We start from the raw sequence: 71,551 nt of genomic DNA on the forward strand, positions 1-71,551 counted from the left end.
GGTTTGTCTGTCATATACTTGCTCAGCACTTGAGGGCTCAGGGGTGGTGACATGTCAATGGTCTCTCCACACAGCTAGTTGTGAGATATTGAGGAGATGGAGCAGTTAAGTGGTTTTCCTCACACTTGGAACCAGGGTAGAATTTGTCAGAGAGGTGTTAAGCTGATGGTTGCAGGGTGAGTGTCAGACTCAGCACAATTAGCATTACTTGCACTACAATGCAGGTGGTTTCTGTAGTTCATAAAATTATGGCCTCCATTCAGTCCTACTGAATGTGTCTCTTTATAGAGTGTGCACATAGTCAAAGGCACCCTAGTGTTACTTCACTGTTCCAGTGATGAAAACAAGATCCAGGGCTTGAGTCTGAGGGGTCTTGGCCAGAAGTAAGTCTCATATGGATAGACCAGTTGTTCTCAGTCTTGGGTCTCCAGATACCATTGGACTACAACTTCATTCAGCCATTGTGGCTGGGGATGATGGGAGTTGTAGTCCAACAACATCTGGGGACCCAAGGCTGAGAACCTCTGATAGAGCATTAGCTACCTAAGCCTGTTACAAATATTGTATGTGCATATTCACATTTTTTTGGACAATTAGTTAAAACAAATATGTTCATTTTAACTAATTAACTAGTTTTAATTAGTTAAAACTAATTGGTTAACAATAGTTTGCTCTGTGTGACCCAAATATGGGTGTCTGGAGTCTGTTCATGCTTTATTAGTTATTTATTTATAAAAGTGCTACCCATTAGTATGCTCAAGGCACAAAGAAAATAATAAATTTGCAGAGATGGATTACTAAGGAGTCTTCTAGACGGTGATATACTTCAAGCTTAGCACAAGTTACAGTGAGACTTAAAAACAGAAATCCACACAGATTTCAAGGACATAATGTAATATTCTTAGTGCCATCTGCTGGCAATCTGTGGCAATCCATGAAAAAGCCTTGTGTTTTACAGCTGTTTTTTATTTCAACTTGGGTGGGACGGGGGTGGTGGCTTTTTGATGGATAGCCGCAGATTGCTCACCGGTGGCACTAAGAATATTATGTGATGGCCCTTATGAGAGAGTTGGGTGAAAGTCTAATTTTATCTCCTGTCATAATTTGTGCTCAGTAGCAGCAGTTCATCCAAACAAGCCAGGAGTGTGCAAAATGAAACACAGCTGCCTCATTACCAGCGGCCTCTCTCTCCTGTTCTGCCCCAGCACTCGAGAGCCATGCTGCTTGCAGGCACAAGGGAGTCACAAACTGGAACTGATCCAACCTAACCAGACAAGAGGAGTCTCTGGACACCTCCACATCAGACACTGAAATAAATGTGGAGAGTGAGTCCAAGTCGGCCCAAATATGAGAGATTTCCCCCAGAAATAATTCATTAAACACGTCACAGCGGGTAATCGATGGTTCGAGATTTCGATTCAAAGGAGGAGGGGCACGTACTAGCCCTTTCACACCCCTGAACAACTCTGCCGGATGTGAACGTGCGGATACAATATCGGCAGAAAAGAATCTCTTCTTTGCCACAAGTATCACCTGAGCATAGATCTTCAAATGTACTCTATGTTGCAATCTGTCAAATTTGAGTCAAGTCTTCTCCACTTGTGCTCCAGTCATCTACATTGCCACTTCAGCCCCCGTAGTTCTTCTGTACAACAAGGGGCCGGTTTTGCAGCAGGTCGGAGAGGACACTTAGGAGCAATCATGTCTACCTCCCCAGTGAGTTTGCTGTACCTGTTCTCCACCAGAGCATCAACAGGATCGCCAGCAGAGCCAACATTAAATCCCTCCAAGCCTTCTTGGAATCTTCTTGGATCCAATAGCCTTCTTGGGCGGACCATCCTAATAAGACCTTCAGCCCTGCGAAGGTGGGGAAGTGACTGTGAGTCTAACCTTAACCAGATGGTGGTCCGTCCATGACAATGGGGAAATCTCAGGAATCCCCACCCACGGAACACCACCCTGATCAGAGTGAAAGACCAAATCAAGCGTGTGACCAGCAATGTGTGTCAGTCCTGAGACTGCTTGGGATAGGCCCATAGTTGTCATGGCCACTATGAACTCCTGAGCTGCCCTGGTCAAATTGGTCCCAAAATGAACATTGAAGTCCCCCGGCACCACAAGCCTGGGGGACTCCAACACCAAGCCTGAGACCAAGTCCATCACCTCAGTTAGGGACTCTGTTGACCATCAGGGCGATTGGTACACCAACAGAAGTCCCAATCTATTCCTGGTCCCCAAACTTAGATACACACATTCTATATGATCTGACACCTCGACAGGGATCCTGGTGAGGGAGATGTTATTCTTATAGACCACAGCCACTCCACCTTCCCGCCCAAGGCACCTCACCCGCTCCTCAACAGAGTGCCCTGGAGTGAGAAGCTGGGACCAAACAGGGCCACCGGCCTCCCCCAACCAGGTCTCTGTAATACAAACCAGGTAAAGCTCCTGCATCCAGAATCAAATCATGAATGGTTTCTGATTTGTTTGGGACCAACATGGCATTACAAAGCAGCAAGGTGAGGTTCCGAGGGCGGTTGGCACTGCTCCTGGAGGTCAAAGAGCTGGCAGGGCAGCTGGAAGGGGAAACAGCTATTAGATTTCCTATTACTCTTCCCCTGCTGTTGACTCTTAGTGACCACATAGATAGATCCTCCTGAGGATGATCTTTCTTCAAGTTGGCCTTTAAGGTCTCTCAGTGGTGCATGCATTGCAATCGTGATCAAGTCCATCCACCTTGCTGCTAGTCGTCCTCTTCTTCTCTTCTCTTTAACCTAGGGAGCTGGGTCTTCACACAATGTGTCTGTAGTGAGCCTGGTAATTTGTGCCTCAAGTGAAAATTCATTTGTTCTATGATCCATTTGTTTGTTTTCCTGGCTGAGGGACTACCATATATGGTTAAAAAAGGCACAATCCTCAGAGGATCCAGAGGCCTGCAGAAGAAAGTCCCTGCCTAGAGGACTCCTGTGAGCTTGTTGTTTGCTAAGCCTATCTCCTGTTTCAAATGTACACTTTAACTGGAGTTAAAGCTACCTGGTGTTGCAACTCCAGAATGCCCAAATCCATGAAACTGCGTTTAAGGTTCTAAATTTAACTCCAGTTAGCTGTGCCAAACTCCAATCTGTACCTGAGGTTTTATTTCAGTGACACCACCAACAAATGTGGTTTTGCCACCAAAAGTTATGCCTGAACGCTGACTCTTCTCTAAAAGCAGTTAAGCACCTCTGTCTAACAGAAGGGCTGTCCTTAGGGCAGGGTGATTGCATTATCACAGGAACTGAATCCCCCCTTCTTATATAAATCATTCGCCATATGGAGGAATTTGCCCTTTGCCTTCATAAAAAAGTGTAAAGCACCCCCCTTTCTGCCCCTAGATCACCTGGAATGACTTGACATAGGGCTTTGGTACTGACTTGCAATCCTTTAGCTGCAATCCTATGCACTCTTACATAAGATGAAGCCCATCAAACTAAATCATTTATTTCTGTGCAATCCTATTTGTTTACTGCAAAACAACAGAGCAGTCTAGGGAAGGGAGAAAGAAATGTCACTCTTACTTAAGAAGCCCATTGAATGGAATCATTTACGTCTGATCCCAGCAAGCCTGCAGACTGTTCTAAAAACTCAGAAAACAGCTACTATTTCATGATGCCCTGTGTCCTTAACAGCCACAGTCTGTTTTGGATCTTATCTTGACGTTTCAGGCAGGCCCGTCCTTAGGGCAGGGCAACTGGGGCAATCACCCAGGTCCCGTGCCTGGACAGGCCCTGCAGTGGTGGTGGCAACAGAGAGCAAGCAGCCTGCCTCTCCGCTTGGCAGCAGTATTTTGTCACTATAGTATTTTGTCAATACAACAGTAACATAAAAACACAACGCAGCAACAGTAAAAACTGTCCTCTCATATAAAAGCCTGGGTGAAGAGGCACATCTATATTATTAATTCTCCTGGGTGTGCCGTGGAATTGTGTGTCCCAGCACCCAGCTGATTGGCTGAGGCGCACCCAGGAGGATTGGTTGCCATGGCGGTGGCAGCCGGCCACAGAGGCAAAGCCCAGGAGGAGGGAAAGAAAGTAGTGTGGGGGCAGAAGTGGCGGTGGGGAGGAGAGGCGGCTGGGCCTGGCACTAGCCAGCCATGGGAGAGGTAACCGCCGGCCCCAAAGAGCGCACAGATGCTCTGTGCGGGGTCGGCTAGTTTTTACTTGTTTTCTAAAAACTGTGATGGAGGCTGAGGAGCATATACCAACTGGGAGCTTTTCCAGACTGCAGGCTTTACTGCAGGTTTACTATGAGACTTTACTGTGAGTTTGGGATGTATTGGATACTCCAACGCAAAAAGTGGATTTTTTTTTACTGCAGACATAAATCGGGCTAGGTTCCTTCCTTCCTTCAGCATATTTCTATACCACCCAAATCCTGAGTCTCTGGGCGGTTTACAATTAAAATCATTTAAACTAAACAATTAAAATCATTTAAACATTAAAAAATCCACATTACAAATATTAGAACTATAAATCTAATTAAAAGCCTGGGTGAATAAATATATTGAGCGCCTTTTTAAAAGTTGCCAGCAATGCGGAGGCTCTTATTTCAACAGAGAGCATCTTCCAAAGTCCAGGAGCAGCAATGGAGAAGGCCTGTTCCTGAGCAGCCACCGGATGAGTTGGTGGCAACCGCAGATGAACCTCTCCAGATGATCTTAACAGGCAATGGGGCACATTGTGAAGAAGATATTCTCTTAAACTACCCAGGGCAGGAAAATACTAATAGGCGGAGCGGGGGGGACAAATCATGTGTGGAATGCTCTCTGATATATCGCAAGGGCTTCAGGGTAAATCTGGCCAATACGTGAACTCACACCCACCCTCCCAAAGTAAAGTTGTGGTAAAGTCGCCATCTGAGAAAGCTTTGGGAGAGCATTCCAAGGCCAGAGTTATACTTGAGTTGGCCATTTGTTTACATTGGAATCACAAAGGGGCTACTGGGATGGGTGCTAGTCAGTGGCATAGTGACACTGGTGGTGGCTGCTGTTCAAATTTTTGGCATGCTACTGCTACAGCCACCACTACCCTGCTAACCACTCACCTTCTCCCCGCTCGTCTGTCAGCTCTCACTCTCCACCCAGGCCCTGCTTTTCTGCTGCTTCTGCAGCAACTCCACTAAGCATCCACTAAGATGCTTAAAATCTTATTCAAAATCTTGAATAACCTTTATTCAAAATACCACAGACTGATTCAGTCTTAGGCTCTCTCTCAGCTTCAGTTACAGGTAACAGCAAATACTCAGTGCTTTACCAGATTACTTCCAAAGAACACTCTGCTGGTATTTGGAGTGGCACCTTTAAAGATCTTGGTTACTCAGTTGCATAGATAATTCAAAAAGCACCCCAGTTGCCAGGAACCTTTAAAAGCACCTTTAAAGGTTACTGAGGCTTTTGCAATGCCCTGGATGGATAAAAAGGGCACAGGTTAAGCATTCTTACGTTACAGATAAAACACAGTTAGAATGGTTGTAAGGACTTGCAAAACACTAAAATAAATCTAACCTAACCAGAACACGGTTCTGCCGCTAAACCTTTCTCTGAAGCCAAGTCCTGGCTTCTTCCCTGAACTCACCAAAACCATGTTAGAAACTTCAGGCCCCTGCAGAGTTCCTGGTTGCTATCATGGCTTGGCCAGCCAACTTGTTGCTTCCCCTGCCTGGCTCCTACTGAACAATAACAAATGACCTCTTCACTTCCTGCCTCAAGGCCCCTCTAGGTCCCGGTCACCATGTGCTGAGTGGCTGATATCTAGAGGCCACTGCCTGACAGACAGGACAGGGTTCACTTCTGGTTAACTCTTTAGGGCAGGCCTGCTCAACTTTGGCCCTCCTGCAGATGTTGGCCTACAAATCCCTGGCTATAGGCTACAACTCCCATAATCCCCAGTCACAGTAGCCTATAGCCAGGGATTATGGGAGTTGTAGGCCAACATCTGCAGGAGGGCCAAAGTTGAGCAGGCCTGCCCTAAAGAGTTAACCAGAAGTGAACCCTGTCCTGTCTGTCAGGCAGTGACCTCTAGATATCAGCCACTCAGCACATGGTGACCGGGACCTAGAGGGGCCTTGAGGCAGGAAGTGAATCAGGTTCAGCCGTGATTCGGATACGAATCGAATTTGGGGTGATTCGGATGGTTCAGATTCGGATCCAAATCGAATCAGGGCTGTTTCGATTCGGTTACAAATCAGAACACAGAAAATCCTAATCGCACACCCCTAATTTAGACTGCTTCTGTAATACAAAAAGTCCAAAAACAGCTGTGGGGGCCTAAGTTGAGCAGACCTGCTTTAGGGTAAGGAAGGGCCAGATTGCTACATAAGGTTGGGGCTTTATAGTGCAGTTCTATACATGCTACTCAGAAGTATCACTGCTTTCAACCAGACGTTCTCCCAAGTAAGTGTCTATAGGATTGTAACCTTAGTTGAAAAGCTCAGTGTATTTTTTGTTCTATTAATGCTATTAATATGTCGAACTTAGTGTAGTCATTTATTTTCTATAGATATTATTTTATCTGCGTGTGTTCATTTTGCTTTAAACCACCATGAATTCTCCCTACCCCTGCTCTTTTCCAACCTATACTTTAGAATACTTCTAGAAAGTTTTCTAAATCAAAATAAGTTATTTGGTGTTATATTGTATGTGCTGATCTCATGATGTAAATGGTGACAAGGTTCAAGCATACTAATCTCTAGTGCCAGTTTTGTAGACTCAATCATATTATTTAGTGGTGATACAAATGTACTCAGCACTGCTCCTTAGCATAAGCTTGGATTGGACATCTTCACCAATACATAAAATATTCAGGTATTGGAAAATGAAGTGGGTGGTAGTCTGCAGTTGCTGAGGAATCCATAACAGCACTGCACACTACTAACCCCTGATAACTGAGCAAAGAGGCACCTTTTAAATTTCTGTATGAAATTTAAAATACAGGTGATTCTCTGTATTTTGCAGGGGGAGAGAAACTGGCCCTATCCATCCCCAGCACAGCATCCCTCCATTGGCTGTTGCTGGTGTCTATCTTACATTTCTTTTTTAGATTGTGAGCCCTTTGGGAATAGGGAGCCATTTATGTATTTATATCTATGTAAACTGTTTTGTAATGTCACATGCTGGCAAAATAATGCTCAGGACCATCCAACGCAGATTAGGAACATGGAAAGGGAAATGCTGGATCTTCAAGCTGTTTTCAGAAAAGGCTGAGGAACAAGAGACATCATTGCTGATGCACACTGGATAATTGAGAAAACCAAAGAATACCAGAAAGAAGTCAATATGTGCTTTATTGACTACAGAAAAGCTTTTGATTGCATCGACCATATCAAGTTGTGGAATATCCTTAGGAAAATGGGCGTCCCAGAACAGCTCATTGTTCTCGTGAGAAACCTATACACAGGACAGGAAGCCACAGTCCAGACGGAACATGACGAAACAGACTGGTTCCAGATTGGCAAAGGAGTAAGACAAAGTTGTATACTTTCTCCTTCTTTATTCAATTTATATGCTGAAGATATACAGTGAGAAGCTGTATTAGAAGAAGAGGAGCATGGTTTTTCTTGGAAGTGATGGACTCTGCACTGTCTCATGTCTCAATAATAGAAGGGGACAGATTAATGAGTCAGAGGGCTAGAGGGGGCAAGACATTGGTCATCCGTTCTCTACTACTCTTACACTATCCCTTTGATATGTAGATTGCTACTCCCAGAGACTGCCTGCCTTGCCACTTCCTCTTCCTCTTCCTTTTTTTCTACCTTGCTACACCCACGCTCCTCTCTCCCTGCACCATGTGTACAGAGATTCAGAAACCATCCCTCTGCATCCAGCTAGCTAGATAGAGATCCTATCTCTCCACTTTCCTATCTAGAATGGAGTTCACCAATAAAGACTCATTATACTGATTTGAAACTATGACACACATGCCTAGGCAGACTCTGCTGTGTTGTGCCTCAGTGCACTCTGCTGTAACAGAAGGGTATCTCTTACCAAAGAGAATTCCCAACAGTTTTAAAGCTGGAGGAAAAAACATCAATAATCTGCACTACACTGATGACACCACTCTTATAGCTGAGAATACAGATGACCTGCAAGCTCTAGTAATTAAGGTCAAGGAGCACAGTGAAAAAATGGGACAACAACTAAATGTAAAGAAGACTAAACTAATGACAACGCGTACAGCAACCAGCCTCAGAACTGGCAATGAAGACACAGAAGTGGTGGATAGCTTCTGCCTTTTAGGATTGACCATCAACAGTAAAGGATCCAGCAGTCAAGAAATACGCCGCAGACTAACACTTGGTTGGGTTGCAATGAAGGCCTTGGAAAGGATATTTAGATGTTGTGATGTGTCTACACCAACAAAGATTAGAATAATTCAGACCATGGTTTATACTACCCAAAACTTAAGTTGAAGACAGATCATCCTGGAGAGAATCAATCTATGTGGTCGCTAAGAGTCAACACTGACTTGACGGCACTTAATCAATAATCAATCAATCAAACTGCTTTGAGAACTTTTGTTGAAAAGTGGTGTATAAATATTTGCCATATTCATAATTAGACAAGGTTAAAAGCTGAACATGTATTTTAGAAAGTGTTAGGATATAAAGTCCGGATGTTTAATGTTGCATGCAAAATGGCCAGGTAAAAAGATCCTCCCCAAATATTGTTGGTAGATATCCAGAACAGATAAAAGTCAGCTGGACAGGGCATCAGTCAATTTGCAAAGTATGAAAATTATGTGCATAATAATTTGTGCACAACTGCATAATATGCAAATTTTTTGAAAAGAGAATATGGCGACCCTACTTGTGGGATACAGTTGTTAGGAACTGGGAACCTTCTTGAGCAAGATTCTGTCTTGTTGTTGTTGTTGTTAAATAATGCTGACTTGCCACTTCCTCTCAATCAAACATTCCTAAGTGCTTTGGAGAAGTGCTATTAGTGTAACCAGAGGCTAGGCTGTTGATGTTGTGGTACATCAGGGGATCTTCTAGCAGGAAATCCCAGGAAATTCCATTCTCTGCAAGGGAAGTGTGGGACTGAGGGTGCAGTCAAATTCCTCTTTGATAGACTCACGACTTATGCCTCTTTGCCAACAGAAATATTTCACAATCAAGATGGTCAGGGTTTTGCAACCATTCATAAAATATACAGCTGCAAAATAATGATGATGATGATGATGATGATGATGATGATGATGATGATGATGATGATTACCTGGCCCTAAGACCAAAATAAGACCAAAATAATCCAGTAGTAATTGGCACCCTAGGTGCAATTCCAAAACACCTGGAAGAGCACCTCAACACCATAGGGGCCACAGAAATCACCATCAGCCAGTTACAAAAAGCAACTTTACTGGGAACAGCCTATATTCTGTGATGATACCTACAACTACTACTACTACTACAACATTGATAATAAAATCCAGCCATCCCAAGTCCTTGGGAAGAACTCGATATCTGGATAAAACAAACTAGTCAATAACACCTGTCTGACTGTGTAAACAAGAAATAAAGAATGATGATGATGATGTTGATGATGTTGATGTGCAGTTTCAGACATTCAGGTCATGCAAAAGTTGTATTATGTTTAAGGATATAAGAAGTGATTGATAACAATGTGGAAAGTAGAGCAAGTGGTCCAGGCGCCTCTAGAACCTAGAACCTGGTCAAGTATACCCACCCCCTGCCAAAGATGTTTCCTGCAAACTCCACTATCTCTCCCCACAGATTCTCCTGGCTTCATCCTGGCTTGCTCTAAGCAAACATACTGGGAATCAGGAGAAAAAGCAGGCAACTTTTTGGCCTATAGGATCAAACCAATACAAAACTGCTCCCATATATCAGGCATCAAGGACAGTAATGGGTGATTACAAACATGTCAGTGTTTGAACAACTGGTTGGGGGAGGCTGAATGGTTGTTTGGGAGCTTTATATTTAATCTTAAAGCACACAGGGAGGCTAAGAGAAGCGAACCCCGCCTGCTGCATCTTTGGTCCACTTGCCCCAAGGGACCGTTTGTAATTCCAAAAAGTGTTTGGCAGGTGGGTAACATAGCAGGGCATGAACACACAGGCAGAAGTTCCCTGCCCTATTGGATGCCTTTCATCCTACAGGGCAGGGAAGTAAAATTCGAGGGGGGAGGGTGCTCAAGCCCCTCCAGGATTTCCCGGACAGGGCAACGCCCCCACCGGCTCAGGGGCGTACCAAAGTAGGAGTGGGCCTGGAGACAAGATTTTAAAATGGGCCCCTCACTGCGTTCCTCTCCTTCTCCTGGCCCCATGTCTCTGCTGCAGAAGAACTATTAATGACTAAGCACCATGAATATGGAAGGAAAAAGAAGTGGATTTTACAATTCTACTCTCATTTATTACAAAGTATAATAAAAACAAGGCAATACTTCAACAAACAGTTACTGAAAGTGATAATATTTCAATATTCAAATTAATATGGTGGAAATAGTATTATCACACTTCTGCCTAGAACAAAAATCATACTGCACACAGATGAAAAAAATTAGAGAGAATGCTGATCTGGCCTCAGCTCTGCATCCACTAAATGTGTGCGCCTGCGAGACTACCTTGCAAGGCTCTTTGTGCTGTTTCATTAGCATACTGAGATCCCGCTCATCGCCCAAGAAGCATTATTAACCTGCTTCACAAATGCAATCACACATAATGACTGGAACATCAAGTGACAATGTGCATAACAGTGTATATGCACCATAAGTGACGTAATCTATGTTGATGCCCTAAGCATGCACACTCATGCACAGTCACCCATATATTTTTGCAAATGCATGCCCCAGGTCTCAGGGAAAGACAGATGGTGAATTTCACTTCAAGACAATCCACAGAAAGATAAAACCAGAGTTGGAAGTCAGTTGTCTCTTAATAAACAAGAACTTAATGTAGCATACTGTAGCTGCCAAACTGTGTTTTGTGCTTGTGCACACCACCAAGGTAACACTGCTACCCCAAAAAGGAAAAGGGTGGGAGGGAAGAATGATTGACATCACAATACGCACTGGGTTATGAATAGGAAACCCCAATGGAAGAATGAGGGCAGAAGCAGTAGGGATAATGAGAACAGTTATATGCCTAGCCCATGTTGGATGGTTTGAATAGGGAATCTGGCAGGAAACATACAACAACCCCATTCCCTCCCTCCCCTCACTATTATGTCACTAGATGCAATGCTGATAGCTCGTTTTTCCTTCTCAGCAGCAGACCTCTTCCTTTATTTGAACTTGCCTTAAGCCAGGCTTAAGCCTTTGAGAGCCATGAAGTCGCTATTGCAACTCAGAAACACAGGAATGCAATGAAAACACAAGGAGGGAGGTGCAGAAATATTTTCCCCGAGAACTACCTCCACCACCCAGGTTGTTAAAGAAGGTCTTGCGAGCTGACCAGGGGCGTAGCCAGCCCACCAGCAGCCCGTGTACAGCCGCGGCAGGCGCCCCGATAGCCCCGCCCCCCATCTGACATCAGACGCAGGGGATAGGCACGCCCCCGCATCTGACATCAGACGTGGGGGGCGTGGTCTGGCTCCCAAACGAAGCCTTGAGGCTCCCTTTGGGAGTTGAGAAGCAGCTTAACTGCTGAAGGGGCTGTGCGGCCACTCCTGGGAGAGCCACTCCTGGGCTGCATTGTGAAGGCAGAGCCAGCCTTAGCTCCTGAAGGGGCCGCGCGGCCCCTTAAGGAGCTAGTTAGGCTGGCGCTGCGTTTGCAGTGAGCAGCCAGGAGCGACTCTTCCCTGCCTTTGCAGGGAAGAGCCGTTCCTGGCTGGTGCTGCGAATGCAGCACCAGCCTTTGTTTAGCTCCCAAAGGGGCTGCACGGCCCCCACTCGGGAGCTAAACTACCGCCCCCGCGTCTGATGTCAGCCGCGGGGGGCATGTCGGGGCCGCTCTTGTGGCCCCTGATTGGCCACCGGCCCGGGTTCTTTGAACCCGTTGGCCCAATGGTGGCTCCACCCCTGGAGCTGACAGTTGCTCACAAAAACAAGAGGCATCCCGTTCCTCTCCCGCCCTGCGCCTGACTTACTATCCGGAGCTCCTCCTTCATCAGTCGGTTGAACAATGCAGTCAGTCCTGTGTTGTCGTTGAAGCAGCTCAGCACAGCTGCCTCTCAGGGCTCTTTCACTCTATAATACTCTGATTAGAAGTGGTATAACAAGGCGAAAACTATTACAAAATGATGTATAGATGGTATTTGACACCAAAAAAACTGGCATTAATGTATAAAAATGTTTCAAACAAATGTTGGAAGTGTGGGCATTCTGAAGGTACTTTTTTTCACATGTGGTGGACCTGTGGGAAGGCTAAGGCCTATTGGGACATGATATATAATGAGTTAAAGAAAATATTTAAAATGACATTTCCTAAGAAGCCAAAATCCTTCCTGCTGGGAATAACACAAGGAGTAATTTCTACAAATAACTTAACATTCTTCATGTATGCTTCCACGGTGGCCAGAATAATATATGCACAGAAATGGAAAAGTAATGAACTGCCTTCAAAAGAAGATCGGTTGATAAAAATTTTGGAATATGCAGAGATGGCAAAACCTACAACACTGATAAGAGACCAAAACTTTGAACATTTTAAAGAAGATTGGAAACCTTTTTTGTTGTATTTAAAGAACTATTTTCCTACTATGGATCTTACAGCAGGATTTGAAATTTAGAAAGAAATGCAGGTTGGGTGGACTAATTGTTTTTGTTTGTTTGTTTGTTTGAAAAAGGTTTAAAATTGTGTTTTGTACTACTATTATAGCAAGGGTAAAATTAATAGTTGATGTTTCACGAAGAGAGGTGCGCGGGAAGTTCACTTTTGTCTATTATGTTTGTTATGGATATTATTGTTAAAACTAACAAAAATTGAATTTGGAGGAAAAAAAGAAGTGGTATAACAAGGAGAAAAGCTAGTGTTACTCAATGCATGCAGATTATTATTATTATTATTATTATTTATTAGATTTCTATACCGCCCTTCCAAAAATGGCTCAGGGCTGTTTACACAGAGAAATAACAAATAAATAATTTGGGCCCCTTTCCCCAAAGGTCTCACAATCTAAAAAAAGAAACATAAGATAAACACCAGCAACAGTCACTAGAGGTACTGTGCTGGGGAGGGATAGGGCCAGTTACTCTCCCCCTGCTAAATAAAGAGAATCACCATGTTTAAAGGTGCCTCTTTGCCAAGTTAGCAGATGCTCTGCCCAGAGTGACCCCATCCCCTAAGGGGAATATCTTACAGTGCTCACATCACACGTTGTCTCCCATTCAAATGCACACCAGTGTGGACCCTGCTTGGCAAAGGGGACAATTCATGCCTGCTACCACACAAGTCCTCTCCTCCCATCATGTGTCCCATGCCTCCCATATATTGAGAAGTATAAGCCCCTGTTAAGTCTACGCCCCTGCTTACCCAGCACAGGGAAGGGTCTCAGCCCACAAAATGCCCTTTACCCGCTGCCCGGCCCCGTCTCAGTCGCCAGCAGCTGCCATTGTGTGGTGTGAAAAATCCTCTTTGACATTTTATGCCACACCGGGCATAGCTTCACCACCTCCATCCAACCGTCAGGCCAACGCACGCTCTTCAGCTCGAAAAAACGTGAGGCTGCCTCCTCTTTTGAATAAAGGCATGACGACTGGGGAGAGGGAGGCAGCAGCCAGCCCCTAGCGCGAATGACGGCAGAGACTGAGAAACCCCACGGCCGCCCGGGGCGGTGGTTTCTGAATCTGAGGTAGTAGGTAGGAGCTGGGTGGGTGGAGCACGACGTAGCCCGCCCCCGCCCGACCAATGCAGCTGCTGCAGATGTGATGCCCTGCCCGGACGGGCCCTTGTGAACTGAGTTTACTGGAAGAAGAGTGTGACAAAGAACCTTCGCGCATTGATTCCCTCGGCGAGCGCAGAGAACTTGAGCTGCCACCCCCTCCCTCCTCCATTCCACGGGTGCCAGCTGAAGGTCGCGGCCCACTTCGGTGGCGGTGTCAGTCGAACCGACTCCTGTGTAGTTCCTGAAGCTGAACTTTAGGTAGGTAGCAGCCTGGTCACTTTATCCCATTACTAAAAGTCAAAGTTCTGACTGCGACTCCTTCCAAGTTCCACCCTTACTTGGGAATCAGTCCCACGGAACTCCGTGAGATTTACTCCCGAGTAAACAGACCCAGGCTGAATGCTGTCACTCGGAACAAGTCCGTACTTGTCTATGCAGGTGGTGGTGGGGGATCAGTCCTACTGCGTGCGGCGAGGATAGGGACAGTTGTTTCCTCTTTGTTTTGTACGTTTTCTTTTTCATTCCGAGTAAAGATGCAATAAATTAGACAGCTTGTAAGGGGGGGGGGGGGGAGAGATAACAGTCCAGCTCTTTTTTGACTGGCAGGGTATTTTTCCCCGCTCAGCCTTTGAGTGTAACTCAAAGCGGGGGGAAATACCGCCGAATTCTGACTGCGATTCCCTTCCACCCTTACCGTGGGAGTTAGTCCCATCACGGCAGCCCGTGCGATTTACTCGCGAGTAAACAGACCCAGGCTGAAAGCTATCAGACGGGTCACGGCTGGACTGGTATGTGTGAAATGGAATGGGACGTACCTACCGCACACACGTGCAGCGTGTTTCTCTCTTGGCTTTGTCGGTTTCCATTCCATGGTCGGTGCTCCGCGATCGTTTCCTTGATTAATTCAGAGTAAATATGCAAGGATTGGGTCGCATGTAATTTACCCGCGGGGGGAGGGATATATACCTATAAACAAATATTATTGTAAGTGAGATGTATCAGTATTTCCTAGGAGGACAGGGCGACGACAGAACTGTCAATCTGAATGCTATTGGACACTAGAATTTTTTTCCCCTTCGGGTTGCTAGTTTTAATTTGGTTTTATTCTTGTACAACTATTTTATCTTGCCGTTCTGTTTTATTATAATTTTAGTGTTTATTTTATTGTAAGCTGTCCAGAGCAGCAGTGTGCTGGGGCTGGGGGACGATAGAGATATTTTGTGTTTTTAAAAAACCACCCAAAAATGGAATATATCCCCCTTGGCAATATGGTGATGCTGTGGCAATCATATTGCTATATCCAAAAACAAACAGACAGATCCGTTAATATGACAGAAAGAAAAACCAACAAATAAATATATAAATATAAACTATGTTGAAAATTGAGTAATTATCTAAGCATGGTGATATATATACTTACATCATGTAAGGCAAATTTGCTGGCAAAACATTAAATACATCCAACAACAAAGAATCAAACAAAAGAACAGTATAGTCCATCAAATGAAAGAACTAAACACGCAAACAACAGCACCCTGGTAATTGTGCTGTTTTGAATATCTTTTTCAAGTATTCATAAAAGTTCATATATACTTCCAAAAATATCAATAAGATCTTCTTCAGAACTTAAGTATTGTGAAATAGATCTTTCATGGGAGACCACAGGTCTTCTCCTTTGATGCTATAATGCAATTTAAAGAATACATGCATTCACCAGCACATTAAATTAGTACTATCATCATGATCTACTCATTTTCAAATCAGAGAGACTTTATTGGTCTGTTGAATTTAGTTCCAAAGCTTGAGCAATTGGACGTATTATTTTTAAACACTGGCATTTAATTCAAGATCTACTGGGGTGTATTCTTCCTTCGTGTGTTGGATATCATTGCAAGTAAAGTTTGAAAGATCAATTGGTCCATTCAGATATACGTAGGACTCAAATCAACACTTCAGATGTCAGGGGATACTGGAAATGTGGACAGTGCACATGTTGCCATGAATCTTTACAAATAAAAGAATTAATTATTCCAGCTGATAAGAAAATTACACTAAAAACTTTTACTACTTGCCAATCCACTGGTGTTATTTATGTAATTGTTTGTTCCTGTGGACTTTTTTTATGGGGGGCAAACTAGTAGACCTTTAAGGGTTTGTATTACAAAATATAAGAGCAAAATCAAAACTAGGAATATGGAGGACTGCCCCTTACTGCTCATTTTGTTATAGACAGCAGAAACAATGCGGGGAGTTTGCTATAGAAAAAATGATAGTTAACACAAGAAAAGATGAGTTCATTTCAGAACTGAGTCAAAGAAAAGCCCTGTGGATATTAACATGAAAGTTTTGGGTCTCAGTGGGTCTCAATGAACTATTAGCTATATCTCCATATTTATAAGGGATCGGCTTATATACACCATTGAGAGTCTGTATTTTTATTGTTAATATGTAAATGTCTCTATCATTCTAAGAGTTTTTAAGTTTGACTAGTAGATTCCTTACAGCTGGTATAAATAGGTCTAGCTGAATCCAAGCCACCTAGTTCCCCAGAGACCTTTGAAGAGACAAGTTCTTGTAGACTATAGTGGCATACTTTTAACATTCTGTGAGAACACTATACGAGCTGGGCATTGAACGTTACATGTCTATAAGAAGAACAGTCTTGATAAATTTGATTGGTGAGACCTTTATTTAAAGTATAGTACAGATACTTATTATTGGTGATAATGCTAAGAGTTATCTATAGGGATAAAAATCTTTTTCTCAGCTTCGGTCATTTTGTAATAGTATTTTATTTAATGGAATAATGATTAGTGTTGGTATTTATTCACAATATGTTTTGTTAATATCATTTTATAGATATGTGAATTATATCAACCATTCAGGGACATTCAATAGTATTTGAGAGTATTATTATAACTATTATTGAATAAAGGAGTATGAGGAAATTTATCTGTTATAAAATGAATAGATCATGATGATAGTACTGATTTAATGTGTTGGTGAATGCATGTATTTTTAATATAATTATTGCCTCATAGGAGAAGACCTGTGATCTCCCATGAAAGATTTATTCCACAACAAAGATCTTATTCATATTTTTGGAAGAATATGTGAACTATGAATAATCGAAATAAGAAAGATATTCAAAACAGGGTGATTACCAGGGTGCTGTTGTTTGCACATTTAGTTCTTTCATTTTGATGTATACTGTTCTCTTGCTCGATTCTTTGTTGTTGGATGTATTTAATGTTTTGCCAGTGAATTTGCCTTACATGATTTAATTATATATATTAACATGTTTAGCTGATTACTCAATTTTCAATATAGTTTATATTTATATATTTGTTGTTTTTTCTTTCTGTCGTATTAATGGATCTGTCCCTTTGCTTTTTGGATTCTTCATTTCAGATCCTTTGTGCTATTTGTTTGGTGCTTAATCATATTAATCGGTCCAATTAAGCCCCATTCGGACCTTGAGGTCATCCACACAATCGAGACCCTTGTTCTACCCGGGTTTGGGAGCAGTGTGTGCTCTCAGTTTTCGGTTGTGTGGAGTGGGAGTGGGGTGGGAGGAAAACCTGGGTAGAGGTGATTGTGGGGAAGGAAAGTCAGGAGAAAACCTTCGTAGCTTTTCATCCTGCCTTATAAGAATTATTATAATTATTAATTTCTAGCTTTGTAAATAACTTTTAATTTGAAACTTATAAAAAAGCCACGGTAATTCTGATTGTGGGTTTAGCCTGGGCTTCAAACTTGTTAACTTATTTTAAGAGAGCCAGTGTGGTGTAGTGGTTAGAGTGCTGGCCTAGGACCGGGGAGACTCGAGTTCAAATCCCCATTCAGCCATGAGACTTGCTGGGTGACTCTGGGCCAGTCACTTCTCTCTCAGCCTCACCTACTTCACAGGGTTGTTGTGAAAGAGAAACTTAAGTATGTAGTCCACCGCTCTGGGCTCCTTGGAGGAAGAGCAGGATATAAAATGTAAAATGCAAATAATAATAATATTGCTAGGCCACTTTGCATTATGAGAGATGCACTTTCTATTTAACTGGTCTGCTCTGTAGAGTTCTGAGAGATGGATTGCCACAGTGATTAAGAGTTTAGTCACACCAACTTGTTTTTGGATGTTTTTTAGTGTTGCTGTGGTTTGATTTATGTTATGTTTTGTTTATGTTTTGTGTCATTGTCAATATATTAAATGTCACTTTTGAGGACAATGGATGTTTGAGAGGGGTGAATTTTTGGTGGGGAAAGAGCATGGAGGCAAAAGCTCCCCTACATCAGTGATCCTGAACTAGATTGGAGGGTCCATAGCTTCTATTTTAAGATAAAACTTCAAATGCAGAAAAGATTGATGATGTGTCTAACCTCTGGTCTACCTTGGCCCTAAGAGTAATAGTTAGAGTATTGGACCATTAACCCAAGTTGAAATCCCTTCCAACTACGAAACTCACTGGGAAAATTGGACCAGTCACTCTTTCTGGCTAGCCTACCTCGCAGGATTGTTATGAAGATTAAATGAGCATTTAATCCCAATAAGATTGGGAGTGCTGGGGGAGGTGAAATCACTTGGCAGGTTCTAGATTCTGCTCATCAGCCACCAGCTTGTTATCCCTGGTCTCAACTTTTTGTGAGAATGAAATGATATCTGAACTATGGGGGCAAGTACTTGTGTGGATTGGCAACTGCTTGAAGAATAGGAAACTGAGGGTAGGAATAAATGGACACTAATCACAATGGAGGGAAATAAGAAGTGTGGTCCTCTGGGACCAGTGCTCTTTAACTTATTCATAAATGATCTAGAAGTTGGGGTAAGCAGCGAAGTGGTCAAATTTGTAGATGATATTAAACTATTTAGGGTACAACACAAGAACAGCCCTGGGGGATCAGGCTGAAGGCCTATATAGCTCAGCATCCTGTTTCACAGAGTGGCCCACCAGATGCTTCTTGGATGCCCACAAGCAAGAGTTGAAGGTATGACCTCTCTCCTAAGAACAGCCCTGCTGGATCAGGCCCAAGGCACATCTAGTCCAGCATCTTGTTTCACACAGTGGTCCACCAGATGCCACTGGAATCCTCTCTCTCCTGCTGTTACTCCCCTACAACTGGTACTCAGAGGCATCCTACCTTTGAGGCTGGAGTGGCCTAGAGCCCTCCGACTAGTAGCCATTGATAGACCTCTCCACTCCTGCTGTTGGGTAGTGCAATTTAAAAAGAACAAACAAACTGAGGAGCTCCAAAAGGATCTCTCCAAACTGGGGGGCGGGAGGTGGGCAACAAATGGCAAATACAGTTCAGTGTAAGCAAGTGTAAAGCAATGCACATTGGGGCAACACCACCGCCCCCCAACTTCACATATGGGCTGAGGGGTGGCTGGGCTGAGCTGAGCTGAGCTGACTGGTCAAGAGAGGGAACTTGGGGTCGTAGTGGACAGCTCCTTGAAAGTGTGCGGCAGCTGTGAAAAAGGCAAATTCCATGCTAGGGATCGCAAGGAAGGGGATTAAAAATAATAATGCTAATATTATAATGCCCTTATACAAGTCTATGGGGTGGCCACATTTGGAGTACTGTGTGCAGTTCTGGTCACTGTATCTTACAGACATTGTAGAACTGGGAAAGGTACAGAAGAAAGCAACCAAGATGATCAAGGGCCTGGAGCACCTTTTTTATGAGACGAGGCTATAACACCTGTGGCTTTTTAGTTTGGAAAGACATGATAGTTCTATGAAATTAGATAGACAGATTTTCCTTTGTTAGGGTCACCAATCAGCTGAATAATCTTCATACAATAATCATAAACTGATGTGGGGGGGATTATATCAGGTAAAGTATCTCTTTATGAATTTTATAGGCTACAAAATAAAATTTAGCTACATTTTAGGAAATTGAGTTATTGTGATCAGAAAACAAATGTTGAAGATAAAACATACTGGGGATAATTTACTCAAAGTAGAGAAATAGAACTATTGTGTGAATATACTTATAAAGTAGACAAAAAAGTAAAACATGCAGTTGTTTCAATAGCTCTGGTACCACAAGGGTATAACCGAGCTGCCTTACGTGTTTTCTTATATTTCCCATCTAATACTGCTGTAGGAAGCATGCTAAATCAGGCAAATGTCAAGGCTCTTCTGAATTTTTCCATCATTAGATTATTTAAATTATTTGGAGGTTTTAAGGAAAAGCGTTGGTTAGACAGAAATATGTCTCTTGGAAGACTAGCTAAATTGAATTGCCATGTCCAGTACTCGCTATTTAAATATTCTCTTTGCCTGATGAGGCAAAGTATAAAATCATGCATGCAGGGGAGAGAGTGGACGGAGATACATTTTTCTCCCTCTCTCATAACACTAGAACCAGGGGACATTTCATGAAATGGAAGGCAAGGAAATTTAGGACCAACAAAACGAAGTACTTTTTCACAGTGCATAATTAATCTATAGAATTCTCTGCCACAAGATGTGGTGAAGGCCACTAGCTTGGATGGCTTTAAAAGGCACATGAACACATTCATGGAAGACAGGTCTGTCAATGGCTGCTAGTCCGGTGGCAGGGATGTGCCAGAACTGGCTCAGCGTCTTCTTAAGGAAGTGCTGAACTGGCTCAGGTTCCCGCATCAAAATTGGTTTGGCGGGCTGGGATAGTTCCCTTTAAAAAAACCAGAGAAGTAGGACCTTACTTGCTCCTGCACTGCCCCACTACTTTTCAAGGTGCGGTGCTCAGTTTTCAAAAGGCTGTGTGTGGCTGTAGCACTGCTTTCAGCAACCTGCATGCGGAGTCGGCATGCACATAGATGCCACACATGCACATGGTGTTGCTGATCATGCAAATGGACATCATGCATGCACAAAAGCCAAGTGTGTGCCGACGCCATGCACAGGCGGCTGGAAGAAGTGGTGCAGCTGCATGTGGCCTTTTGAAAATGGAGCGCAGCACCCAGACAAGCAGTGAGGCAGTGGAGGAGCAGATAAGGTTGTGCTTACCTGGTTTGTAAAGGAACTTATCCCGACTCCTCTTGCAACTGTCTGAGTCTGTTAGGGAAAACATCCCTATCTGGTGACTGTAGACCACCTCCAATCTCAGAGGCAAGATACCTCTAAATCCCAGTTGCAGGGGAGCATGGCCTCACCTCTTGTCTGTGGGCTTCTCAGAGGCAATTGGTGGGCCACTGTGAGAAACAGGATGTTGGACTGGATGTGTTTTGAGCCTGATCCAGCAGAGCTGTTCTTATGAAGTGCTTTCTACCCCGAAAAGTTCTGTGACTTAATCTTTAACTTTGGGCCCAATATCTCTAAAGGTTTTTCATGATGTAAACTCTTTGCCATGAGCCCCATCACCCATTGAGATAATCTGGAGAGGTTTGTCTACAGTTGCCACTCCCTCATCTGGTGGCTACTTGGGGATGGGCCATCTCCATTGCTGCCCCTGGGCTTTGGAATGCACTCTCTGTTGAAATAAGAACCTCCCCATCTCTGGCACAGAAGACACAGTTGTTCGCCCAGGCTTTTAATTAGTTTTATAGTTTTGATAATTTTTAAATGGGTTTTAAATGATTTTAATGTTTTAATCATTTTAATTTTAATTTTTTTTTGTACACCCTCCCAGAGACGTAGGTCAGGTCATATAAATGTGTTAAATAAAATAAAAATAAACTCCAGTGTGCCAGCCAATTGCTCTGGGTCTCACAGCCTATCCCTCTTTTTGCCCTGACTCCTGACTTAATTTCTCATTTCAGATTATCGAAGGCCAGAAGCTCTGCCTACAACTGGAACTAATTCTGAAGTGTGATTTCTTACAGGTTTTGTGTGTAAAAGAGTTCACAACCTGATAGTCCAGCTTCCCTATAGAGGAAAGACGATGCCCAGACATAATTATTTAAAAGGTAGTAGTATGAATTCTCTCCAGACAACAAATTTCCTTTTGCCTAATGGACAACCTGAGCTAAGGTAGAAAGCAGGTAATAATTGCAGCCTCAGTATCTGGGACCAGGTGGCAGAAACACAAGAGATTTTGAGTGACCATTGATAAGAGCAGGAGACTTTGCTCCAGGAAGTACCATCTAAGCAGTGTACTTGGGCGGTGGGAGGGTGTGTGTGTGTGGGGGGGGGGGTGTCACACTTAGTCTGCAAAGCATTTTCTGGGATTTGTGTCCTAGTAGCCTTTCCCTCTTGAGAATATTGCTTCCACTTGGTCCATCATTCCCTGACAAGTGTTCCATCAACAAACTTTGGCTGGCCTCTCCAGCTTCAAGTACCCTCTGCATGTTCCCGGAGCCCAGTGCAACTGCAGGGACGATTCCGACCTCCAGGCTCAAGATTATGGAGGAGAACAGAGGATTGTCCTTGGCCTCATGTGCAGCTCATCTAGTCATGTTTGCCATAGAAACATTTCTAGATGAGCTCCACATGAGGTGAAAGATAATCCTCTGCTCTCCTCTAAACCTGGAACATAGGAAGCTGCCTTATACTGAGTCAGACCATTGGTCCATCTAGCTTAGTATTGTCCACACAGACTGCTTAGAGAGCTTCCAGCTATATAGCTGTATTTTCCAGCTTGTCACCAAAGTCCTCTGATTAGCACTTTGGTTTCTTGCTGCACACCCATTCAGGAAAAAGGAAAAGAGAAATAATATCATTATTTTGATGCTAATCTAACTATATGGACTTTCCAAAACTATAATTTGGATATTCCTATAACAATGCTGATGCTTGCAGTCTCTCATGCTTCTGTTTCTAAAGCTTTGGATTTCTTATATTGTCTTTATGTAAGATAAATTTACTTCTCTAGCTCCAAGCTTAACCCATGCTAACAGGACAAATGGAGCACATTTCAAAGTGGTTATTCTTATATAAAAATCCTTATTATGAGCTAATGTAAACTAATTACTCTGTGAAACTATTTGTATAGCCCAGCCATCCAGGACTTCCAGCAACAGCACAAGTTCAGAAACATTTTCCTAATAGTTAAAATGCTCATTCATTCATTCAATTTCTATACCACCCTTCCAAAAATGGCTCAGGGCTGTTTAGACAGAGAAATAACAAATAAATAAATTGGACCCCTTTCCCCAAAGGTCTCACAATCTAAAAAAAGAAACATCAGATAGACACCAGCAACAGTCACTGAGGGTACTGTGCTGGGCGTGGGGAGGGCCAGTTACTCTCCCCCTGCTCAATAAAGAGAATCACCACGTTAAAAGGTGCCTCTTTGCCCAGTTAGCAGGGGTAACATTTTTAGCACATGCCCGAAGGATATGTGTCCAGTTTGCACACCTTTCCAGTCTGCAAATTCTGCCAAGTTGCTGCCCTTTCTCCCTGAGCTACCAGAGACTTACACAGCTGCTGGGCGGCTGAGTTGGCACATCCGAAATCTGGGTTACACACACCCTTTGCCCGATCTCACCAAGCCTGCCTGCAACCTTGCCCGCCGCCACCAGCAATCCGTTTCTTGTGAAAGCCATGGGGCGGCTGCGTACCTCCCTGCCGCCCCTTCCCCTGTTCTTGGCCAGAAGCAGGCGCTACTTCCAGCCCAGTTCCAGCCCAAACGACCCCCGCCTGGGCTACTAGGAGCCCCCCATAGCGAGCACTTGCTGACCGCTGCCTATCCTTTTCAGGCAGCGTTTGCTGCCTGAAGGTTGAATCCTCTCAGATGTGTCTCCTTTTTGCTCTACTGGATTGGTATGCTAGACATTTGCTAAGAAAAACACAGGAGTTTCTCCCATTAGTACCTGGGTTGTCAGGAAGGGATCCCAGCCTTCTACTCTTCCTCGCAGATAGGTTCTCAGTGGGAATAGGTTCTGCCCCTCTTTCCCAAGTGCACTGGCTTGCCAAGAACAACTTAAGCTTGCCGTGCTGATACAGCAGACTAGCTCTCTTCTCTGCCAGTGTCTCTCTTTGTGGACAAAAGGGCTTCAGCTGGATTCCTGACCCAACAGGCTGCCACAAAGAGATTTATTTATTTATCATTTATTTTTACATTTATATCCCGCTTTTCCTCCGAGGAGCTCAGAGCTTATGTTATGTTTATCCTCACAACCCCGTGTGGTAGGTTAGGCTGAGACATACATGACTAGCCCAGAGTCACCCAGTGAGTTTCATGGTTGAATGCGGATGCTAACTCAGGTCTTCTACAGTATGCTGGCACTGTGGATCATGTTCCTCAGTATGTCTGGCCTGACACATTCTTTTCCTCAAATTAAAATATTTCTTTTTCAAATACAGATATACACCTATAACTACAATAGCATACCAAATATATAAAGTTCCTTTATCAACACATTCACAAACCAGTCATCAAGTTTACAGATGCTTAAAGACTATAATTTATTGATTTCATTTATTTTGCATATTTCTGTACCACCCCGTGTGTGTGTGTGTGTGTGTGTGTGTGTGTGTGTGTGTGTGTGTGTGTGTGTACACACACACACACACATAAACAAGGGGTGGCACAGAAATGTACCAGTGTGTACATACACACAGAAATGTGTGTATGTACACACACACAGAGAGAGGCTGTTTACATACTAAAACCAACTTAAAGCAGCCAAAAAAAAAAATTACAGTGATTAAAACAATTTAAAATTTCAACATAAACTTATTCACTAAAAGTTCTGATCCAAAAGGTACGTCTTCAGCTTTTTCTTAAAAACCAACACAGATGGCGAGGCCCTAGCACAACCACCAGTGCAGGGAGTTCTCAAACTTGGGTCCCCAGATGTTGCTGGACTACAACTCTCATCATCCCCCACCCCAATAGCCAAAGCTGTAGTAAATGTGCGGAGGCCAGTTGAGTGATGGAGCCATGCTGTTGGGGTGGGGGAGCACTGCTGCAGCAGGAAGCTGCCTGGGGCAGGGATTATGCTGGTAAGGACCTGCAGCTGTGCCTTTAAAGGTACCGTACACTGCTGCTGCCCCACCCACCCACCCGGTGCCACCTTGAACCACCAGACCAATCCATGGTTGGGCCTGAATTGGTTTGCCAGACCACAGCCCGAACCAAGGTCCATGCACACCCCTAATCTGGGGACCCAAGTTTGAGAACCCCTGCACTAGTGGAAGACCATATCCAGGACATATATGAAGTTACGCAACAGTTATTGTACAACTGTGTTGTGCAACTTGTTTGTGTTTGCTCGCACAAGGACTAATTTCAAAAAGACATCTCCCCCCACCCCCGTTTTGCACTATGTCCTTAAGATAGGCATTATACTAGCATGACAGCAGTCTGGAACACAAGCTCCCAACATAGTGAAACTTGCCTGTGCTACATCCATGAGGATGTTGGCCAGTACAGTTTTTCTTTTTCCTATTGGATTAAGAATCCCTTAGATTATAAACAAAACCAGATATTCAACTGTTTTACAAAATATAAGTAGCTTGCGGTCTTTCTGGTCTCTTGGTTTATCCTACCTCTGTCCTACCATATTACCATATCCTGCCACTTCTAGAAATAATGCTAACCACATTACTAGAAAAGTATCAATATGATTAGAATTTAGGGTTACTTTGGTGCTTTCACATTATCTGTATTGAACTGCTAGATCCCAAATCTTGTCAAACCTAGATCAAATTGAAGGAGGTTCTAGTCCCCGTCCCCCCCGCCCAGTTCCTTGCAATAATGACTTTTTCTGATGTTACTAGCTGTAAAATCAAATATTTTACTTACCAATTTTAGGTCATTAATTAATGTAATTAAATTACTTTTAAATCCAGCTGTAATTGAACATTGGTTATAGATTCTGTGTATTGCAGAATGCTTAGCCAGAACTTTTCTTTCCTATGCTGAGGAATATTCATGTTGGGGAATATGAATGCTAAAGGGTAAATAGGGATCCCAGTAAAGGACTGCTTGCTTTCATGACAAAACAATCCTGAAAAAAAGCCTTCATTTAAGAACTGCTGGGGTGAGGCACAAAGCTGTTACAGGTGTTGCACATATGCAGACACCATTTCTTCTATTCTTTCCCCACATTCTGCAAATTTTAGTATAGTATTATGGAAACAAGATAAGTGTCAATTGATTTGAGTATAGAATTTGCCTCCCTCTTTCTCCCCCCCCCCCACTTTTTGATACAGAATTTTGGCACAGAATTTGGATAATCCTGGGATCATCCTAGCACTGAAAGAATAACAGGTCTTCCTTTCCATTCCTGTTTTGTCTTGGCAGAAAAGATAGGAGGATATATAGCACCCTTAAGCCACACTTCATGTAATTCTTTGTGGCAAAAATCCTTATGTGCTCTTGTCTTTTATTCTCCTTTTGCAAGTTCCTGACTATTGTGGAAGGAGACTTCCAAACCTGGTAAAAGGTTTTCTGCTTCTCATGCTTCTAGTTACATTTTCTGTGTGTTGAGTTTGAGCTGCCCGTCTTGTTATGCTTCTTCTCTAGGCCTGCTCCTGGCTGCATTGTGACTACCCGCCTGCTACTCGGTCTTGTTCTGTGCTGCTTCAAGACTTCCTGCATCTGCTGTGCTTGAAACTCCTATGGCTGCCCCTACCTCCCTGTAATGGCTTTTATTGTTTCCACATATGGTGTTAAATGAGTTTGTATTGTGCAGTCTGTAGTAAGCCTTGTGTAATGAGCGGATGGCTTGTCTAATAACTGAAGTCCAGCCCCAAAGGACAAGGAGTTTCCCTGAAAAGTCTGACTCATTGCCCTCTGTTCAAGGAATGGGGCTGTAATTGATAGCATTCTTGAGGTGGGGGCACACTTGCCTCCAGATCCAGGTAATGACAGGGTATGTGGTAAGTCTTTCTCCTACCATCAAACCAGTTGTGGAGCCAGCTAAGCGGCAGCCTGCTTCCAGCCTTGCTTGGTGGCCCCCTCCAATACGCCCGTGCGCATGACATCACATGCACAGGGGTGTGGCTCGGGCTCCAGGGGAGCCCAGAGCAAACTCCCTCCTCTCATGCGCGGGCCGCCGAGAGCCCGGGCGAACTCTTCACCAATTATTTCAGACAGCTCTGACTGCCTGATAGGACGTTTTCCCCCTTCTCTCCCTCCAGAGAGGGAGAGGAAGGGGAAAATGTCCTATCAGGCAGCCAACACTGCCTGAAATGATGAGCTGAGAGCTCATTCAGGCTCTCTGCAGCCCAGGCCAAGGGGGCGTGGCCTGGGCTGCCGAGAGCCTGAACGAGCTCTCAGCTTGTCATTTCAGGCAGCGTCAGCTGCCTGATAGGATGTTTTCCCCTTTATCTTTCTCCAGAGAGGGAGAGGAAGGGAAAAATGTTCTATAAGGCAGTTGGTGCTGCCTGAAATAATTGGCAAAGAGTTCATCCAGGCTCCCTGTGGCCTGAACATGGGACGAGGGAGTTCACTCTGGGCTCCTCTGGAGCCTGAGCCATGGGGCATCGGCGGCCTTTTCCATTGGCAGCCCGGGTTCTTTGAACCCGTTCGTCCAACGGTGGCTCTGCCCCTACATCAAACCTAAAGCACCTCCCTTATGAGGCCAGGCTACAACACCTAGGGCTTTTTAGTTTTGAAAAAAGACGACTGTGGCGAGACGTGATAGACCTCTATAAAATCATGCATGGTCTGGAGAAAGTGGATAGAGAGTAATTTTTCTCCCTCACACATAACACTAGAACCAGAGGTCATCCCATGAAATCGATTGCCAGGAAATTTAGGACCAACAAACGGAAGTACTTTTTCACATAACGCATAATCAGCTTGTGGAATTCTCTGACACAAGGTGTGGTGACAGCCAACCACCTGGATGGCTTTAAGAGGGGTTTGGATAACTTCATGGAGGAGAGGTCTATCAACGGCTACTAGTCGGAGGGCTAAAGGCCACCTCCAGCCTCAAAGGCAGGATGCCTCTGAATACCAGTTGCAGGGGAGTAACAGCAGGAGGGAGGGCATGCCCTCAACTCCTGCCTGTGGCTTCCAGCAGCATCTGTTGGGCCACTGTGTGAAACAGGATGCTGGACTAGATGGGCCTTGGGCCTGATCCAGCAGGGCTGTTCTTATGTTTCACATCTGGATATAAATCTAATCTAGAAATGATTGAATGTTAGAAACCTTGGCATTTCCTTTTGGTCTTGGGATGACCCAAGCTAATCACTTCCTAACCTCTAAATAGCAATCTAATCAAGAAATGAGTGAATGTTAAAAACCTCAGCAACATTTCATTTTGGTCTTGGTTGGAAGGAGAAATGCTATCATCAGGAATTGCCTGTCGCTCAGTTGTAGAGCATGTGCTTTACACACAGATGGTCCCAGGTTTGGGACCGAGGCAGTATAAGGCAGTATAAATCCTCTGCTGTGGATTATGTAAGACCTTGCTTGATAATTGGATGATAGGCATCCACACACCTGAGTTAGCTATTGGTGGCTAGCATTCCACTGTCCATCCAAGTGAGATGCCCCCATGCTGCAGCATTCCACTCAAAGGCTCTCTGCCACTCCTTGCAAACACACACAGCCTCTGTAGAGCCTAAGGCTGGGTCACTTCAGCAATGAAGCTCACCTGTCTCCCAGTGGGAGCTACATTACTGGAACAGTAGCATTATCCTTGGGTGCCATGGAAGCTCTGCATGCTTGCAAGGAGCAGCGGAGTGCTTTTAAGTAGAATGTCAGCTAGTATATATGATGGTGATGCCTTATTAATATTTTAGAAATAGCCTCCTTTCCTTATCAAAGGAAAACTCAAAGTGGCTTACAGAACATTGTAAACAGTAAACGACAGTAAAGACAACAGTACAATAATACTGTACTGACATATCGCAAAAAGCAGTCAATGGAATAATAAAGTTACTCCTAGAATAGCAGCAGATAAAACACAGTTTACTCAGTTACCTTAAAAAAAGAAGAAGAAGAAGTGTGCCTGAAAAACTAGGTCTTAATGAAACAGTGAAACAAGGAAGAAAAGGGGGGGGGGACGTTTTAGGCAGAACTGCCACTATCTGAGCAATAGCAGTAAGTACCAGAGCAGATATATTTGGGGCAAAAACGCACAACCAAATTTGGCTAACTTAGATTGCTTGGGGAAAAAATCTTTTTGTTTGGTTCATGCAGAGCTTAAGTTTCCCCACAATTTCCCTTGGAGTGCTCATAAATGGTTTCTTTTTGTTCCCTTTTGGTTTAGCAGATGTCTGCAACTTAAAACCTCGATGGACTTCTATAGGACTTGCCCTAAGTATAATCCTCAACATCAGTCTTGCAGTGAGTAAGTAGCCCAGACTTTGATGCTGTAACCTTGAACATTTTTCTCCACACCTGAAGTTTATGTAATTGCATATCTTCAGTCAACGGGTTACATCGACAGATTTGCATATTACCTGGCTTTCAGCATGGACACACTTGAGAGAGCCTTGCTCAGGCCCCAGGTTCTGTGATATGAATCATTCTCAGGGGTGGGTGGGTTGGTTGGTTTGTGGTTGTTTATTAAAACAATCTCAAGGCAGTTTACAGAACATTTAAAAACAATCAAACTCTAAAACAGTCACACAATGAAAATATTAAAGTGGAATATAAAAATACAAATCTAATTAAAGGTTTGGCCGACCTGTTAGCTGTTTTTCCATAGCACAACTAAGTTGTGGTAGCCAGAATTCCAGCATCTGTGGAGGTTTGTCAGTAGATGCATCATCTAATAATACAGAATCCAGGAATTAAATGGATGATTAAACATGTTAATCAGATGGCTTTCTATGTAATGGTTCACTTGTGGCAAATATTGGTCTAATAATAAGGCAGGAAACTGCATTCTGATGTTGTTAATGTATGACCCCCCACCCACACCCCCATCAGTAGAAACAAATGTAAAAGAATCAAAGGAATAGATCCCAGCCCCCCAAGATAGCCACACTATTAACAAATTGATTTTAGAAGAGAAAGCATTATGCCAGCTAAGCTGTGTACTTTTCCAGCTAGGGTTTCTCTGTCCATGCTGCTTAGAAGGTTGGGGGGAAGCGGTATCAGCAACAATGCTGCCTAATCCTCTGTATGTTTTCCAGTTCTAGCGGTTCTAGCACAATCAGGCTCTGATTGTACTTCTCGTGATCTCGCTCGGCCTCCTTGCCCACATGACTGGATCGGTTATCGGGGAAAATGCTACTACTTTTCAGTGAGAGAACAAAACTGGACTGCCAGCCAGAGCTTCTGCTCTTCGCAGGATGCTTCCCTGGCGAGCATTAGAAATGAGGAAGAGGTGAGAGAAGCAAATCTTGTGACTGTTTTTGTATGGCGGACTGGTACAATAGTTGGCTTCTAATGGTTCTTTGTTGGTGATGCTCCACCATGAGACTGCACAAGGAAGCTGAATGTGTTTCTGAACTTTACTATTATGAATATTTATATGCTTCTTTTCAATGAAAGTCCTCTAAATATAGATTCATGGAAACACAGAGTATGTGTGGTCTTGCAGGCCATCCAGTCCAGCCACCTCTCAGTGCAGGAAACTCAGAGCAGGGCATTGCCAACAGGTGGCTGTCCAGCCTCTGCTTGAAGACCTCCAGTGAGGGAAAGTCCACCATCCTCCCTAGTAGTGTGGTTCCATTGTCAAACTTGTATTAGTTTTAGCTGCGCACATTGGGGTAGCAAAGAACAGGTCCTTATTCTGTTCTCACTGACAGCCCTTCAGGTCTTTGAAGAGTTGCTATCATGTCCTCCTTCAGTCTTTGCCTAGCTCTGAGGATTAAGGAAGCAAACGCTATTAAAAAACCATTTTTTGTTAGGATGGATGCTCAGGCTAAGTGGTGGGCAGCTCAGGCGGGCAGAGAGTGGCAACCAGCTGTTCAGCAGGCACGCAGTAGGGAGCGAGTGTCCCCATGCATCTTAGCTTCCCATGGTGTCCTCTAAGTTACAGGAGATGGTTCATAGCTACAGCAAGCATCACTGGAAAACCTGTGATTTTTCTATTACAGTATTGATGTATGCATTTTTGAAATAGGCAGGCAGAGCTGCCCTTCTAATTTGAGAATGCATTTCTTCTCTACTTTTGTTAGCTGGTCTCTGCTTTACCTGTGGCTTATATAGATTTATTTATTTTTACATGTATACCTGTGCTTCCTCCAAGAAGCCCAGAGTGGTGCACATAATTACATTTATCCCCCCCAACAGCCCTATAAGAAAGGTTATGTTGAGAGATAAGTGAGTGCCCCAGAGTCACCCAGTGAGTTTCTCTGCGGAATGGGATCTAAACTTGGATTTCCCCAGTCTAGTCCAGCACACTACCACTCTGATTCATTTCATTCTTGTTTAATTATTAGTAGTATTCCTTTTTTATTTAAATCAGGCGGACAGATCTGCCCTGGTGACTTAAGAATGCATTTACTTTCTACAGAAGCAGCCTTTTGTAGTTGGCTTGTGCTTTACTTGTGGCTTGTACAGTTCTGTGTGTGTGTGTGTGTGCTTGAGTTTGATCCTGCCATGTTAGATACAAATCTACAAACCACTGTAGTCCTGATAAGCACTATAAAGCAACTGCTGTTTTCTATATTCCTCTGTAGTTCTGCTGATGAGCAATTGAGATTTCTGGTGTGTGTGTCTGTGTGTGTGTGTGTGTGTGTGTGTGTGTGTGTGTGTGTGTGTGTTTCGATCCCACTCATTAGCTACAAATCTGTACTTTGCCAGTTATTGCTAAGGCACCTGCCTAGATCCACCTCCGCAGCTCTCTACAATTGGCTCCACCTCTCACTACTTGTAGCTCCACCCATCACCTGTCCTGCCTAGCCCCACACCCTAGTTCCAGGAACCACCAGCCACCATTGCACCCTGTTTGTTTGTTTGTTTGTTTGTTTGTTTAATTAATCTATATACCGCCCAATATTGAAATCTCTAGCACCTTTTAACGTGGTGATTCTCTTTATTTAGCAGGGGGGGGGAGTAACTGGCCCTGTCCACCCCCAGCACAGTAGAGATGTGCAAATGGTTCAAATTCAAACTTGTTTGGTTCGATGGTTCGAATTCGAAGTGAAACAGCCATCAGGTTCAAGCTGCAGGTTCGAATTCGAACCAAACTGGGGGGAGGGTTCAATTCAAACTAGTTTGAACTGGTTTGAACCTCCAAAGGTGGGTGGGGTGGTATAATTCTGGTAGCTTCCTTGCCCCCATTGGGAACTACCACCCACCACACTCCACTCTAGGCCACCCCTTTCGCCCCGATGTGAAGCTATACATTTGCTGGAATCTTTATTATTCCCTATGAGGAATTCAAAAATAATTTTTAAATTCACCAATAATCATAGGAGTGTCTGATTGCCTTGGGTTTGTTGGGTGGTAGGCACCCCTGGGTGCCTACCACCCACCCTGCTTTTGTGCCCCTAGGTGCTCTGCAATAGTGGATAATGGTCTGGTTTGAGTCCCATTGTACCCTATGAGAAAAATAATTAAAAATATTTTAAATATTCATAAACAGTCGTAGGAGTGTCCAATTGCTATGGGGTTTGGGTGCTATGGCGTTTGGGTGGTATGGGGTTTGGGCTGGTTCAAGTCCCATTATACCCTGTGAGAAATTTTTTCTTCAGTAATTCATTAAAAATCATACAAGTGTCCAGTTGCTTTGGGGATTGGGTGGTAGGTATCCATGGGTGCCAGCTACCACCCCACCCACTTTTGTGGGTTTGAACCAGTTCCAGACAATTCAAACGGGTTCAAATTCAAACCGAACCGGGGGGTCGAGCAAAACTAAAACTGAACCTGCTCCTCCCAGTTCGAACCCGGTTCAAATTTGAACCAAACCGGGCAAACCGCTATTGTGTACATCCCTACAGCACAGTACCTCCAGTGACTGTTGCTGGTGTCTATCTTGTGTTTCTTTTAAGATTGTTAGCCCTTTGGGGACAGGGATCCATCTTACTTATTTATTATTACTCTGTGTAATAGTAACATTACTATTACACCTGAGCCGTTTTTGGAAGAGCGGTATAGAAATTGAATAAATAACACATTATTATTATTATTATTATTATTATTATTATTATTATTAAAAATCTGAACCAGGGCATCAACAGGATTGCTAGCAGAACCAACCTTAGAACCTCCCACAGCCTCTTGGAATCCTTTTGGATCCAATAACCTTCTTGGGTAGACCATCGTAATAGGTCCTTCACCCCTGAGGGTGGGTTATGGTTCTCAGACCAACCTTAACCAGGTGGCTGTCCATCCATGACAATGGGGAAATCACAGGCATCCCCACCCACAGAACACCACCCTGACCAGAGCAAAAGACTAAATCAAGCAAGGGACCATCAATGTGTGTCAGTCCCGATACCACTTGGGACACGTCCATAGTCGTCATGACCGCCCCTGACAAAGTAGTCTCAAAGTGAACAAGTCCCCAACCATCATCAACCTGGGCAACATCAATGCCAACTCTGCAACCAAGTCAGCTCAGTTTGGGATTATATTGGTCAGTGGGGTGAATGGTGCACCAACAGACGTCCCAATCTGCTCCCCAGACTTTGGTACACATATTCGATATAGGCGAATGCCCTGACAGGGATCCTGGTAAAAGAGATATTATTCTTAGGAACCACAGCCACTCCCCCTCCCCGCCCACATCCTCTCACCTGCTCCACAATCAAGTACGCTGGCGGAAGAACCTGGGACCTTTGGGGCCACAAACCTCTCCCAACCAGGTCTCTGTGAGACACACCAGGTCGGCTTCATCATCCACAATCAAGTTGTGGATGGTTTCTATTTTATTTTGAACTGTCCTAGCATTACAGAGAAGCCAAGTGAGGTTCTGTGGGTGGCTGGTACTTCTCCCCAAGGTCAAAGAGCTGGCAGGATAGTTGACAGAAAATCCAAGAAGGTGATCACTCTTTTCCATCATTTATTTGCTTATATTTTATTTGAAGTCTATGTGTATGTTGCACAACGCTGCTGCTGCATTATTGGCCTGTGAATGTAGCAGTTTGGGGCTGTAACATCCATCTGTTCTGGCCTTTTCAGAATTTTGTGATACGCAACAAAGGCAAACATCCCTGTTGGGTTGGCCTAAGGAGAGACCGAGATCAGACCTGGAGATGGCTGGATGGAAAGAATGCAACGTGAGTCCCCCATTTTCTCTTCTCATTTTCAGTGGTGAGACCTCAAAATGCAAGGTCTTCCTTTGGAAGGTCTGCAGTTAATTGCTTATACAAGAGTCCCCAGATGTTATTTGACTACAGTACCCATCATCCCTAGCCACAATGGTCTTTGGCCATTATCATCTAGTAACCCCCTGTTTTGTAGGCTGGGTCCAGTTATTGCTTTCATGAGCATAAGCAGAGCAATGGAGGGGGCTTCTTCTGTAGGCTGGGAACTTGCCAGCCCCTGAATCTGTCTGCAGCTAGACTTGCATAGAACATGTCCACCCACAGAACACCTTTTCTTTTTTTTTCTAATTTAAATTTGTAAGTTGCTTTTCATGTCTGCCCAGGCTGAAAGGAGAGGTATAAATATAAACTATTAGGTGAGGCCTGTTGTTGACAAGGCAAAATCATTTTGAGTAGATTACAGTGATAGAGAAATTAAATATATGTTACAGATTTTTTAAAATGTATTTGCAAAAGGGAAGTGGAAGAACAGTTTGAGATTTATAATATTTGAGCCCCAAACATTATTCATTTTATTGAATAATTAGCATATATGGTTAATTTGAGTCCTAGTAAATTTGAAACTGAGAAAGGTCTGCTTCTCTTGGGCGTGATCTAATTACTGAGTGTTAAAAATCTGAGAACAATAATAAAGATATTATATCCAGAATTTCTCCTAAAAATACCCCCCCTCCAACTTTAAATTCTCACCAAGCATATTCCAGTGTAAAAAGTAGTGTATTCATCTAATTTCAGCAGTAGAATTGTACAGGATGGCCTCGTTATCCGCAGATTTGTTTTCTGTGGATTCGCTTATCCATGTTCGGGTAAAAGACACACAACCTTGGCATATGCAAGAAAAGAAAAACATGTCAACCTGAAGTAGTGCACTGGAGGGGAGGGGAATGAATGATTGAATGAATGAATGAATGAATGAATGAATAAATAAATAAATAAATAAATAAAAGGAGGACCCTTCCCCATGTGCTGTGAATGTGGTATGTACCTAACTGCCAGCTTATTTATTTATTTGTTTTCCAAGAAGTTTTGCTTTTATTAGTAATAGAAATAGGACCGGTTATGTCTCTGAGAATGATATAATCATACATGAATAAGAGCAATTACTCATTCACAGCAAAAAAAAAAAAAAAAAGCAGGAAAAGGGGGGGGCTTGTATAGAGTAATAATATTTAAGTATACTTGAATGAATTAAGATAATCTGTAAGAAATAGAGGGTATGTCTGAAAACTAAATCTAATCGTCAGAGAAAAAATGAACCTTGAACCTCACACAGAACTCTCACCTTGGCCTCAAAAGAATGATTTAAAACATAAAAATTCAATGGATAAGAAAATGTAAGCATTAAAACACAGGTTCTGCCAAAAAGAAAAGGTATATATATTGTAAATATGGAGCCACATATCCACCAATATTTTATAATCAAAATTCCCATCTTGTCCCATACAGGTATGCAAAACGTCACAGTAAAGTAAGTGACAGAAATCAGTTAAACCTTCAGCAGTCCTCCTCTTCATTTAACAAAAATAAATAAATGGAGAGTTAAATGGAAAGATATTCTTTCATGAAGAGACAGACTAACTTCAGCCAAAACTGGTCTCTCTAACCCACCACTGGGAGAATAGGTTAACAAGCTATGTCACCCAGATCTCTCCCCATACATACATATAATCCTTCTCAGTTTCCTTCTGATTGTTTGCATCACAACAAGCAGTTCATTCAACAATTACCATTATACAGTGTTCATAAAAACCAGTAAAAGCCCATAGGAGGAAATGGGTGGGGGTGGGGAATAGGAATGATAAAGGTATATATTTTTAAAAAGTTAAAATTTGATTTCAGTTAGAAGCTAAGGGTAACTAGTTAATTGTTCAAACCAAGACTTAAGAGTACCAAAAAGTCAGACACTGAGCATTCAAAATAAAATATCTCAGTATGTAGTCTTTTTAAAGCTATTATTATCATATAATAAAATAGTGCCAACAATCTTATGCCTTAAATTTAAAATTCCCTCATTCTTAATATTTCTCATCTCCTCTATGAAAAGGAAAAGAGAAACATAAAGAAACAAAGGACAAAAATCTGTGGCAATTCCTTAAGTCATTAAAACTATCTGGTTTATCATACAACATCCCAGTTCCTAATTAGGTTGGTATCAGTTTTAAACCATTATATAGAGCCCCCTAATTGAAAGGCCAATTAATGAGGTATAATATTTAATTATACTCAATGTTAAAACCTATATATTAAACCCTAAATTAGTTACATTAATTATCGTTTCTTCCATAAAGGTATATAGCAGTTCCTTAAGTCATTAGACCATTCGGGTATATCATAAAAAATCTCAGTTCCTGAGTAGGTTATTTCAATGCTAAACCCCTATATAGAGTTCCCTAAATCTTAATGGTTAAAAGAAAGAAAAAAGGAACAATTAACACAGGGGATACATTAAAATACAATAATAAGGTATATTATTTAATTATACTCTAAGGTAAAACCTGTATATGAAACCTTAAATAAATCAAATGTCTCAAGAAAAGAAGCCACAAAGTGGGGGAAAGGAGAGGAAAGGAGGGGGGGAACAAGCTCAGGGGGAAAGAGAAGTAAGAGAGAGAAAATAATTCCATTATATTAAAAATATATCAGCAAAGAGAAATAAAATACTGATAGATACACCACTAAAAATATCGGGCTTTTCATTTATCCCAGCACAAAGACAGAAAGGGAGAAAAATTGGTGAACATCTCAGCTGACTCACATAACATAGGGTTAATATCAAATCTTAAAGCCAGTGTCCAAGGACACTCTTTCATTGAGAGGGAGACTAAACAGTGCCGAAACTTTGACATGCCTGGGGGAAAAAGGGTTATCAAGTTTCTATACAGTAAAATTCCTTCAGTTAGAATCCTTCCACATAAATTTCACCGTAGCTACCTATCCAAAGACTAGGTAGTTCTAATAAAACACACCCAAAAGACATATAGCTAAAGCAAATAAACTTTGAAATAAGATGTAAATACTTAAAAGACCCCTTTTTGTAAAATCTTTTAAAATTATTTTAAAGTGAAACACCACTTAACGGTCTCCCCCCATGCCAATTTCCCCTCCCTGTATTTGGCAAAAAGTACCATGATTGCAACACTGAGTAACAAGTTCAGAAATGAGTAACAAGTTCAGAAATTCTTCAAAGTAAAGTCAAGATCCTGGTACAAAATGCTAATTGACATTAACTGTGATTGAATAGCAATTCCATCAGTGGTATTGAACTACAAAAGACCGAAAAGTCCTGATTCCACTAAGAAAGACAGAACATAGGAAAACACTCCTCCTCTTCCTCTGCCAAACAGCCAGTTCTCACCAGTCATTTTCATTTCATTTCCCCAGTCAGAGTTTCAAATGGTTAGTTATAGGAAGATAATTGTCCAGCCATAAAACACTTTGTCAGCCATGCAAACAGAAGGGACTATAAATTCAAGGAAGATCGTACGGGATCCTGGCAGGCAAATCCTCCCTAACACAAATAAACTGAGTCTTTCCAGTTGGGACTTTGTAAGTAAAACTTAAGTTGGTTAAATGTGTAAATATGTGGCATTGCAGAACAATTTTAAAAAGACCCATGAAAAAGCTGCTTTTCTCTCCAAGCCAATCTTCTTCTCCATTCTTCTTCTCCATTGCAGATGTCGTAACAAAATTCACAATCATCTCCGACAGATTACGTGTAGGTTAAAGATCAAGATAAAATAAGTAATTGCTGTAGCCTCCGACCTTTTAAAAAGATTCTTCAAAGCAAAATTAAAAGCTGATAGTATTTGAATGCTGAGCTCTCTGGCGAAGTCCATAGAAAGATTCAAAAATAGAAAAAAGCAGAAAATAAGCAAAAGTTTACAGTAAAAAAAACCCCATAGATCTGACAAACTTACAGCCATGCTGGAAAGTTCAAGGTGGGGGATAGTGGGGTTCATAAAGAGGGGCAGGGGAACCCATACTAATCTCCAATGAATGTTGTGAGTAGTTTAAAGTTTAAGATTACAATAAGAAATAAATAATTGCTGGGATATCAGACATTTTTAAAAAATTCTTCAGGGCAAAACTGAAAGCTGTTAGCATTGGAATGCTGAGATCTCCAGCAAAGTAAAGATAGCAAAAAAAAAAAAAAAAGCAAGAGCTTTAAATGCAGGGGGGGGGAACCCCATAGATCTGCCAAACTCATGGCCGTGGACATCTCAGAGATTTATTAGGAAAGATAAAAGGAATAGAGCAGGTTGTCTGTAATTAGGCGATGAAAAGCCTCTCTTTGTTCGGTCCGATGATTGCGGAAAGGTCTCTCCAGATGTTCATCCAGGGTTTTCCAGACATTTTACGGTCTGAAGAACCCCTAGACTCCCACCTCTAGGAGGAGGACCAAGCCCTGTACACATACTGACCTCCATCTGGCTGACGGAAGGTGATAAGACCAAACGATTGATGAAAACCCTGACAGCTGGTTTAGTCAGGAGTTTTCATTCCAGACACCATCTTGCTTATCTATCTATCTATCTATCTATCTATCTATCTATTTTACATTTTATATCCCGCTCTTCCTTCAAGGAGCCCAGAGCGGTGTACTACAAAAATTTCCTACCAAAATAGGTTGTCTTCATGCACACCTAAATGTTTAGAGGTTTTTGCAATGCCCTAGGTGTGTTGAGCATGGGGTAGTGTTTTTTATTTCTATTACGTTGCAGGTAAACAATAATAAAATAATAAAACAGTATCAGGAATATGCAAAAGCACACACATACAAAGAAATATAAGTTCCTAATGCACAGTCTGACTAAACAAACTGTTCCCTATGCTGAATTCCCTTTTCCTTGCTCAATTCCTGATGATAATCACGCTTCCTGCAATCCTTTCTTTTATGGATCTATGCTGGCTTCAACCATGAGGGAGCAAAACTCCATTGCCCCTCACTAAGCCTTTCTGCACACGCTTTTCTCCAACAAAGACCACCATTCTTGTTCTCAGAATTCCCAGCAACTGCTCTCTAGGTCCCACAGCCCTGTTGTACTGATTGGCTGCCCTCGAGTTCACCAGCCTGTCAGTTGAGACAAGGGTTCACTCCCTGTTAACTCTTTAAAGGGAGGGGAGGCTGATCACTAAGAACATAAAAACAGGCCTGCTGGATGAGACCCAAGGCCCATCTAGTCCAGCATCCTGTTTCACACAGTGTCCCACCAGATGCCGTTGGAAGCCACAGGCAGGAGTTGAGGGCATGCCCTCTCTCCTGGTGTTACTCCCCTGCAAGAGGTATCCTGAGTGTATAAATTGGTCATTGTGTATGTCATTTCCTCTGTGTCTCTGTGGCTGACTATGTGCATATGGAGGAACTGTGGAGACCCGGTGCAGGCCCACATACACCTCCCCCAGTCTTGTTGTGCAAGCAGGCAAAACTTCCAATTCTGCCCCCACTGTGAAAGTGCTGTGGAAGAGAGGAAACATGTCACTGATGCTCTGTGACATGTTTCCCCAATTACAAATTGCATACTTTGCATCTGTAAAATGAGATTAGGATACGTATACATTGAATAAGGTTATAATTGTTGGAAAGTCTCAGCTACTATTATTACAAAGATTTATCTTTGCTGCTTTTCAACCAAAAAAAATCTCAAAAGTGGTCTGCACAGAAAAATATAAATAAGATACTTCCCTGTCCCCAAAGGGATCACAATCTAAAAAGAAACGTAAGGTAATGAGCAACAGCCACTGGAGCCATGCTGTGCTGGATCTGAATAGGGCCAGTTGCTCTCTCCCTGCTAAATTTAAAGATATCACTTCTTTAAAATGTACCTCTTTGCTCAGTTAGCAGTGGCCCAAATCCCACCCCTTCCCTGTTCTCTTGGTTTAGAAAAAGCCATACTTGGGATGGGTTGGTCACTACTCTTTTATTATAAGACAGTTCAAGGGACTGGTCAGGATTGGTCCCAGCATAAAATTTGTGTTGGAAATATAATTTTTCAATGAGTTCACATTTAATGTGCATATAAATGTGCCAGAAAATATGACAGGGTAATACCTCTCCTGCAGTCATTGCACTGGTTGCCTATTCGCTTCCGAGTTCAATTTAAGGTCCTGGTTTTGACCTTCAAAGCCTTGTGGGGTTTGGCGCCTGTCTATCTACAGACCCGCCTCTCCCATCCAATTGCATCCCATCCAGTTAGTTCTTCTCAGATGGCCCTTCTGTTGGCCCCTGATTTCTGAGAGGTTCAAGGTGCTAGGACCTGTGAAAGGGCCTTTTCGGTTGCTGCCCCACTTCTCTGGAACTCCCTTCCCCTTCAGATTCATTTAGCTCCTTCCTTATTGATTTTTAAATCTCTACTGAAGACTTTTCTTTTTTGCCAGGCTTTTGCCCTGTAGTTTACCTATTTGGTCCCCCCCCCCTTTTTTGTTAGTTACTTTAGTTTTTAATTTAGAATGTAATTTTAATGCTGTCTTGCTTTGTATGTTTTTGTACACCGCCCAGAGTCTTCGGAGTGGGTAGTATATTAAATGTTTCTAATAAATAAATAAATAAATAAATATAAGAAAGTTATGTTGAATCTGGGTAATGTATCTGGTATAAATTTGAGAGCAGGACATGATGGGAATCAAGGTTGGTTCTCCTTTAAAAAACAAACAAACCATGGCTAACCAATAAACATTGCCATGTGTATGTGTTTCTGCCTTGCAAACTGAGTTGTCTTCTAAGATATCAAGATGTCTGTTTGCTGCTGTCAGGGAAATATGCAGCCCATGTTTAACTCCAGGTTGTGTTGCAGGTTGAAAGTCTTGGGAGAGGGAGGAGATGCAGACTGTGCATACTTAAATGATGAAGCCAAACCGAGCGCCTCAAGATGCATTATCGAACACCGGTGGATCTGCAGCAAGCCGATGAACTAGAAAAGCCGAAAGAGAACATGAAAGAACATGAATGCTAGCTGTTCAGATGTGCCTCCTCATTTGATCTCTCCCCATTTTTCTGGCTATGTACAGCCCTTCCCTCCCACCTTGCACTGACAGGGCTCACAGGCTTACCCTATCCCAACTGTGTGTCTGCTCCTTACCTCAATTAGTGTTGACATGCTAGGTGTTTAAAATATGAAATGGCTTTTTTTAAATCCACCTTTTAGAACCTGACATGGCCAGCCTGCTAATGAGGCCAGGTGAAGCAGTAGGGATGTGCGGTTCGGTTCGGATCCGGACCGGTTCGTCCGAACCGGTCCGGATCCGGCAGCTCGATCCCGGACTGAATCGGGCCCTTCCGGGGACCGAGCCGGACCGAATTCGAGCCGGTTCGGGAATGAAATTGAGTCTCTGGAGTGTCTCTTTAAAGTTCCAAGTGTGTCCTCCATTTTGTGTCTCCTTCCCGAAACTTTTGCTCCTCCTTGCATCCATTTTGTGATGCTATTTCCAGGCATTGTATTGGCTGCGCTATTGATCCTTGATTGGCCAGAATGAGTCCTTTGGTCTGGTAGGCTGCTTGGCTGTTGCACTGTTGAGAGCTGGCACCCTGTTGGCCGTGGGGGGAGTGCAAAGGTGGGGGCTCCCAAAGGAGGGAATTTCAAACCTATATAAACCCAAGCCTCTTCTCTGGAAACTTCTCTTGGCTGCAGTTGTGGGATCATCTCTGAGACCTGCTTGCCCTTTGCTGGCTGCTCTGGTGTCTCTGTGAGTCCTGACTGTGTCCTGTGTCTCTCTGTGTGTGCTCTGTCTAATCCTTTGTCCACCTGCCCTTTGTGACTCTCTGTGTGTCTCCTCTCTCTGTCTGTCTCTTGTCTGTATACTGTGTGTTACTTCACTTTACTTTCTTCTTAATTTCCCCCAATTTTCCCTGTTCCTTGTCTGTCTGCTTTTCTCCCCCCTCCCCCCCCTTTCCCTTCTCATCCTTTGGGCCTACCCTCCCCCTCCCCCACTCCCACCCACTGCATCCTCATTGCTTTAAATCTTCTTCCATTAATTATTGCTCTTTGTCCTGCCTTGTTTTTGTCCAACTTTTTGATTTTCACATTGCATTCCATTGGTTTCATTTATATATTGCTTGCTGGTTTTGCTTAAATTGTACCATTTTGTTTGTTTCTGCTGACTGCTGCTGCCCTGCGAGTTGGTTCCCTGAATCCCTCCCCCCCACCCCCAGAGGATTCTGTTGTTGTTTCTTGTTGTCCCATATAATCAGTTTTGGTTCCCTGCTCCAAACTTGCCCCTCCAAGTCCAACCACACCCCACCCCAACCCCACCCCATCCAGCCTTCTCCCAAGTTTGCTGCTGCCAAACAGAGTCCAGTTTTCTTTGCTTGGTTCCACTTATTCATTTGCTATTATTAATTTGCAGCAATTGTGGTTTCATTGTCTCTGTTCACTTAGTGGCCCCCCTCAGTCTGTGTTTGGTTCCCCCTCCCCACACCCCCACACCCAAGTTTTTTCTGCTGGTTATGGTCTTTCTTTTCATTTTTTTTTTAAACTTCTGGCTTGTGTTCTCTTGATATATATTGCTTTATATATTTTGCTACCCTCCTCCTCCTCCTCCCCCCCCTGCCTGCCCCCCCACCCTCCCTCCTCCCAGACCCTAGCCCAGGCCCAGCTCCTCCCCCAACCACCCCATCCAGCCTAATCGCTGCTGCTGCCCGAGTTGTTCCAGTTTCTCCTTTGCTGTTTGTTGTTGCCCCCTCCCCTTCCCCCAACACCCCTCTGCCACACACTAGCCCCCAACCACACACACCCTCTCTGCTCCCCCCACCCCACCTCTTTTTCTCCTTGCCCCTGACTCTCTCCACTCACCCCAGGCCCCCTGCCACACATTAGCCCCCAACCACACACACCCTCTCTGCTCCCCCCACCCCACCTCTTTTCCTCCTTGCCCCTGACTCTCTCCACTTACCCCAGGCCCCCTGCCACACACTAGCCCCAACCACACACACCCTCTCTGCTCCCCCCACCCCACCTCTTTTCCTCCTTGCCCCTGACTCTCTCCACTTACCCCAGGCCCCCTGCCACACACTAGCCCCAACCACACACACCCTCTCTGCTCCCCCCACCCCACCTCTTTTTCTCCTTGCCCCCGACTCTCTCCACTTACCCCAGGCCCCCTGCCACACACTAGCCCCAACCACACACACCCTCTCTGCTCCCCCCACCCCACCTCTTTTTCTCCTTGCCCCCGACTCTCTCCACTTACCCCAGGCCCCCTGCCACACACTAGCCCCAACCACACACACCCTCTCTGCTCCCCCCACCCCACCTCTTTTCCTCCTTGCCCCCGACTCTCTCCACTTACCCCAGGCCCCCTGCCACACACTAGCCCCAACCACACACACCCTCTCTGCTCCCCCCACCCCACCTCTTTTCCTCCTTGCCCCCGACTCTCTCCACTTACCCCAGGCCCCCTGCCACACACTAGCCCCCAACCACACACACCCTCTCTGCTCCCCCCACCCCACCTCTTTTTCTCCTTGCCCCCGACTCTCTCCACTTACCCCAGGCCCCCTGCCACACACTAGCCCCAACCACACACACCCTCTCTGCTCCCCCCACCCCACCTCTTTTTCTCCTTGCCCCCGACTCTCTCCACTTACCCCAGGCCCCCTGCCACACACTAGCCCCAACCACACACACCCTCTCTGCTCCCCCCACCCCACCTCTTTTTCTCCTTGCCCCCGACTCTCTCCACTTACCCCAGGCCCCCTGCCACACACTAGCCCCCAACCACACACACCCTCTCTGCTCCCCCCCACCTCTTTGGACCGCTGCTACTGCTGTGTCCTCCCCCCACACCTGAATCCCCCCTCCCTGCTGCGCTGCGCTTCTCCTCTCTCCTCTTTCTCTCTATCATCTCTCTTTCTCCTCTCTCTCTCTTTCTTTTCTCTCTCTCTCCTCTCTTTCTCTTTGTCCCTGCCCCCCCTCTCTTTTCTCTCTCTCTTAGTCTTTTCTCTCTCTGCTCCCCTTCACTTTCCACCTCCTCTCCCACAGCTGCAGCCGCACACAGTAGCCTACCCACCTGGCGGCTGCCATCGGTTTTTTCTTTTTCTTTTTATAGTTTTTGGTTGATTTTGTCTCTGCTTGGGGGTGAGTTGAGCGACACAAATAGTGTTGTCTCCTCACTTCTGCCCCTCCATCGTTGTTGAACTACCCCGGTTGCCTGTGTGCCTCGTGCGGCCGCCCTGCTGTGTCTCAGCCCAGGGTGGCTGGCTGGCAGCGGCGAATCCGTGACCAGCAGTGAGCGGCAGGAGAAGGACCGGAAGAAGAGGGGTTAGTGCGTGTGCGATTGTGCACCTTTTGTTGCCCCTTTCTCTCCCTAGCTGGCGGTTTTAAATAGGGACACCCCTATTCTGAAATGCATTTGGGTGTGGGGAGGAGGGAGGGAACCTTGGAGAGGAGATGTACTGTTGTAAAACTTGTGTCTTCATGCCCATGCCCAGTAAAGAAATTGCTGCTATGTGTTGCGTTGCATTGCATGCGTCTTGCAGGTGGTTTTTGAACAGGTGCCTTCCAGAGTGCTTCCTTGCCTCTGGGGCAGTCTGAGTGGGGTCCAGGGTTCTGATGCGATGCTGCCACTACATGCTGGGCCCATGCCATGCCAGAGTGCTTCCTTGCCTCTGGGGCAGTCTGAGTGGGGTCCTGGCTGGGCTCTGATGCTGCCACTACATGCTGGGCCCATGCCATGCCAGAGTGCTTCCTTGCCTCTGGGGCAGTCTGAGTGGGGTCCTGGCTGGGCTCTGATGCTGCCACTACATGCTGGGCCAATACACACGTATGATGATGATCATGATGTTCAGTCCATGAGGCTGCCATCAAGTGTTTGCTGCTGCTTGCTTGCCATGGCATTGGGCAGGCAGAGTCACAGAGTGGGTGGGTTCAACCTCTGTGTTGGTGTGACTGGGTTCTGGTTTTGGTTGTGTGCAATTTAGAGTCACTAAATAGGCTGCATTGAGTTTGATGCTCCCCCCACAGGAGCATTACTTGAGAACCACCCCCCAGAACCCACACTTTGTGTTCCAGTTCACTAAATAAGGGTTTCCTCCTTTGATCTGCAGGTTCCCAAGCGTTGACTGCATCCCTCCCCCACCCCCGGTAGGTGCTGTGCCCTCCCCCCATCCACTCTCCCCCCCCAAAAAAGCTAAAAACTTGCCACCCACACCACAACTACTCCACCCAGCTGCCCGTGCCACCCTCCCACACCGGGGTTCCACCCTTTAACCCCCTATTTTTCTAAAAAAAACCCCTCCCAGACCCATCTCCCCAATTGGCTTGGTGGTTGACTCCCAAATTCAAAAAGGACACCCTCCCCCTCACTTCGATTGGCTTCCCCCCCCCATATCAAAAAGTCTTCCTTTCCCCCCAATTGGCTTCCTTTTTTGAAAACAAACTTCCCCCCCCGCCGCCTCCAAATCAGCTGCCTTTTTTTTGGCCCCTAAGCCCCTCCAAATTATTTTTCTGACCCTGTCTGGCCTTCCTCCTAAAGTCTCCCTCCTTCTGACCTAGCAGCATGTCTGAGCGCCGTGTGGCGGGCAGGGCTCGCTCAAGGCTGGCAGGCAGAGGTGGGAGAGGCCAGGTGCGGGGTGCGCCTGCGGCACGGGGAGGGAGAGGACGCGGGGAGCCTGAGGACACCCCAGTTCTCCCCATTGGAGAATTCTTTGCTCCGGCCCCATCTTTGGTGCGCAGGATTCAGTTCCCCATGCCTGCTGCCGCCAATCGCGGCAGAGGCAGAGGCACTGTTAGGGCTGTGGCGGGTCCCTCCTCGCCGGCGGCACCAGGTGCTGCTGAGCTACCGCCAGTTGTTGAGGTGGAGGAGACTGTGGAGTTGGAAGAGCAGGTAGAGGGCGGTGAGGACCGTGCGGCTGGCAGCGATGCAGCCAGGTTCTCCCTCCCTCTGGGGCCCCTTCCCCTTATCCTTTCGCCGCTCAGTGGGGCCCCCCCTCGTGAAGCCCGACACTCTGGTGGGGAGCGGTCTGGCGAGGTGGTGGAGGAGAGGCCTGCCTCTCCGATGCCAGTTGAGCCGGGCCCTTCCTCCGCTGTGGAGGGCGGAAGGGGCGGGTTGGGTGGCAGCAGTGGGCAGGCAGCGGCGGCCGCCCCCCCCAGGACTGCAGCCACCCTGCGAGAAACGGCCTAGGACGGCGCCCAGGGCGCAGGAGGCCAAGGGCAGTGGTGCATGGGTGCATTTTGAGGTCCCTCAAGATGACCCATTCCACGCCCGCTGTGTCCACTGCAGGATGCTTGTCAGCTGTGGAAGGGACCCTGCGCACCTGGGTACGACGCCTATGTGGAGACACCTAGAGCGTCACCACCCAGGTCTCAGGGGACAGGCTGGCAGCGCTAGTGCGCCTTGTGCATCTGCCACTAGGGCGGGCAGTGGCAGTGTGCCAGCCAGCAGGCAGGCTACACTGCCCGTCCAGCGGTGGACGCAGTCCTCGGGCAGCCAGCGTATTGTTCGCGTGGACCATCATCACCTCACCCGCCTCATAGGGGAGATGATTTCCACCGATGACCAGCCGTTTCAGGTGGTCGAGAACAACAGCTTCCGCCGTATTCTCCAATACCTGGCTCCCAAATACGTCATCCCCTCAAGGACGACGTTCAGCCGGAACGTGGTCCCCTCCCTGTACCGCCGGTGCAGGGAGCTCGTGTCGGCCGAGCTGCGTGCAGCTCCGGCCAGGACAAGCGTGCATTTCACGACTGACCTCTGGACCAGTGTCAGTGGGATGCACGCTTCTTTCCTGGCCCTCACTGCCCACTGGTGGGGACCGGAGAGTGAGGGGACCTCCGCGGGCGATGCTTCCGGGTCCGGCGCGGCTCCCGCTGCACTACGGCACAGGTGGGCCGTCCTGCACGTGGAGACGATGGACACGAGGCACACCGCGGAGGAGGTGGCGGCCGTACTCGACCGCCAGATAGAGGAGTGGATTGGCGGGTGTCCACACCTCTCCCGCGGCTTCATTGTCACCGACAATGGAGCCAACGTTACCGCCGCTGTCGAGACAGTCATGGACTGTGTGAACATACGGTGTATGGCACACACGCTCCATCTGACCGTCAGGGACGCCCTTGGCCTTAAGGAGCTGAAGGCGTCCCAGGAGAAGGGGGCCCGCCCCATCGCAGCTGCTGTTGCTGCCACGGCCACGCTTGTGGATAAGTCCCGCAAGCTGGCCGCCCACTTCCACCGCAGCGAGAAGTCCAGGAGACTGCTTCGCCAGAAGCAGGATGACCTTGGCCTTCCTCGCCATCTCATCCCTACGGATGTGGAGACGCGGTGGAACTCCACCTTCCTCCTGTTCCAGCGCCTGTTGGAGCAGGAGAGAGCCCTTGTCGCCCTGGCGAGGGACGAGTCCTTGGATGTCTGCGACTTCTCGAACGCAGAGTGGAAGCAGATGTCCGAGGCGGTGTCGGCACTCGAGCCCTTCCAGCTTGCCACGAAGGGCTTGTGTGGCGACACCACTCCCTTGAGCCAGGCGCTGCCCACAGCTGTTGGTCTCGAGAAGCTGATGGGTGGACTCCATATCTCTCTGACCACGCCAGAGGGTCGTGCTCTGGCTGGGAGGCTGAGGTCTGGGGTTGACAAGCGGCTCGTTGATGTGCTGGGAGACAGGGAGGAGTATGTCCTCGCTTGTCTCTGTCACCCAGCCCTCAAGGGCAATGCCGTGAGTGCCGACGACTTGCCCAGGTGGAAGGGCATCCTGGTCGAGAAGGTTAGGGAGGAGGAGGCCGCTAGGGCCCGCAGAGACCAGGGTGTTGGTAGTGGTGCGGGGGCAGCCCTCGCGGCCCAACCCGCACCCAGCAGCAGCATGGGCGGCCAGCCGGCGTCAGCTTCCCCTTCCCCTCCCTCTTCCCAGTCCAGCAGCGCGGCATCCCAGGCAGCGCCATCGCAGCAGCCATTTGCTACCGACTCGAGATCCGCCCAGTGGTTTCAGCGGTTCTGCTATGGCGCCATGCCTGGTATGCGGGAGGCTCGACCTGCCAGGCCCCCCTCCAGTGCTGAGCAATGCGTTGCGCAGTACTTGGAGGAGCCTGTGGAGGGAGACGGCGTGGACTGCGCACAGTTCTGGGCGAGCCGCCGCCAAGTCTGGCCGGACCTGGCGGTGGTGGCTGTGCGCCTCCTCTCCTGCCCCCCAACCAGTGTCCAGAGCGAGCGGGTGTTTTCACGTGCCGGGGACGTGGTGACACCCTCTCGCTCCCGCTTGGACCCTGGTCTGGTGGAGCAGCTGGTCTTCCTTAAGGTGAACCTCCCCCTGTTGGGCTACCCCAAGCTGCAGTTTGAGACGGGCGAGTGATTACCGTGGGTTGCCCCATGGTTGGTCACCTGCCTGGCTCGACCTCTGCTTATCCCTACCCTCCCCCCTTCCACCTCTAGCTGAGCTGACGTGACAGATGCTGAGCCGTGCCAGCCAGTCGCAGCGTGTAGTGTGCCCACACAGAGATGCAGTTGTAGTAGTAGTTGTAGTGCTGCGACTGGCCAGATGTTTACAATGCCCACGCCCACCTAAAAAGAAACCCAATGCTGACCAGCACAGGCCCTTTATCTATCCACCTGTCAGCATTTGGGGACCTGGCGTGGGCACGGCACACCCCCCCAAAGTAGCACAGCCCACGGAGTACTAGACTTAGCGGCAGCGGCGGGTATACGTTCAAAAATGCAGTGTAGATATGTAAATACTAGTAAATAAACATGTAAATAATTTTTTCTTTAAAAACCCCATGTCAAAATCAAGCCTCAAAATTATGCAAAAGAAAGAAAAAAAGGTGACAAAGGGAGAACAAAATGATGAATGCCAAATGAATTGATTTTATTGAAAATGTCACCAGAAATCATGTGTGGGGGGCTTGGTTTACATGGAGAAAATGATTGGGTGATTTTTTGAAATGAAACGAATGAATTATTATCATCTTATGTTCATCTTGATTGTGGTCACTGTTGATGTTGGCTGATGGCAAAAAACCCAAAACCATCAGAATAGCAATGAACTGGCTGCCAACACAACATATTGATTGATAACTGTGCAGGGGGGGAATTGGGTCTGTGTGTGTGTGTGTGGTGCAGGCTCAGTCTGTCTCTTCCTGTTGTCTGTCTGTCTGTCTATCTGTGTGAATGGATGCCTAGCACTGTCTCTGTGTGTGGATGCTTTCTGTGTGTAGTGTGGTGTGTGTCTGTCTACATGTTTTTTTCCTCCCCCCCATGCCTCCCTCCATCCTTCCCCTCTCATCCTCTCCCCTTCCTCTTCACCACCTTCCATCCTCCCTCCCTTCCAGCCCACCACCGCCTCACCTGCCCCCAACCCCGGTCTGGCAGATGATGAGAGTCTGGTCTCTCCCACCGAAGCACACACGTGAGCACGTGTGTGCACAAATATGTGGCTGACCAACTCTGAGCCGGACCCTCCCCCCTTCAATCCCCTCTACATCCCTCTCCCCCTCCCCTTTCCTCCCCCCTGCCTCCCTGCCTCCCTCCCCCCTCCTAGCTAGCAGCGCACACATACACACACAAAACACCTGTGGTGGCAAACACCACCAGCACACATGCACTCACACTGGTGCCACCACCACCTCTGCCTTGGGCCTCTGTGTCCTTGAGCAGATATGTGGTGGTGGACCAGAGAAGCATTTCTTTCCAGCAAGGCAAAAGGCATGCACTCACTGCACACACACACACACACACACGAAGAGGTGAAGACGAGAAGAGGCAACTTCTAGGACCAGCAGCAGCAGGTGAGTGTCGTGTAATTGTGTTGCTTCCCAAGGCCACTGCCCATGCTCAGTGCTCAGTCTGCTGAAACTAAAGAACTAGCTACAATCACCCTTCCTCACATGCAGCTCAGCTCAGCTCAGCTCAGCTGCACAGCACACTGACTAACTAGACACTACAGCTGGTGGTAGAAAAAACAGAAGTCTAGATTCTAGAAGATGTCCTGGTGGATTTTAAACTTTCAAATCTGTGCTAGGATTGCCTTGCCTCCTCCTCCTCCTCCTGCCTGTAATTGTGCCCTCTCCCCTTGCAGTTGCGCCGTCGTGATGGGTTGGTGATGTGCGTGCGCCGTCTACTTGTTAGCTCTCTCCTCCTCATGTTGGCTGGGCTTGCCAGGCACTGGCTGGCAGCAGCTGTTGGCTGTGTGCTAGGCTCAGGCTGTGGCGCGCGTGACTGGACTGGGAATGTTATTGTAGCGGCAACACTGGTTGTGGTGGTAGCAGTAGTAGCTGTTGTTGTTTCTGGGCTGGTGGCTGCTGGCCTGTGCTGACTCTGCGCACTTGGTCTGGTCTGGTCTGGTCATTGGGATGCAGATGTAGGGTGTGTGTGCATCATCCATGGGGAGCAGCAGAGCAGAGCAGAGCAGGTTGGCTGGCTTCTGTCTGTCGGGCCTAGTCAGTGGCAGGCACTGAGTGAGGCGGTGGTTTCTTTGGGCATCACGTCACCCATCATGCAGAGCGGCAGGTCTGCTGCTCTGCTGCTCCGCCTCCTGCTTCTTCTCTGTGTGTGCTGCTCTTGTGCTTAGTGTGCTGCTCCGCTGCTGCTGCTGTGCTGGCAGGCAGCACAGCAGTGGCCTTTTTGTTAGATCAGAGAGTGGGTGTTGTCTCTCTGAGTGTCCTCCTCTTACTTGCTTGGATAGGAGTGGTGGTAGTAGGTAGGCATTAAGATGGACTGACTAGGTGTTATGTGTTAGGGCGCCCAGAGAGAGGGGCCAAAAAGATGGGGTGGCAATTGTTGGGTTGCTCCTAGTATTATTGGTGAATTTCTGAAGAAATTTTTTTTTTCCATTGGCTAGAATGGGGGTTCGGGGCTGCCCCAGACCCGCCTCTGTGGGGTGGCAGCACCGCCAAAGTGGGTCCGGGGCCATGGCAAAAATGCCCTCAGTCCCTCCCAGCAATCCCCGTAGAGATAGGAGTGATGGTTCTGTTGTTTTTCTGAGGTGTTCTGAGTGAGTGTGGATTCTGTGATAGCAAATGAGAGTGGATTCATGGTGTCTCATTGGAAATCTCATTAGCTATCATAGAATCTACACTCAGAACACCTCAGAAAAACAACAGAACCATCACTCCTATCTCTACGGGGATTGCAGGGAGGGACTGAGGGCATTTTTGCCATGGCCCCGGACCCACTTTGGGGGTGCTGCCACCCCACAGAGGCGGGTCTGGGGCAGCCCCAAACCCCCATTCTAGGCAATGGGAAAAAAAATTTCTTCAAAAATTCACCAATAATACTAGGAGCAACCAATTGCCTTGGGATTTTTGGGGTGGAGGACACCCATGGGTGGCTACCACCCACCCCAGCTTTTTTGCCCCTAAGGGCTCCACATTGCGAGTTATGGGCAAGAATTAATTTTTAAAAAAAAATTGTAAAAAATCAGAGGAAGGTCCAATCGACTTGAAATTTGGGTGGCAGGTAGAACACAATGTCCCCTTCAAAACCAGCCACTTTTTGTGATCCGAACCGGTTCGGTTCGGATCCGAACCGGTTCGAAACTGGACTGGACCGGGGGGGTGGTCCGGCAAAACCAGAACCGAACCTCCCCGGTCCGGTCCGGACCCGGTCCGGACCCGAACCGAACCGGGAGAACCGGTTTTATGCACATCCCTATGAAGCAGCCTGGTAGGGGCAGTAAACTGCCCACCAAACATCTCCTGATGATGTCTGCCACCCTCCTGATGGCCCTCTATTACTAGCACTCATCATTAAAAATATGGATATGAGCAGATTTCGGGGGTGGGGGGAACCAGGTGACTTGTAACCATGTACTGAGAAATGAACATTTTTTTTAAAGGAGACGTCCTCATTTGAGCACAAACACAGTGTACATGATAAGAACCATCTGTCTTCTCCCCAACAGCCCCTTCATGGCACCAGCATTTGCGCACATGCACGGAGATCATTTCTGTGGTCAGCAATACCATGCTGACCACAAAAATGGTGTCTGTGCATGCCAATGCTGTGTGTGGACTGTTTGGAGGGAACACCATCGCAGCAGGAAGCTGCATGCAGCAGTGGAGAACAGGTAAGGACCTGGCCATGGTTACTCATGCCTTAGTCACATTGTGCCTGGATTACAGCAGTACACTCCATGTGAGGCCTTGAAGAATATTTGGAAACTTCAGTTGGTGCAGAATGCAGCTGCCAGGGTTCTCTCGGGAACTGCTTGTTCAGAGCATATTACATCTATTCTGAAAGAGCTGCACTAGTTGCCAATTTGTTCTGGATCCAATTCATGGTGCTGGTTATTACCTTTAAAGCCTTGAGGCTTTGGATACTGAGGGCAGAGGCGTAACTAGGGAAAACAGCGCCCGGGGCAAGCACTGAAATTGCGCCCCCCCCCCCCGCCGTCCCCCCAGCATACATCTGACTGACACACGTTTCAGAAAACTTTTATTTTAAAAATTTAAAAAATTACAAAAATTACCAAAAATTTCAAAATGCGATAAATAACCAAAAATGCGATAAATAACCAAAAATGTGATAAATAACTCATTTTTTTAAAGAACAAACTAGGATTTGTAAAGAAATTTAAAAACCTAACTAATTAACATCTGAAGCATCATTTACTGCTTTTTTTCTGCATAGGCTTTATTTAAAGATATTATTTTACAAATTAAGGAGAATATATATCTCTCTCATATATATCTCATGCCAACCTTTAGTTAAAGAAATTAGACCATGCTTTAGCATCATGGGCATGTGGGAACCAATCTGGCAAGGTACTAAAAAGCCCCTGTGAGGTACAAGCATCCTCACTCCTACATAATATACAAGGTACAAATTGTCTTGATGACTAAAAGGTGTTACTCAGCTTCTTATTGTTTTGTTGGTTTTAGTTGTTTGGGGGCAAAAAAAACCCACCCTCTCCTATATGAATGTATTATTTGTACATTTCTCTGTCTAGATAAACTATTTGTATAAGCAATATACAGAAAGACATTCTCTCCTGGCAAAGCAGAAATGTGGCAACATTTTCTCCTTACACAACCTAGTGTTTTAATGTATCATTGAGAAAAACACACACACACGAAACCAACACATGCACAAATTATATTGTTCCCACTGTAGTTTGAACCCAGATTATCCTTGTTATCTCTCTCTCCCATCCTGCAAAAAATAGGTATGACACCTCTAATCACAACACTGTCATAATTTCAAGTATGTTTGTGATGCTAACATAAGCCAAATGGTGAGCAAAATTGGGTAACTTTAAAAAAGAAAAAAAGAAATCCAGCTCCTTAAAATATTGGGACTCAGCTCTCTATTTTGGAGCTGTAATAAGCACTTTTATCATTTTGAAAAACTTAAGAAAAAGCAGGTGAAATGTGCTTTTCAGAAGGGGCCTTGCAGGATGGAATCCATGAAATGCCTGGTGGTAGATTAGCAAGACACATGAACATATGAGATACAAAAAGCATGTGGCTCCATGTAAATTTGTTTACAAGCAATGAAATTAATTTTACAACTTGTCAGACTGTCAAGGTTATAGAAACCCAAAAAAAGGCTCTCAATTTTTAATGTAATAGTTGTATGGCTGTGTTGCACGTATCCTCCCGTTAACTTCGTAGAGCATTTATTGAACAAATGACAGATCCACATTTGCATGTGTACAGACTCATCCTCTAGCCACACATCTTCGAATGCAGCCTACAAAACTGTATCTTTGCAGACCTGCATTACAGACAATGAAATGCACATATTTGCCTTTCAACACCTAACTAGAACAGAACACTTGACAACCTGCTTGCAATTGTTCTCCCAGTACTCAAGCCCTACCACAAATTCTCTCTACAATTTCAGCCCTGCCTTACCCATGTTCTCATGTCAAGCTATCTATAATCAGTTCTTAATAGAAATGCGGGAAAAGTATAATTGGGATTTGAGATTTGCAGCCCGATCCTGTGCATGTTTATTTAACCCAACAGAATCCAGTGGGACTTTCCCCCCATTTGCAATTATGCATTGGTGAGTCCAGACTGAAGTGGCAGTCCTGTGCACACTTTATTTGAAAGAAGCACCACTGAGTTCTGTGGGAGTTGCCTCAGTGCAATAGGATGGTGCCTTTAGAGAAGTTCAGCCTAGGGAAGTATAGGAGCTCCTCTATTTCAGAAGGCTGACTTACAATGAAGAATGCCTCAAAACACTTTCCCTAAATGGCTTTATATTTGCATAACAAGCAGCATCTACTGATTTAATGCCTTGCTGGTGGATCAGCTACTCGAAAGATTTATCTGGCTTCCTTCCTTCGCCGAATCGCTGCCACTCCCCTCCCCTCCCCGACCCTCGCAGCAGGCTCTTCAATGAGTGAAAAGCATTCTTTTTCAGAAGGGAGATAAAGGGGAGACGGGGAGGAAGATGACGAGGCAGCAAGTATAGGAGCTCCTCTATTTCAGAAGGCTGACTTGCAATGAAGAATGCCTCAAAACGCTTTCCCTAAAGGTCTTTATGTTTGCATAACAAGCAGCATCTACTGATTTAATGCCTTGCTGGTGGATCAGCTACTGCCGAAAGATTTCTCTGGCTTCCTTCCTTCGCCGAATCGCCACCACTCCCCTCCCCGTCCCTCGCAGCAGGCTCTTCAATGAGTGAGAAGCGTTCTTCTTCAGAAGGGAGATAAAGGGGAGACTGGGAGGAAGATGACGAGGCAGCAAAACCAGAAGTCAGCACGGGGCCCTTTTTCTTGGAGTGGGGGAGGGAAAGAGTGAGAGAAAGAGAAGGCAGGCAGTGCAAGGCAACAGAAGGCGGCACGCCCCAAAGTGCATCGGAGGAATCAAATCCGGCCCACCACTGGCCAGCCAGGTGCAATGTCAAGCCCTCCCCCACCCGCCCGACCAAGTTCACTGTACATCAATCACACACCTTGTCCTGGTTGGTGCTTTATGTTGCTGTTGCCGGCCGTTAACTGAAGTGAATCCCCCTAGTGCCTCAGGCAGCAGCAGAAACGCTCGTCCTCCGAGTCCGACTCCCTGCCTCGTCGCACGTGCTGCAGACGGCGAGCTGGGAGAAGGACACACACCAGCACCACGCATGCGTGACTGGTGGAGGGGCGGGGACTGGGAGTGCGCAGTACTTGCTGTTCGGTTCCACAGCTTATGCTGTGACGAAGATTGAGTCGACTGCGTCTGCTCTGCAGTGCAAACTTTAGGCGCCCGCCACGCCAGAGCCGAGCAATGGGGTGGCGGCGGGACTGGGGGAGTGGGTGCCACGCCACCACCACGCAGACCCGAGTGGCTCGGACTGCTCTGCTGGGCTTAAAAAAACAAAACAAAAAAACCGGGAAAGCCAGGGGATCGGCGGGGCACTTTTTGGCGCCCCCCCCACGTGACCAACCAGGGTGGCGCCTGGGGCACGTGCCCCCCCTGCCCCCCCTATCGTTACGCCTCTGACTGAGGGACCACCTGCTTCCCAGGGTTTCTGCCCACCCAAGAAGATCATCAGAGGGGCCATTGCTCCATGTGCCGATGTTGAGAGAGGCTAAATTGTTGTGCACATGGGACAGGGCCTTCTCTGCTGTTGTGCCCAGGTTCTGGAATGCTCTCCCAGTTAAGGTTCGCTCTCTGATGTCTGGCTGTTTTTAAAAAAACAACTCAAGACTGTTTTGTTTACTCAGGCTTTTACCTTCTAGAGGCTGCCAGGTTTTCTCACCTTCCTTGCTTTTGTTTATTTTATTTTTGTGGGGGGGTTGTGTGTGTTTATGGTTTTTTAATGTTGATTTTAAGGTTCTAAACATAACTTTTATGGAATTTTGTTGTATTTTAGTTTTTGTAAACCACATTGAGATACTTTTTGAAAGGTAGTGTAAAAAATGAACAATAAATAAATAAGTGATAGACAAAAAGAAAAGGCATGTTTATGTACTGGCAAGGAAGACTTTGGAGAAGAATCAGAGAGTCAAGAAAGAAAGATTTGCCTCGCAGGTCTCAAAGGCAAAGACAAACCCCTAGGAGGTTTCAAGTTTATGTAGATAACCTATCACAGTTTTCCTGTGTCCCAAAGTATAGACAACCTTAGATCTTTTTAGTCTCAGAGCAGATATATCATCTTAGGGGAATGATTGGATGCAATGCAATGGGCAGAAACTTAGAGGGGTGTTGGGGATGACATATAATTTCAGTAAGGAAGAGTGTAACTCCCACCATTTTTATCCATATTATTACTGGTGAGTGTTAGTAATAGAGGGCCATCAGTTGGCAGTTAAAGGGTGTATCAAAATTCCCTCCTCTCTCCTTATTACTGTTGGAGCATGCTCAGAAGCTCCAGGGAGTCACCCGGAACCTGCTGCAGCAGGAGGGAGAGCTGCTCCTGACCTGAAGAGGGAAAGGAGGACTTCTGCCGTTTTCTGCTTTATGCACTTGCTTATATCATTGTAGTTTATGCACCAACTCAAAGCCCTGGACAAGCCTGAGGAGTTCATTTCATGCCTGTTCTGCATGCTCTCAAGATTCCTTAAAGTGTTATGGACTGTAAAAGGGTGACTTTGGGGACAGGGACACTCTTAATGAAAAGGGTCTGGGGTTTGGTTTGGTTTTCCTTTCTCCATGTACTGTTAAGGCACCTCCTTCTATGATCATAACCATCACATGTTGGCTGTATAACATGATCATAGCCATCACATGTTGGCTATATATTTATTCTTTTAGCCAGCATGCATGCCCAAGCTTTGGCAGCGGAACTCTTGCGACACACTGCGAGAGTTTGGGGCTGAGGGAGAAGGATCTGGAAGAGCACTGGCAAACTGGTTGGAGGAGCCCAGAGGAGGAGGCTGAGGAGGGGGTGCTGCTCTGGCGGCTGGGGGCGGCTAGCAAGGGCAGCCAGACAAAAGGGCGCAGAGGAGGTGGCGGGCAGTTGAGACACGCCACCAAGAGGAGCCCAGCTGGGCAGGCGGTGGCCCCGGTCATGCAGGAGGCTACTGGGCCACCACAAAGAGGTGATGGCGGGTGGCTGAGCCCCGCCACCCTTTGGAGGAAAGAGGAGGACGAGGGAATTGGAGGATGGGGCTCCCGAAAATGGCAGGCAGGGAGCCGAGGAGGAGGACGGAGGGCTGGGATGGAGGAGGACGAAGCCCTGCCATCCTTTGGAGGACCATGATGGAGGAGGACATGGGGCAGGGGAGCCTGGCTGGGGCAGAAGGTGGGGGGAGGGCAGGAGAGACTGGGCCTGAAGGTGAGGGGGGAGTGTATTGTCGGACAGATGCTCTGTGCGGGGTCAGCTAGTACAACACTATTTTATGCAGCTTTCTGTGCCTTCTCTTGTGAATTTTCATTTGAAACTGGTTACTATTTTTGCTAACAAGCTCTAGTACAAGCTCCAGTAACAAGCTCTTGGGAGAGGCTAATAGTCAAGTCTGGTCCCAGCTTCTCCCTCCAGGATATTCTGTAGAGAAGCAGGTGAGGGGACATGGCCGGGGAGGTGGAGTGGCTGTGGTCTATAAGGATAACATCTCCTTTACCAGGGTCCCTGTTAGGGTGTCAGACCATATTGAATGTGTGTACTTGAGTTTGGGGACCAGGGATAGACTGGGACTTCTGTTGGTGTACCGATCGCCTCGCTGCCCAGCAGAATACCATACTGAGCTCACTGAACTCACGTTGGAGTCTCCCAGACTCTTGGTGCTGGGGGACTTCAATATTCATTTCGGGACCAATCTGTCCGGGGCAGTTCAGGAGTTCATAGCGGCCATGACAACTATGGGCCTATCCCAAGTGGTCTCTGGACTGACGCATATTGCAGGTCACACGCTTGATTTGATCTTTTACTCTGATCAGGGTGGTGTTCCATGGGTGGGGACTCCTGTGATTTCCCCATTGTCATGGACGGACCACCATCTGGTTAAGGTCGGACTTACAACCACTTTCCACCTCCTCGGGGGGGGGCATTAGAATGGTCCAACTGAAGAGGCTTTTGGATCCAGTAAGATTCCAAGAAGCTTTGGAGGGATTCATTGTTGGCTTTGCTGGTGATCCTATTGATACCCTGGTTGAGAATTGGAACAACTTGCTCACCAGGGCAGTAGACATGATTGCTCCCAAGCGTCCCCTCTGACCCGCTTCAAACTTGGCCCCTTGGTATATGGAAGATATACAGGGGCTGAAGCAGCAAGGTAGGCGGCTGGAGTGCAAGTGGAGAAAGACTCGACTCGAATTCGACAGATTGCGACATAGAACACATCTAAAGATCTATGCTCAGGCAATACATGCTGCAAAGAGGCAGTTCTTTTCTGCCCATATTGCCTCTGCGAGTTCATGTCCAGTGGAGTTGTTCAGGGTTGTGAAGGAACTAGTATCTGCTCCCCCTCCCTTGAATCAGAATTTGGAGTCATCAATTACCCGCTGTGATATGTTTAAAGAATTTTTCGCAGATAAAATCTCTTGGATTTGGGCCAACCAAGGTGGAGACTCAACAATTAATTTGATGTCTGAACTGGAGGTGTCCAACAACTCCTCTTATGTAATTTGACTGGATCGGTTTCAGGTTGTGACTCCTGAGGATGTGGACAAGCTGCTTGGAGCAGTGAGGCCTACCACTTGTTTTCTTGACCCTTGTCCAACATGGCTTGTTCTATCTAGCAGGGAGGCTGTTGTAAGCGGCCTGGTGGAAATCATAAATGCCTCTCTGAGGGAGGGCAGGATGCCTCCTTGTCTTAAGGAGGCAATCATTAGACCTCTTCTAAAGAAGCCTGCATTAGATCTCTCAGAGTTGAGCAATTATAGGCCTGTTTCCAACCTCCCATGGTTGGGCAAAAATAATTGAGAGGGTGGTGTCCTCTCAGCTCCAGGCGGTCTTGGAGGAAACTGATTATCTAGAGCCATTTCAAACTGTTTTTTGGGCGCGCTATGAGGTGGAGACTGCCTTGGTCAGCCTGATGGATGATCTCCAATTGGGAATTGACAGAGGAAGTGTGACTCTGTTGATCCTTTTGGACCTCTCAGCGGCTCTCGATACTATTGACCATAGTATCCTTCTGGAACGTCTGAGAGTGTTGGGAGTGGGAGGCATTGTTTTACAGTGGTTCCACTCCTACCTCTCGGACAGATTCCAGATGGTGTCAATTGGAAATTGTTGCTCTTCAAAATATGAGCTTAAGTATGGCGTCCCTCAAGGCTCCATACTTTCTCCAATGCTTTTTAACATTTACATGAAACTGCTGGGAGAGATCATCAGGGGATTTGGAGCTGGGTGTTTCCAGTATGCTGATGACACCCAGATCTACTTCTCCATGTCAAGTTCTTCAGGAGCTGGCATATCCTCCCTAAATGCCTGCCTAGAAGCAGTAATGGGCTGGATGAGGGAGAATAAACTGAAGCTGAATCTAGATCTCCCTGTTCTAGATGGGGTCACACTTCCCCAAAAGGAACAGGTCCGCAGTCTGGGAGTACTCCTGGATCCACACCTCTCCTTGGTTTCTCAGGTTGAGGCGGTGGCCAGGGGTGATTTCTTCAGCTCCGGATGATACCGCAGCTGCACCCATTTCTCGAGATTAGTGACCTCAAAACAGTGGTACATCTGTTGGTAACCTCCAGACTTGACTTTTATAATGAGTTCTAAATGGGGCTGCCTTTGTACATAGTCCAGAAACTTCAGTTGGTTCAGAATGCGGCCGTCAGGTTGGTCTCTGGGTCATCTCAGAGATACCACGTTACTTCTTTACTGATGGAGCTACACTGGCTGCCACTAGGTTTCTGGACAGAATACAGAGTGCTAGTTATAAAGCCCTAAACAGCTTAGGCCCTGGGTATCTAAGAGAGTGTCTTCTTCACTACGAGCCCCACCATTGAGGTTATCTGCGGAGGTCTGTCTCCAGTTACCGCCAACCCGTTTGGTGGCTACACAGAGACGAGCCTTCTCGGTCACTGCCCCGAGATTGTGGAATGTGCTCCTTGCTGAGATATGATCCTCCCCATCTCTGGCAGTTTTCAAAAAACATCTGAAAACCCATCTTTTCACCCAAGCTTTCTCAGCTTCCTAATTTTTTTAAAAGTTTTAATCTCTGGTTTATTTTTAAATTGTTAAATTGTTTTAAGTTTTTTTGTATATGTTTTTATCTTGTTTTATGCTATTGTTTACCGCCCAGAGACAAGTTTGGGGCGGTGTACAAATCTGACAAATAAATAAATACATACATGTGTATTGTAAATATAAAAGAATAGAAATATAACGCTTGCTAACCCTTTAAGTTGGGTGCAAGAATTTCTTTGGTTTATCCTTCTCTGCAATGTAGTTCCACCGGTGATTGCAAAGACTTGTTTCTTAAGTAGAAGTTGGGCTACACCGCTAAAATTAAGGTTTGAAATTCCTATTTGGCCATGTCCCCCTAATAGGCAGAAGCTATTTTGGCTGTGTTGTGACATCATACCAGCTGTCTGTCTTTGGTCAAACTAAAGTATGGAGAGTGGATTTTCCTGTAATATTCTTACCAAAAACAACTGTGATTTTGAAAAATCCAGAAGGCACAAGAGGATTCTTGCAGTACTGTGCAAGAACAACAGAGAAGGCACTGGAAAAACTATTTATGCATGAGAAAACCACAGGGCTCTCTCTGTGGGCGCCAGAAGTCAAAATCAACTTGATGGCACACTTTACCTTTACCTAAAGAAAAGTAGTGACAGAAAGCTTGGATAGATGCAGTGAAAAGAGAAAAATTGTTCAGTGAGAAATCCCTATTGTTTGTGTGTCAGGACCATTTCAATGTAGTACATCCAATATTGTATCTTTATCCTTTATTATTATTATTATTATTTTAAAAATGGAGCAACTGTGCAAATGAGAAGGGCAGTGAACAGTTTCATAGGATAGAGATGAGAGAAATGAAGACCACAAGGTTAGTATTGGAGCTGGTTTTATTACTCAAAAAAATCTCCCCACCCCACAAAATTGCCCTCTTATATGGCATAACAGTATGATTTATGGCATACTGTTATAACTAATTTTATTCCATCTTTCCCTATTGTCAAAAATCAAAAGAAAATATTTTATTTCTTTTTTAAGTGGGAAGCAACTGCATAGAGAAGGTGGGATGAACAGTGCCTCTCTTCCTGCTCTTTTTGTCTTTTGCCTTAGTAACAGCTGATAAAAATATATGTCAGGGCTGGTGAAATCTCCCCCCGCCCCAGGAAGTAGAAATATCTTGAAAATAAAGGGCAGCTATTACTATTGGTTTAACTCATGTCTCCGAGGGAGATTAGGCCTGTTCGATCACATAGGCCTCAACTGCTTAGTATAAGTAGAAGCTATTCTCATGCACAGTCGAAACGGGGCTAGGGAAGCCCAGCCTGGTTTTCACTGCACATGTGACCCACTGGGAGCCACGTGGCTCCTGGCAGCAGCGAGCCCTCTAAAGTAGCCCAACACTTAGCCAGGGTTTGGGGCACAAACATGCCCAGAAACTGGGCGAAGTGATTGTGTGTCAGTGCTGCACGGCTTCGCACAGCACCAACACATGAGTAGCCGCCTAACCAGTGTCGGGAGTGTTGGGAGGGTCCCCATAATGCACTGCACACTCATGCAGTGCATTATGGGACTTCTGGGTGCCAGGAGGCTCCCAAGCCCCGCTGCTCTGCCTGGGTGGCCAATCCATCCGGCCAGGGAGGGCTAGGGGATCGTGAAACCCACTCTCCCCACAGACCTCCTTCCAGCATGTCACACTGCTTGTGTGAAGTGCCTTGTAGTGTTGCTGCGTCTATCTGACAGTGGCCTCTTCCTTAATTCTGCTTCATTTTACCCCATAACTTGTAGGCCTCAGAGTTCCTATTTGACTTTTACAGCCAATGTTCCCTTCAACAAAAATGAAAATCAGCATTTTAAAAAATGTGATGTTTAAAAGTGTTAGTGAGTGGCTAGTGAGGGCAAGCAAATACGGGAAGCGGAGAGAGACTTTTGCACTGTACAACTTTTCCTTCCTATTTGCCTGACTAGGAAACTTAACTCTTTGGGAGGAATCCCCCTCCCCTCTGCCTCGTGCTGGGGGAGGGAGTTTGTAGCAGCCTGATTGGCTGCTTAGCATGAGGGGGGCGTGGTTTCGGCCGAAAACCGGCCAATCCACGCCACAAGCCAGCAGTCGTTTCTCAGATCTTCAGCTGGAAGGAGCTCCGGTTGTGTGCTCCTCCAGCTTTTCCGAGGGGGGGGGGTTCGCCCGGGATCGGGCGTGCGGAGCAGGGGAGTTCGGAGGCGGCTGGCCTCGCCGCGGCAGCAGCGTCCTTCGCCCGGCTGGGCGCACCGCGTTTTCTGCTTCTTTGGGCCTTGGGCCCACACGGTTTGATTCTCTCCCCTCTGGCCCCAGGCGGAGGCCTTGCCTCTTAAGGCAATTGGGCTTGGGGGTGGGGGGTGGGATTCCCCTTTCACTCTGGGCCTACTTCAATATTGTTGCTGTTGGTGGTGTTCAATACGTGGGCTTGGGTGTGGGGGGGGGGATTCCCCTTTCACTCTCCTGGGCGTTTTTTCATTCCTGTGGTTGCTGGTTGTGTTTTCCATACTTGGGCTGGGGTGGGGGTGGGGGATTCCCCTTCACTCTTCTGGGCATTTTGTCCTTACTGTTGTTGCTGCTTGTGTTTTCAATACTGTTGTTGTTGGGTTTTTGTTTGTTTTTCTTCCTGCTCTATCGGTTGGGCTTCTTCCCTGTCCCCTGGCAATAGATAAGGGTTTTACAGTGGTCTGCCCAGCTGGGTGAGGATTGGGATTTGGCCTTGGTGGGGGTGGTTCCCTCAGGCTGAGGTGGGGGAAGTATTTGGTGGTGCACATTAGCCTTATTGTGTTGGTGTGGCTGTGGGGTTTTTTCCTGCCTTCCTGCAAGGTGTGTGTGTGCTGGCTGTTAGTTCCTTGGTTGACTGGCTGCTTGCTTGCGTGGAGTCATGCCTAAGAAGGCCAAGGGGAAGAAGGGGGGGAGACCCATCAGATAGCCTAAGAGACCCGCTGCTCTTCCTCCGTCTTCCTCTGAGGATGAAGACGAAGAAATGAGTGTTATTAGGGCCCTGATAGGGCGGATGGAGGCGTTAGAACGGGCCAGGGCTGTGCCATCGGATCCCGGGGCCGGCCCGTCTGGTGGCGGGGGCGTTCCACCCACCAAGGTCCCTCGCAGAACTCGGGGGGCTACTAGAACCCAGTTATTGAAATCTATTTCCAGTAGGTTGGATGCCCTGGAGAAGGCAGGGGCTCCTGCTGGACCTGATACTCCATCTGAACCTGCTGCTCCATCGCTGCCATTGACGGATCCGCCTGGGCAGCCAGCTCCTGCTCGACCCCCGGACCCGGTTCCTGCACTGCCTGGACCTGCGTTACCTCAGCCTGTGGCGCCGGTGGAGCAACCCCCACTGGATCCGTCTCTCCCTGTGGCCCCGGGTGAGCCAGCAGCACCCACACCCCCCGGCGGCTCCGGCCAGTGGCTTTCCATACCCTGGCCTGCGCAAGCCATGGGGGGATGGGGACCAGCCCCATACTGGTCCCCCTATGCACACGCTTGGGGTTCAGGGTTTACTCCTCCCATTATGGGTACTGCATTGGGCCTTCAGGGCTCGGCCGAACAAGTTTGGGGGGTTCATAGACCTGTGAGTGCGCCCGCCAGTGCGGCGGCAAACAACGCGACTGTCCCGGTCCCCACGGCTAGCGGCACGGGGTTCTATCCTATGGGCATTACCCCCACGCCCCAACATGCCCCGTATGGGGGGATGGGGCTTCCTTTGGGGGACCATTTGCTTCCTGCCACAAGGGAAAAGATCTTGAAGGGGGAATACATTGACATCTTTAGCCTTTTGTTCCGGGAGCCCGAAGCAAAGCATAAAGAAGGGGAGTCCTGTAAGGAACATGAGGCCACGAAGCGTAAGCCTGTGGAAAAGACGTGGAGCAACTGGCTCTCCGGGTTTACCATATATATGGGGGTTATTGTGCAGGCGCAGCCGGCTAGGGGCCCCTCTTTGCTGAAATACATGGACATAATCCACAGGGCTTTCTCTGATTTTGCAGGATCCGCTTGGATCCGTTATGACGAGAGTTTTAGGATGCGAGCCGCCCTTGATCCATCTTTGCCCTGGGATGCCCCGCTACAGGAATTGTGGCTTGTGGTAATGTCCCCGGCCCGCCCAGTTGAGGGGGACTGATCTGACAGTGGGCACTTGTTGTCTAAGCCGCTTGGCTCCGTTTCTGCCCCGGGGTCAGGCCATCAGTGGGTTCAACCCCACTTGGTCTGCTGGGAGTACAATGCCAATGGTAGGTGCTCCCGGTCACCCTGCCATTACAGGCATGCGTGTGGCCTCTGTGGGGCCAAACACCCCAGTTCAAGCTGCCCTCGGGCCCGTTCCTCGGGTTCTGGAGGCAGGTTTAGGTCGGGGGCGGTAGGAAGGATGCCCCCCCTCCACCCGCTGCGGGTAAAGGGACCTAGCCCCATCAAGCTGGATGTGTTGGGCTGCCTATTACTAGACTATCCTGATAGAGCGGCGGCTGCCTACTTGTTTTGTGGTTTCCGGGATGGTTTTCGTATCCCTTCATCTTCTCGACTGGGGTCCATCACAACGCGTAACCTCAAGTCCGTTATAGGTCAGGAGCAGGTTGTTTTAAGAAAAATAGCTAAGGAAGTTGCGGCTGGTAGGGTTGTGGGGCCTTTTCAGACCCCCCCTTCCCGGGGCTGCGTGTTTCGCCTTTAGGGGTGGTGCCCAAGAAGGTGCCAGGGGAATTTAGGTTAATCCACCACCTATCTTACCCCAAAGGGTCGTCCATTAACGACGGCATCCCCGACACTTTGTGTTCTGTCCGCTACACTTCCTTTGATGAAGCAGTTCAGGTTGTTCGCAGTAAAGGGGTGGGGGCTCTCATGGCCAAGTGTGACATCGAGTCTGCCTTCTGCCTGCTGCCTGTCCATCCAGCCGATTTCGAGCTCCTAGGTTTTGCCTTCGCAGGGCAGTATTATTTTGACCGTGCGTTGCCCATGGGCTGCTCAATTTCTTGTGCGGCCTTTGAGGCTTTTAGCACTTTTTTGGAATGGGCAGTGCGGCGGAGGGCGGGGCTGGTGACAACTGCTCATTAGCTTGACGATTTCCTCTTTGTGGGGAGGGGCAATTCTGGGGAATGTGGTCACCTGCTGCATTCCTTCATGGAATTGGCGGCGGATCTGGGTGTTCCACTTGCGCAGAATAAGACGGAAGGCCCGGTTACCCGGTTGTCTTTCCTGGGCATTGAGCTTGACTCAATAGCTGGGTGCTCCAGGCTGCCCCAGGACAAGTTGCAAGCTTTGCTTGCTTTGGTTAGGACCCTGGGGCGGGCCCGCAAGGCTTCCCTTAGGGAATTGCAGGTGGTGGCCGGCCACTTGAATTTTGCCTGCAGGGTAGTTGCCCCTGGCAGGGCTTTCCTGAGAAGGCTTTGTGATCTCACGGTGGGCCTTCGGGCGCCGCACCACAGGGTGCGGATCTCAGAAGGAGTCAGGGCCGATCTGGCCCTGTGGGAAACTTTTCTTCTTACTTTTAATGGAACCTCGCTCTGGCGGTCTGAACAGCTGGTGGAAGCTGACTTGCAGGTCCATTCGGATGCGGCCAGAGGGGCCGGGTTTGGGATCTATTTTAGGGGCCGGTGGTGTGCGGCCCATTGGCCGGCATTTTGGGCCGAAAGCGGGTTGGTTTGGGATATGACCTTTCTGGAATTGTTCCCCATTGTGGTGGCTGTCCACATCTGGGAGGAGGAGTTTGCCAACTCTTCCGTGCGGTTCTGGTGTGATAATCAGGCCGTGGTACACATTGTCAATTCCCAAACCTCGCATTCGCGGAGGGTCATGGGTTTGGTCAGAGCACTTGTGCTCCAATGCTTGTGAGCAAATATAGTCTTTCAGGCCCGCCACGTTCCGGGGATAAAAAATGAGATCGCTGATGCCTTGTCTCGTTTTCAGGAAGACAGATTCAGGGCGTTAGCTCCCGAAGCTGCGACGCTCCCGGACCCCATGCCAGAAGTCCTGTGGCAGCTTGGCAGTTGGAAGCCCAGCAGGCCATAGCAGCGTCGTTAGCGCCTAGTACCAGGGCGAGTTACGCGGCCAAGATAGCGGCTTTTGCCCAGTTCCGGATGGCTGAAGGTTTGGCAGAATCTTGGCCTGCCCCGGTTGGTCGCCTGCAGCAGTTTCTAGTTTCGCTACACAGGGCGGGGCGATCTGGGTCCACCCTGGGTGGTTACTTGGCGGCCTTGTCCTTCGAGGCTCAGGTGAGGGGGGTCGGTGATTCCTCATCCGATCCGCGTATCCGGCGCATGTTGGAAGGATGGGCCAGGATGTCTCTGGCTCCGAGTGACAGCAGGCGCCCGATTACGCTGGACATGTTGGTTTCTATGGTCGGTCGCCTGGACGGCTGTTGTTCCACCCCCTGGGAGGTTTCCCTCTTTCGGGCAGCGCTTTTAGTGGCCTTTTTTGGTGCATTTCGCCCTTCTGAGTTGCTGCCGCGCAGCAGTCGTTCCCCGCGGGATTGCTGTCTCCAGCTTTCCGATTTAACGTTTGCGGCGGGTACAGCTGTTCTGGGCCTCCGCCGCTCTAAGACGGATCAGAGGGGCAAGGGTCAATTGGTCACTTTGGCTGGGGCCGCGGGTTCTGCGCTCTGCCCGGTGACAGCCCTTAAGCATTACATTGGTCTCTGTCCTCGGCCTGGGGGATGTTTGTTCCTTCATGAGAGTGGCTGCCCATTGATGCAATATCAGTTTTTGACAGTGATCAGGAAGGTCCTTGGGGGAGCCGGGATCCCCCACAGCCGGGCTCACCCTTCATTCCTTCCGTATAGGGGCTGCCTCTACTGCCTCAGGGATGGGCATGACCGAGGATGCCGTGCGGCGGATTGGGCGTTGGAGGTCCGTGGCGGTCAGGCGGTACATGCGCTGACAGCGGCCAACGTCTCATGGTATCTTCTGTGTTCTCCCCACAGGTGCTGGTGGAGCGGCTGCTCCGGTCCGGATCCTGGTGTGTGGCCATTCGCTGGTCTTTTGGGCCTTTCGGCGGGCCAGCACCTCGCAGTGGGGCACACAGCTAGATTTCGGCCGGAGGGCCTCTATATATTGGTTGGGCATGCGTGGCATGCAGTGGGGCCAGTTGCTCCCCACGGTTAGGAGCCATTTAGATAGTTTTCCTGCCCCGCAAGTGGTAATTTTACATTTGGGAGAGAACGACTTGGGCCGGCGAACTGGCCTCTCAATTATTCGGCAAGCTGCATCCGATTTTGAGGTTCTTAGGGACTGGATTCCGGGTGTATGCATCCTTTGGGTTAACTGGCTCCAGCGTAGGGTATGGAGGGGGGTGTCTTCGGGTCTTGGGGTTGAGAAAGCCCGTCGTAAGGCTTCAGCGGCCATAGGCCAGATGGTTAGAGCAGCTGGGGGTGCGGTCATACTCCAGCCAGGGATAGTGGCCCGCCTTCCTCAGTTATATCGTCCAGATGGGGTTCATTTGTCTGAGGTAGGGTGCGATTTGTACCTGGGCAACATTCGGAGGGGGCTTGCCGAGTTTTTGAAGGTTTATGGGGCAGGGAGGTCAAGCGTGGGCTAACCTCCCTGTGTGGCAGTAGCAGTGCGGGCTAAGGGGAAATTTAGGTTAGATCTCGGTGAGCACCCTTGGGTATTCTAAGGTTGACTGGTTAATCGCTCCTTTGTTGCCTGTGCGGCACGGGGAGAATGATTGCCAAGAAAACCAGCTTCAGGACTTCACCAACCTTTGGGCTCTGCGGTCCGGGGTGGTTGAAGTCCCTGAGGTATCCAGATCACTTCCTGAAAAGGGGGTGGTTGGCTGTGAAGGAATGGGGCGGGTCATTCCTGCCCTATTTCCTGAGCCAGGGTGTGTCGCCCATGCAGGCTATGTGCAGGGCTGTGTGTCCTTGCTCATGCCTAGGAGCCCGCACTGTTGTTTAGCGGTGATTAATCACCTAAAGTTCCAGTTCGCCATGTTGTAATTTTAATAAAGTTGTGGCCCTTTGCACCATATATATGTCTCCGTGTCTTCTTGGGCTAGGGTCTGGTAACAATGAGGCTGTAATTCAGTGGAAGAGCATCTGCTTTACAAGCATTGGATCCCTTCTTCAATCACTGGCATCACGAGGTAGGGCTGGGAAACACTCTTTTCTGAAACCTAGGTGAGCTGCTACCAGTCAGAGTAGACAGTACTGCCCTAGATGAATGAATGGTCTGACTTCGTATAAGGCAGCTTCCTGCGCCTATATAGTCATTCAATAGTCCAGAGTCATTTCACTCACCTCTTGTTCCTCCTAGGATAAGTGTTTGTGTAAACAATAGCAGGCATGTATTCATCAGCAGAGGCCTGAAATCGGCCCGATCTGCCTCATTTGGGAGGAAGGCGGGCCCAAAGGAGGAGCTCCTTTGCCGCTGTCTCTCCACTTGCTTCCAGCGTGCTCACTTGCCCGCCCACCCACCCACCCTGACCTTACCTGTCATGGTTGGTTTGGGAGGCAGGCGTGGAGCTCTCGCCACCATCCCCGCTGCACCACCATCCCCGCTGCACCACCAGCCCGCAGTGGCAGCTTTAAAAATAAAAACAAAGTCCAAAAGTGAAAGAAATTGAGTCCTGAACGGGATGAGAATTTCTCCCCAGGAAGTAGGGACATCCTGTGCAATGTGGGACAGTTGGTAACCCTAATAGCCACATTATGTTGCCCTGTTCATGTATCAGTAAGGCACTTTAAACAAGCATGGATCTTCCAGATGTTACAGATAGCAAGCCTAAGATGATGTTATAGAGACATAGGAAGCTGCTTATACCAAGTCAGACCTTTCATCCATCTAGCTCAATATGGTCTACCAGCAGTACTCTCCAAGGTTTCAGGCCATTGTCTTTCCCCTCCCTACTTGGAGCTTTTCCACACAGGGCTGTTACTACAAACCTCCAGTGTGTACATTCACACACCATCCAAACTTACCCCAAGTCCATTCGAGATCCTTGGAAGCACTCCACACACAAAACGGGCTTTGTCTTCCAAATTCTAGCTTATCTCGATGTATTTCTGTGTTTTTAAAATGCTGATTTTAAGCAAGTTTTTCTGAAAACACTGGAGCATATAGGGAGAGGCATTGATGTAGAATCATTAACATGATAAGAAGGAAACACTCTTTAGGAATGCAGATATAGCTCTTTAGAAAGGAAAATTGAGCTGGCTTGCCTAGCTGCAGGGAGCAAACTCTTTTAAGTTCTAGTCCGGCATAGCTAGGGGAGAGGGGGCCCTGTTTGCCTCTCTCCCCAATGGCCCCTCAGAGTGAGGGAGAAAATAAAATAGGGAGGGGAGGAGCAGGGGGCCCTCAGGAGCTGGGGGCCCCAAGTTCTTTGAACCCATCTGCTCAATTATATAGCTATATCCCCAGTTCTAGTTTAAAAAGTAAAACCTCGTATTTGCTCAAGTTGACTTTTTTGAACTACATTAGTCTGCTTGCTTAAGGTTTTCTCTGGTTAAAACGCCACACATGTGTTGGGGGGAAAGGGAAGAAATATGTTAGTGTAGTGGCTAGAGTGCTGGACTAGGACCAGGGAGACCTGAGTTCAAATCCCCATTCAGCCATGATACTAGCTGGGTGACTCTGGGCCAGTCACTTCTCTCTCAGCCTAACCTACCTCACAGGGTTGTTGTGAGGAGAAACCTAAGTATGTAGTACACCGCTCTGGGCTCCTTGGAGGAAGAGCAGGATATAAAATGTAAAAATAAAATTAAATAAATAATAGTGTATACAAATTAGGGGTGTACACAAATTGATTTTTTATTCTATTTGTGCCCAAAACAAATCACCCTGAATTTGTTTTGTATCCAAATCTGCCCCCTCCAAATCACCCCAGATTTGATTTGTATTGGCTTTGATTTGATTCTGATTTGGACTGGTTCGGACCACTTAACAATGTCCTAGGGGCACTCAATCTGGGTGGTGAGTAGGTCCCCATGGGTGCCACCTACCACCCAAATTTCAAGTCAGTGAGACACTTGGTTAATCTTTAATGAATTTTTTTTTAAGTTTATACTGATTTTGAACATTTCTGCCATAGGAAACAATGGGGATTCAACGTTGCCATATCCTATCCCTAAAACAGATCCCCAGCTTTCATTAAAAACAAAACAAAAACTAAGCTCTAGCCCTTGTAGAAGTGGAGTTATGGAGCAAAATGTGCAGTCCTTATTATTTCAAGTGTTTGGATTCTTTGGTGTATCCTCATAACTTTTCCTCATAATGAATCCCTATGAGTATTCATTATACGCCTTCATTTCTTCTGTTTATTTTGACTATCTTTGGATAGTGTCAACTACACTCCCCCTACACACACACACACACACACACACACTGGGGTACTCAGTTTATTTTTTAGGTATTTTGAAGTGTTTAGGTTCTTTTGTGTCTTCATTACACACCTTCATTCCTTCTGTTCATTTTGACCCCACTGCTTTGCAGGTGGGGGTGGGGAATTAGTGGCATCCCATGTTCCAATGACCCTGCAACCCACTGGGTACTCAATTTATATTTTAGGAATTTTTGAGTTGTTTAGACTCATTGGTGTGTAATGAATCTTCATAGGGATTCATTATGAGCAATGGTTATTAGACACCAAAGAGCCTAAACACTTGAAAAAAATCCTAGACCATAAACTGAGTAGTACCTCACTGCCTTGCAGGTGGGAGTGGCGTGTAGCTGGCACATGGCAGTTGACAGTTGGCACTGTTGAAAAGACAATCAAAATGAATAGAAGAAATGAAGGTGTGTAATGAATCCACATAGGGATTCATTGCAGGAAAGTTAGTCTGGAAGTATTGTTAGTCTGATCCTCTCAGTGCACTTGCACTTCCTTTCTCTGGATGTTAGCCAGTGTGAAATGTTTGTACTGCACCAGTACACGTGTCTGTCCTGGACCCTTCCAAGAATTTTGTTAATACATGGGTTATTGCAGCAGTGTCTCAGAACTCCCACAACAGAAAACTCATGTTCTAGCAAATCAAGCTTCATAAATAGATATCTTACATGCCAAAATCACACATGCCAGCAAATAAGTACTCCTTAATAAAAGTGGGAGAACCAATTAATTCCTTCTGCAGAATTGGACTGTAAAACAGAAATTGGATCTTATTGTTATTATTATTGTAACAGTTTGCTGCATTAATGAAAACTCAAGGCAAAACTTTCCCTCCAGACAGTGCTTTTGTTGTAGAAATGCAGGGTTCTTATATTCACTTTTTTCTAGTAGATTCCAAGAGTGATGTACGCAATCAGTTTGTGTATGCACCTTTAGGTTCTGCTTTCCATGGCAACATCAACACAGATGGGATAGTTGATTTTTTTAAAAGTTTATTTTGCTTTTAGCATAAACAGATTAAGCAACACACCACTAGCAGGCAGATAGGAAGAAACAGGAAGAGAATCTAGCCCCAATTATTGTACACAAAGGCTGATGTCAAACCATGCACACAAATATCAGATGTCAAAGACAACCAGACATTTACAGCACAAGTCCCTAAAAGGTACATTACACATAAACAGGGGCGTATCTAGGGTAGGGAAGGCAGGGCACGTGCCCCGGGCGCCACTTGAAGGGGGCGCCATTTTGTAAAATTAATTTTTTAAAAAAAATGGCTGCCAAAAACAAAATGGCCACCGTGCATGCTCAAATGGCCTATGTGAGGCCCTAAGCCATGCCAGGCCTTGCAGAGGCCATTTGAGCATTCGCGGTGGCCATTTTGTTTTCAGTAGCCATTTTTTTTAAAAAAAGATTATTTTTAAAAATGGCCACCGCACATGCTCAAATGGTCCCT

General features: G+C 46.6%; 2 protein-coding genes across 2 annotated transcripts; both read left to right on the top strand.

The window, feature by feature from the left end:
- The first annotated feature begins 13,761 nt into the window (after positions 1-13,761).
- Positions 13,762-41,846, top strand: LOC128346802 (C-type lectin domain family 2 member B-like). Its single transcript, XM_053300487.1, has 6 exons — positions 13,762-14,076; positions 26,209-26,323; positions 28,910-28,983; positions 29,778-29,971; positions 33,718-33,815; positions 40,655-41,846. The coding sequence occupies exons 2-6, from the start codon at positions 26,304-26,306 to the stop codon at positions 40,773-40,775; spliced, it is 507 nt and encodes a 168-aa protein (XP_053156462.1). The 5' UTR covers positions 13,762-14,076; positions 26,209-26,303; the 3' UTR covers positions 40,776-41,846.
- A 20,417-nt stretch (positions 41,847-62,263) lies between these two features.
- On the top strand, positions 62,264-67,739 carry LOC128342347 (uncharacterized). The gene is made up of 2 exons (XM_053289566.1): positions 62,264-63,152; positions 65,683-67,739. Exons 1-2 carry the CDS (start codon positions 62,768-62,770, stop codon positions 66,873-66,875), a joined length of 1,578 nt encoding a protein of 525 aa, XP_053145541.1. The 5' UTR covers positions 62,264-62,767; the 3' UTR covers positions 66,876-67,739.
- The last annotated feature ends 3,812 nt before the right edge of the window (positions 67,740-71,551 follow it).

This window comes from Hemicordylus capensis, chromosome 2 (assembly GCF_027244095.1).
Source record: "Hemicordylus capensis ecotype Gifberg chromosome 2, rHemCap1.1.pri, whole genome shotgun sequence".
NCBI lineage: Eukaryota > Metazoa > Chordata > Lepidosauria > Squamata > Cordylidae > Hemicordylus > Hemicordylus capensis.

Excerpts from the sequence above, each read along its gene's own strand:
- LOC128346802 (XM_053300487.1), top strand. The coding sequence starts at position 26,304 with ATGGCTGCCCCTACCTCCCT. Across the intron at positions 29,972-33,717 it reads GCATTAGAAATGAGGAAGAG|AATTTTGTGATACGCAACAA; the intron begins GTGAGAGAAGCA and ends TGGCCTTTTCAG. Across the intron at positions 33,816-40,654 it reads CTGGATGGAAAGAATGCAAC|GTTGAAAGTCTTGGGAGAGG; the intron begins GTGAGTCCCCCA and ends GTTGTGTTGCAG.
- LOC128342347 (XM_053289566.1), top strand. The coding sequence starts at position 62,768 with ATGAGTGTTATTAGGGCCCTGATAGGGCGGATGGAGGCGTTAGAACGG. Across the intron at positions 63,153-65,682 it reads GTCTCTCCCTGTGGCCCCGG|GAAGACAGATTCAGGGCGTT; the intron begins GTGAGCCAGCAG and ends TCTCGTTTTCAG.